The sequence below is a fragment of the Silene latifolia genome, chromosome 11 (assembly GCF_048544455.1).
Source record: "Silene latifolia isolate original U9 population chromosome 11, ASM4854445v1, whole genome shotgun sequence".
NCBI lineage: Eukaryota > Viridiplantae > Streptophyta > Magnoliopsida > Caryophyllales > Caryophyllaceae > Silene > Silene latifolia.
The window spans coordinates 154315564-154387652 of NC_133536.1; the positions used below are offsets into that span (position 1 = coordinate 154315564).

The following is a 72089-nucleotide window of genomic DNA, read 5'->3' on the forward strand; positions in this document are numbered from 1 at the left end:
TGGGTGGTTGACGCAAATGCTTTATAACTCCGGTTTTACCGCGGTTTAAAAAGTGTACCCTGTGTCTACAAATAAGCAAGGTTTTGTAGGCTTTGGATTTATCGTGTTTGACGAAGCCAACTGCCATGATAGTTTTCGTCCGGCAAGAAAATTAGGGGTTAGATTTGCGGGGGAAGATGCGGGGAAAGAGGACTTCTATTCGGATGATAAACAACAAGGCCCTTATCTATGGGTTGCGGCCCATCTTGATCATCATCTGCTGAAACATTGCAGGAAACATCACATTCTTGCCACCGTGCCTATGTCATGGGAGAGAGAGGCCATTCCACCTGCGCTTCCCGGTGATAATGAAGGGCCGATCTACGACTTTCTCTATACCGAAATTCATAATGAGTATCCTAATACTTCATCAGATTCTAATAATTAAGTCTTTAATTATTATCTGGCATTGTAAGTTGTATTTGGATTATGGTGGTGGTTTGAATTAAAGTTTAATTATTTATGTTTTTTGTTACGTTTTTTGTTACCCCATCCTCTGGAATTCAGAGACAATATCACCAGAAAAATATCAAACTTTTATTATAATGACTTAGGTTTTTAGGAGTACATTAAAATATCAAGCTAAAGAAAAAAAATCGTGTAAAACAAGCGTTGACAAACGTGAAAAAGCAAATGTGTAGTGTGGAGTTGAATGGAGGAAGTATGTTTTTTATTACCCCATCCTCTGGAATTCAGAGACAATATCACCATATATGTCTCTTTCACCTTCAGCCCAATCCACACAGTCCTTTTCCCATTGCAACGGCACTGTCCCCTGCTCAGCAATGCGACCTTGGCGGTGCAGAATCGTAAGTAGTAGGAGACGGTCAGATTCATTCGCAACCCATAAATATGGGCCTACCCGCTGATCATCGTGATCAAACTATAGTCTCGAAGAGTCATTGTTATAGAATGCCCGCTCAAGTTTGCGAGCCTGACGAAAGCATTCCCGCTCCTCATCCCCACCAAACTCGATGAGGGCGCACCGCCCGAAGCCTTGATGCGCATCATTGTCCGGGTAGATAGTTTGAACCAAATTCAATCCGGCTAACCGAATCAAACCTATTAACCAGTCAAGGCTATATGAGAGTATAGCCTTTCCATGTCTTCCTCTGTATACGGGAGATTGTGAATGATGCACGTAAAGGGTTTAGCGTACATAAATCTACTTGGTGGTCCTACAAGAGGTTCATATGATGCTCCATCATCATCAGCGAATGAATAATATGAACCACTATAAGTTGATGAACTTGACGACATAATCGATGTGGAAAATTAATGGAGGACTTAACAAGTTAAGAATTGGAAAGTGCAAACGGTACAAGTTAAGATTGTGAAAATTATAATTCTACTTATAATGAGTTTGGGTTGTATTGGAAACGGTATAATAAGATAGTAAGAATTGAAACCAGTATAATAATAAGATAAGAATTGGAAACTTAACAAGTTAAGAATTGGAAAGTGGAAACGGTACAAGTTAAATAAGAATCGGTCAACTCTACCATGTTAAACATATTAGCTTACAACGGTTATCAAAAAACCGATGTCCAATTAGTAAAAACACAACGGTCCAATTACTTAACACACTACTACAAATTTAGGCAACTACAACGCCCCTTTAACAACGATTATTCACGAAAATCACAATAGACGTTGTAGAATGTATGGCGCGAATTTTACTAAAATCAATTACAACGGGTATGGTTATAAAAACCGTTGTTATTATTTTTAACAACGGGTCACACATGCGGAACCGTTGTTAATAATTTGGCGCAAAATTGGCGCAAAGTTAGTGAAAAGTAATCACAACGGTTACTTTTGAAACCCGTTGTTAAAACATATTTGACAACGGGTGTTTTTTACAACCGTTGTTAAAACATATTTCACAACGGTTGTTGTTTAATAACCGTTGTCAATACCTTCCATACTATAAACCACACAAATGTACAGTCTCTGCAGCCCACAAAAACACAACCCTTAATACACAAACACAAACAAAGCAGACAAACAAACACAAAACACATACACACTCTCTTTCTCTCTTTCTCTATTTCTCTCTTTCTCATCGTCGCTTTATCTTCTCGCCACACGTGATTTCATCGTCTATTACGTTCTGTATTTATCGGGTAAATCTCGCCACACTTTATTAGTTTCATCGTCATTATTTTCTTTTTCTATTTATTTCTTTTGCATATATGTGTTTTTATCGACCATTATGTTATTTGTTTAAGTATTGTTCGCATAATTAGTTACTAAAACAATGAAGAAGCAAGATGAAGAAGTAAGATAAACATAATTAATATATATATATATATATATATATATTTATAAATACATAAATTTAAAAAAAAAATTACATATGTAAAAATGCAATTCTTATATTTTCATGGAGGATCTTATTGTGCTCTATCGTATCCATCCTCTCCTCCTTTGCTATTTGGAGGTTCCGTTCAGCCAGCTTGTTATATCGTCATATAGCCGCAATCTGCTGCTTTGCTCCGTCAAGCCATCTTCTTTGGCGTGCTTCAGTGCGGATCGAGCTTCCGCAAGGTAGCTCCTGAAACTTTCCTCAATATGGAGGAACCGGAGGATGAAGTTGTTGTTGTTCTCGATCATGGTAAGAGTCTTTAGGATGAAATCATTCATTTTCTTAGAGTTTTTGAGTTTGATTTGAAAGATTAAGTAGAGTTTGTTTTAACATTTAGAGTTTGGAGATGAATATATGAGATAATGGAAATGTTAGTTGAGATATGCAATGTATTTATACTAAGCAATGTGTGGGTTGAGTTAATTGCTTTTTAATTAATATATATGTTAGGAAGTTGTGCCATAATCATCATCATATCTCTCAATAATGCTGCTTCAAATCCTATTACTAACCCTTCTCATTCCATATTATCCGTTCATATGTACAGTGATGTCAGTAATAATGCATGCATCGGAATTCTAACAGGCCGTAATTATGCATGCATCTAGTAATATTTAATTTAATTTTTTTTTATTTTTTAAGAACAAACAACAACGGTTATTTTATAACAACCCGTTGTCTTTAGTTATAACAACGGTTTTGTATATTAAAACCCGTTGTTATAACTTTCCCCCCAAAATTGTGTCACACTTTCCACAACGGGTTTTTATACATAAAACCGTGGTTAATAGTTTTAACAACGGTTTCCTTAAGTAAACCAACCGTTGTTAAAACCTTCTACAACGGACGCTTTAACAACGTCCGCTTTTTTATATAACAACGGTTTTTGACCGTTGTTATAGCCTGTATCTGTAGTAGTGACAAGACTAATGCATGCCTTGTAATTTTTACTTTTTATGATTCAAAGTTGCAGTGTTGCGTGTTTGACCATATGTATAACATAAAATGATAACGGTTCTTTGTTAAACCGTTATCATATTATACATATCAACAACGGTTGGACAGAATCCATTTTAAAATAAATTATTTAATTATCTGTGATTTTCTAGTGTTTGTGATTTGACTAATGCATGCCCTGTAATTTTTACTTTTTCTGATTCAAAGTTGCAGTATTGATTGTTTGACCGTATGTATAACACAAAAAGATAACGGTTCTTTATTAAGCCATTATCATATTTCATATATCAACAATGGTTATTGTAAATTTGTTGTCATATTACATCAATAAACAACGGTTTTTCTTATAACGTAACCGTTGTAAATACAGATCCACTGTGAAAACTAAAAAGTTTGTGGTTTTACCAATGCATGCCCTATTATTATTGTTTGTTTGACCATTATTGACCTCATGCATGTATGCACAATTAATACAACTTTGAATGTAACGTATGGATGAAATTAATCCAATTAATTATAGCTTTATTATACTATAAATAGCATCACATTTCCAGTAACAATAAGAATCACTTTATTATTACTAACCTTTCTACTTCACTTTTTAAATAATCTACATATACATACATATCATAATTAAAAGAATTTCGCCGTCTTCATCATTCGCAGTCGCACCTCCTCAGCAATCGGTAACCCGCTATATCAACCCGATTACGTGCATAATTCACAATCTCCCAGTCATACGCGATCTTTCTTGGGAACCACTTCTAAGTCTCTTAACCCATTGAGGGACATCCTCATTGAGAATGGGTTTTCATATGTTAGGGCAATCTACCCGGCTTGGATTTCTGGTCGTGGGTTTCTTGGATATGCTCTGATCATGTTTCGAGGGGATGGTCTTGACGATTTTCGCCAAGCAAAACAACTCACTGCAAGGTATGCATCACGTGACCATCAAAGGGGAAAAAGTGACTATTATAGCGACGACCCTAAGGATCGTTATGTTCACGCTTGGCCTCACTTATGGGTTGCCACCGCAGAGGACGCTCATCTGATGAGAAGGCTCATTAAGCACAATTTTATTAATGTACCGAAATCATGGGAAGACGAAGAAGTGCCTCATTTTGATGCCCGTCTTGATACCGATGTAGTACGCTTGATTTATAAACATGTTTATCCTCAGTACCCACCTCCTAGTCAAACTCCTGTTAGGGTGTTTGATTATTAAACTAATTAGTTAGTTGTTTGTTTTTGTGATTTTTTTATTTTTTATTGTGTTTCCTTTTTTCCCCCTTGTTGTACTGTTTTTTTTATTTATGCCAATGTATAATATGCTCGTTTTAATATATTTTTCTACTCTTTATTACACGCGAATGCTTATTAACATAGATTTTAAATAACTTGCGAACAGACAAATGAATGAAATAATAACATATAATATAATGACTACGGTAGTGCATAAAAATCGTGTTAGATCACAAACACCTCTAAAAATAAATGGAAATTGGAAGATATTAATAAGATAATTACAACGGTTCTTATAAAAACCGTGTTAAATTATGCAATTGCTGAATAACATTATTTTAAATAACCTTCTTTTTTTCTTTTTTTCTTCATTTCTTTCTCTCTCTCTCTCTCTCTCTCTCTCTCTCTCTCTCTCTCTCTCTCTCTCTCTCTCTCTCTTATTACTCAAATTATGTCAAGTGGTAGCTCTTCTTCTTCCTCTATTTCAACAAGGACATGTAATTGCTCAGTTCCGGCAGCATTGTGGACTTCTTGGACTTTGCAAAATCCGGGAAGAAAGTTTCTTACTTGCAAAGTCTATAATCCCGAGACTAAAATGCGTGGATGCAATTACTTCAAGTGGGTTGATGAACCAATGACTTAGTGGTAGAGGAAGGTTATAAACAGGTTAGTGAATGAGAAAAAGAGCATGGATACCGAGATTACTCAAGTGAGAAGTATACTATATCAATTTGAAGAATCGAAGCGGGGAAATGACAGTGAAATATTGAAGGCAAAAGAAGAATGCAAGAAGTTAACCTTGGATATCGTAGAACTCAAAAATAATGAGGCATGGCTTAAGTTAATTGTCAAATTTCTTCTTCTAATTGTTATTTACCTAGTTTATTATGTATGGTGGTAGTTTGTACTCTTTACGTGTAAACTTGTAATCATTTAAATTAGTGGAAATAAGCAAGATTTTCTAAGAAACATATTGTAATTAGCTGGCATATACCGAATGATGCTTTATTTCTTGGCGGTAAAATCAAACACAATGAAATATAAAATAAAACGGTTATACCCAAATCGTTGTTAAGGATGTATACAGTTATAACGGTTCAGGCCGTTGTTATGTATATAAAAATGATGCTTTATTTCTTGGCGGGAAAATCAAACAACATGAAAATATTACAGACAACAGTTATTTCTAACCCGTTTTAAATAGTACGAATCAATTACGGTTTCAAACAAAACCGTCGTCTGTTTGGAAATAAAATATAACGGTTTTTCTTATACCGTGTTTATTACTTTCCAATAAACAAGGTCTTGCTAGTGTTGTATTATTCACACATATATACTCTGAGCTTCCCCTCCTCCATATAATATTCTCAAACATTGAGCTTCCCCTCAACCACCAGCCTACCCCATCGCCATCGCAGTCATCGTCATCATCGCCATTGCTGCCGCCAGATCAATCCGGATTGTCCTCTTTAAAGAAGTAATAAACCCTCCTCTCGGTAGATTTGTTTGTTTTTATAAGTATGCATTGTTATTATTTATTTATTAATTTCTGCTTTAGATATGGTCCAAAAGCGGAAAAGAAACGATGGAAATGCGTCAGGCGATGACTCAGGTGATGAGAATAATTTGCAACACATTGCGGATCGTATGCGCCACAGGGTTTTCCTAGAAGCAATAAATTCAAAGATACATAATCCTTTACAATGGGATAAAGATACGGGGCTGCCATATGGTGAGTATGCTGGGTATTTTACGAGTTGGATTGGTTATTGTGTAAGACAATATGTGCCCCTCGGTACGCCGCATATCAGTGAAATGAGTAAAATACGGAACACCATGCTAATAAGAAGAATAAAGGTATGTATATACAATAATAAATATTTTTGCTGAAATTAAGTTACTACTTCATATGTGTATTAGCCGAAACACTTGTACCAACTATGCTCATCATATATGCAATTAGCTTACGTTGTCCCCGAAAAGTATGATAAGTACCTAAAAACAAAGACAGGAGAAGCCCTCAGTTCTTGGAAGTTAAAGATTGCTGAGAAGCACTTGTTCAACAAGGAAACCGGGGAGATGAACAAGAACCCACCAACAAAGAAGTATCCGTATGTCAGTCAAGACCATTGGGATAGCTATATCGCTTATAAGCAGTCTAACAAGTTTAAGGTAACTTAATAATAATAAGTAAAGAAGTATACTTAGTTTAGTGTTTGGTCATGCTTACGTTTCTTGATACAATTTATTTGATGAAGGCTATGAGAGAGAGGAACAAGGCGAACATTTCAAAGAAAAAGACCGTCTTTTACGGCTCTCGAGGTGGTTATAGATTGATTAAGAAGAAACTTGTAAGTACATAATTCTTATAGTATTAGACTATTAGGTTTATAAGTCGGATGCTATATATGTTCATCGTAATCATACAAATTTTAAGAGGATATCAATGTGATGAATGAATTGTAGGCAAAGCTTGGAAAATTCAGTCGTCACGACGCTTGGGTGGAAGGTCACACTCCTAAGAATGGAAAGACGGAAACTGAATATGACAAGGACATCAAAGAGAAAATTGTAAATTTGAATAAATATGTCACTCCTACCACTGGTAGTTGGAGTTATATAATTGTGTGTTGCTTAATGGTTTTATCTGTATGTAGAGGATATGTGAGAAGGAGGTACATGAAGGAAAATGGAAGCCTGAAGGACGTGATGACATTCTTGCTAGGGCAATCGGCAAAAGAGAGCATTCGGGTCGTGTGAAAGGGATATCGACGCATGTTGGTATTAGTAAGTATTTTGGGAAAACTACTCGAAGTGGTGATGATTCCAAGAAGGTAATCTATAAATACTGTATTTGAACCAACGTAATTTATAACTATATATGCTGACATTAATTTCTACAACACAACTACATAAAATAGCCAGGTTGATGATGAGAATATTGGAAACTGGGGAAAAGCCATCAGAAAAAGAGTTGGATATGGTTCAAGAAGTCATAAAGGAAGCAGATAAGGAGGAGGAGGAGGAGGAGGAGGAGGAGGAGGAGGAGGAGAAGGAGGATAAGGAGGAGGAAAAAGAGGTAATAATATTTATGTCTTATATATACAATGTGTTATATGATTTGGAAAATCAGTACGTGTTATATGGACAAGTGTTAATGTACAGAAGGAAGCCGAGGAGGACATGGCAAGGGAGAAGGAAATGGCAAAGGAGACTCGGGTGGGAGCCAGGATCGATATCAGGCAGTTGAAGAGGAAGAGGAAGCCAGGAAGGCCGTGACACAAGAAGAGATTGAGGTAGTTGATGATCAGACGTTCTTCTCTACACCGAAAAAGGTAATAGCTGCTAGTTTATAATTATTCATCTCAGTACACGTTTTTTACTTATGAAATTTATTAAAGGTAGTGAATGTATGTGTACTAATTGATTAAAGCTGTTGTGAAGGGCGATTGCAAGGTGCCTTGTCGTCTGTTCTATTTACAGGGGAAACAGAAAGTTGTTGTTGCCAGGGGATACGTGTTCGTTTACGACCGGCTTCAACAAGTTAAGGTTCATGGTATACCCCTTCGTCACAATTGCAGTAAAGTGGAAGTGTCCCAATTATATAAAGATGAGTATGGGGAAGTAAAAGTACCATTTCCTACTGAGGAGGTCACGTATTTGAAAGAAGCCCTGAGCTCTTATGTGCAATGGCCTAACAACCTCATCAATATTTTCATCTCCGAGGTACCTATACGCAGACGTTAATTATTACTTGTTCTTTAAATATATTAGGGTACGAATATTAACACATCGTAAGTACTTTAATCTTTACATTTGCAGAAGTTAAGCAAAGCCATGGCAGCAGCTAAAGCAATTACTACTACGTCAACAGAAGTTGTTGCAGTCAAGCCTGCTTATGATTCTTATTACGAATCGTGTAAATATAAGAAAAAAATGAAAATTGCTTCGCTCGTGGCTTTGCATAACCTGGCTGTAAAGAAGTCACCTAGAGTGATGTAGTCATGATTAACATTGAAGAGGAAATTATGGGCACAGCTGATGTAGCCGTACTGGACCCGAAGCAACTGATGGAATTTGTCGACCTTGACAATTTAGATGCTGTTCACATTTTGATTTGGATGAAGTAAGTTTTATTAATAAAACTATTTAGTCATTTTTATTTACGAATAATGATGTTTGTTTAAATTATCAATTACAATAACATTTTTCGTTCCATGTGGCGTAATAGGTACCTGAATAATCAGATCGTTGAGTGGAAGGTCCCATTTCACGCCTACAAATTCTTGAGTCCTAAGGCGTTCTCTGTGCACGGAATTTCATACGAAGAACAAATCAATAGTATCGCTCGTCTGTTGATATCGTCCAAAAAACTATAGTTTGCCCTCTACAATGAGAATATGTATGTATAGTACGTGATTATTGTAATGAATCACGGTTCTATAACTTTATTACTAACATGCTTAAATGCGTGTAAATGAACCAACAGTTCAATGTCCCAAATGGAATAGGAAGCATTGGGTGCTACTGACAATCCAAGTGGAAACAAAAACAGTGTACTGGATTGACTCTCGCGAAGGCAAACCCTCTGACAGTTGTGTAAGGATGATAACTGAGTAAGTTTACAACCTTCAATAATGTCATTTGTTATTCTATGACTTGAGACATATATATGCAAATAATAATGATATGTGTGTATATTTATGATTTAATGTTTTTGAAACAAAAAAAAAAAAAAAAGATTATGTCCACTTGGAAAATATGAAAGCAACGTTGTTCCCAATTTTATCACGTCATTAGTAAGTGTATTCTTAATAATTACTCGTATCATTTAATTAATGTTTATGTGAGAGGTTGATTATCTAATTCAGCTAATTTGTGTGTGATTTATATAATAGTATCCTAAAGCACCAGACGACAAACAATGGGGCTTTTACGTTTGCCAGTCCATGTGGGAGGTTATTAACAGAAAACTATCTACCATTCCGATACGGGTTAGTGTGATTTAAAAACTATTTCAGACGTAAATTGAGTTCAATTCTGTATACTTCCATCTATTTTATCTATTTTGATTATGTATATTTTGAATTGTAGTTTCCACAAATACTCAACAAAGCCCCGGAATATTCGTCAGAGGACATCAACCAGATGATAAATATGTGGGCCAGTTATGCTGTTTCATTAGCGAGGTCTCAATAGTTTTCCCATGCTTTATGTACGAGTGTGTATATATTGATCCATTGTGTATTGGTTTCTTTTGTTTTCTCAATAGCAGTTGTGGTTTGGCTGTTGATCATCCTGTTTGTACTGTTTTTAAGCTGAATTTAATTGATTGCGGGGTGTAATAGTTTGATACAGGATTGAATTTTTGCACTGCACAACTGCTGGAATGCTATTTTTCAGCTGTTGCTGGAATGCTATTTTTCAACAGCAGCTGAAAAAATAGCATTTCAGCAGCTGCTACAAACGCTGCTGAAAAAATAGCATTTCAGCAGCTGCTAGAAGAGGCTAAAATCATTTTTAAAAAAAAAAAAAATTAAAAACGATAACGGTTAAAAACAACCAGTTGCAAACAATTATTTGACAACGGTTTTATTTAGATAAATAACCGTTGACATATTTTCCCTCCCATTCAAACCGCCAAAAATATAAGATAACGAACGATAACCGTTGTCGAGTTCAAAACTTTTACAACGGTTTATTTACGCAGAACCGTTGACAAAATTTCATCAATATAAATAGATAACGGTTACATACCGTTGTCAACAGATGAATATAACAACGATTTTGCACGCAATAAAACCGTTGTTAAATTTTGACATTCAATTAAATAAGATAACGAAATAAACTGTTATCGTATATAATATTTAACAACGGTTTTGGAACGATAAGACGTTGTCAATAGTAAACTACGACAACGGATTTGAAACCGTTCTTAAGATTTAACAACGGTTCTTGATGTTATATAATGGTCGCTTGTTATTTGTACAACCGTGGTATATATTTAACAACCGTCGTTGCAATAACAGTCCCGTGTTTCTATTTAAAAACGGTAATTTGCATTATTTGACCATTATTGGATGTCTTATTTGGCGTAGTGTATTAAGAAGTACATCATCGTTTTCACAACTAGTTCGACATCCAACTCGATTTAATAACGATTTGTTCTTTGGAGTCGGGCCTCCTCCCCTTTAATTGATGTATGAACTCTGTTTTTAAGTCTTTTAACTTAAGTACCTATTTAAACAAAAAAAGATTGAAGACGGATAATTCCGTCTCAAATAAAAATTCGCGATAATAAAATACAAATAAATTTGGTATTAAGATTACATAAGCCGTTATGACCTATGAGTTTGTTAGGAAAATGTTTTTGTAGCAATTTATTGTTTGACTAATATTCAGTGAGTTGGTCCCATTGTAATGAAATCATACCTAACTCATTTTTATATTCTCATTCTTATTAAATTGAATAATTAAAACATTACAACACATTTTGATATAGGAAATATTATTATAATAATTAAAACATTCTCCACATTATTTTTTATATCATATTGTGGAGATAATGATACAAACTCTTAAAAACTCTCATACTTGAGAGATTCAAAAGATTTTGGTTTGATAAATAAATTCCAAGAATGCCTTATATTTATAATCATAGGATCACCTCACCTTATGCTAATCTTTCGATGTGGGATAATTTTATTATTTATATATGTTCAATGTGGAACATATAAAATACTAAGAAGTATATTGTCTTTAATATGTGCAAATAATATGAAATATATACTCTAATCATAGCATTTTTTTACCACGAATCTAATTATACTATTTTCATAATTTCTTTAACGATACTGTTCTCTTCAAATAAAATGTAAAAATTTTTTATATAAAAATTAGAAAGATCACTTGAATATAATTTAGGAAATATATATTATAATTTATAATAATTAAAAGATTTTTTACTTTATTTTTTTTATAAAAAAATTTTATATATGATACTTTCCTAAATTGATTTTTGTTGATGTGGACAACTTAGAATCGCTCGAAAAAAAGCCTCGTTTATAGATAGATACTAGTTTGAAAGCCCATACTTCATACGGGTTAATGACTTTGATTATTTTAAAAACAAGTGATAAAACATTATCGATAAGGTGTTACGACTATAATGACATGTGTGAAATTAAAGCGCCAACTCGTGCCACATTTAATATATCAATATATATTTTGTTTGAAGCATATATCTACCGTTCAAATAGTAATGATTTATTTATACATTGTCATGCTACTTGCTAGTCCTCTTTCAGCGTGATATATACATATTTGTACATCAATTATATATGTACATATGCATGTTTCTTAGGTATCACACTCTAGGTTGAAAGCTCATGTGTTGCAACGGGGTAATTAACTTAGTTATAATTATAATGAAAAAAAAGTTGTAAGGATTTAATGTTTACATCTTATGTCTAATCAATTGTTTACATATGATTAAAATATCTCTTTTAAAGAAAAATAAAAGATAAATACGTGTAATGAATATGGTAGACTACATTTCGTTGATACTTAATATTGAATTTGTTTAGTGATAATTTGAAATCAAGTCATCATATAAATTACATATACGGAGCATTGTTTTATTGGTACAAATATTTCTCTTTTCAAATCAAAAAATTAATTAACCATATCATTATAATAAAAAGATATTCCATTAAAATTGACTATTTTATCGCTCTTTCTCCCACCTAAAAAAATGTTAAAACTTGAAAAATGAATATTTAACGTAACGTTACATTTAAAGTCTCATATGTAATAAGTAATAAGTATACTATTGATGTATGTTCGTTATTTAAAAATTCCGCTTGAAAAATAAAAAATAAATAACTTATTGCTGAACTACTAAATTTGAGTAAAAAAGGAGATGATATAACTATATGTAATTATATAATTACGAAACTATCAAATTCAAAAGCATAATTTTTATATGCTTATAACTATTTATCGTTTTTATAGAAAAAATTAAATTAAATTTATATTCTATTTCATTTTAGTAATCGTTTTAAGATGTTGTAGATAAATTAATAAAGTGTTATAAGTTATATGCAATTATTGATCTTTAAAAATATATAATAAGTATTTTCCACCAATATAATTTTTTAAATTACCTAATTTTAACTCGACTTTTAATATGAAATGGAGGGGGCAATAAAATGTATAAATAAATGTAAAATGTTTTTTTTTTCTGTTGTGATTTCGATTAATGGTTAAAAATTACGATGTATTTTAGTTTCGTTTCACTCAAATGTTATGAAGCACAATAATTACCTATATTTGAAAATATTTAATTACCTTATTTTATTAGAAATTAGAAATTTTCTATTTTAGTAGAAACTATCATTATTTAAGACATATTGATAACCAATCATAGGTATATTTGACCCCAATTTATTTTAAATTGTGATTTGTCTAAAATAAAGTTACTACCCTATCGATTGTCTTAAAATAAACATATTATAATATCGTTTGTTAAGATCATTAATATGTAATCGCCTTTACAAATATTTACGTGATTAACATTTGTATGTTATTGTTGGAACTGAGGCGTACCGTTACCAACCTTTTATTGATGATGGGTAAGGAACAAATAAATTTCATTATTGTGGATATAATAATTAATATAACTCTTATAAGTCTTTAAAACAATGTTTAAGGGACTCATAAGGTTTTAGATTCATACCTAAGTTCCAAGGATGACTCTTATTTATAATCATATGATCACACATCTTATGTTAAATCTTTCGATTTGGGACAATTATACTATTTATACGTAGTATATTCATCAAACCTACATTAATTTTCAATGTGGGACAAATAACTTACTAAAAAGTAAACCATCTTTTTCGCATCTATTTCGACATCCAACCCGATTTAATAATGAGCAAATACTATACTATATATCTATTAATATTTGTACGTTTTTTTCTAGTTTTTTTAATCATAAATAAAAATATGTGCAAATGATATGAAATCTATACTCTAATGGTATCATTTTTTTTACCACGAATCTAATTATATAATTTTCATAATTTTTTTTACAATATTTTCTGTCAAATGAAATTGTAAAAGTTTTTATATCAAAATTATAAAAATAACTTGAATATAATATACGAAATATATATTATAAAAATTAAAAGATTTCCACTTTATTTTTTAATATTATAATGTGAGATAATTATACAAACTCTTAAGAGCCCTCTAACACAATATTTAAGAGACTCAAAAGACTTTTGGTTGATTCCTAAGTTCCAAAGACGTCTCCTATTTATAATCATAGGATCACCCTCTTATGCTAATATTTCGATGAGGGACAATTCTATTATATTTACCAATGTGAGATATATAACATAATAAGAAATACACCATCTTTAATATGTGCAAATAATATGAAATCTATACTCTAATGATAGCATTTTAACCGCGAAACTAATTATACTATTTTCATTATTTTTTTAACGTTACTTTCTTTATCAAATGAAATGTAAAAGTTTTTATATAAAAATTAGAAACATCACTTGAATATAATTTAAGAAATATGTATTATAATAATTAAAAGATTTTTTACTTTATTTTTTATATCAAAAATTATTATTTATGATACTTTCCTAAATTGATTTTTGATGGTGTCGACAGCTTAGAATCGCTCAAAAAAATCTCTTATATATACATATACATATATATATATATATATATATATATATATATATATATATAGATAGATTTGCATTAAATTATTCTCTTACTTAATTTTATTAAATTTAATTTTTATATCAATAATATGTATATATATATATATATATATATATAGATAGATTTGCATTAAATTATTCTCTTACTTAATTTTATTAAATTTAATTTTTATATCAATAATATGTATATATATATATATGTATATATATATATATATATATATATATATATATATATATATATATATATATATATATATATATATATATATATATATATATATATATATATATATATATATATATATATATATATATATATATATACATACATATATATATATATATATATATAGATAGATTTGCATTAAATTATTCTCTTACTTAATTTTATTAAATTTAATTTTTATATCAATAATTGGTTGTCTCATCGTATTAAACTTATATATTTAAATAAATATTAAATATTACATTAAAATGTCATTTAAAAGTTTTCATTATTATACTCTAATTAAAAAACAAATTTAAAGAATTGTGGAATATGTATATTTTTGGGAATCTAGATTTATTTACCTATCCCTTTCAAAACTAAACCTAGTTATATTATTTACTAGGTAGTATCCCGCGCTTCGCGCGACCTGTTTTAAAATTTAACTAATTTTTATGCTCGTGCGTTGCACGGGTATTTAAATAATGTGTGATAAATTTCACAGTATAATGGAATATGGTACATAATTCATGTTTAAGCAATTATGTACGTCGCATGACCAACAAATAATTCTCGTTAACATAATATTGAAATTAGAATAAATGAGTGTTTGATTAATAAATATTTTTTGTTACAAAAAATAAAACCAAGATGAAGTTTATACATATGATACTCCAAATTCCAGAGTTTTTATATTTTGTTGAGGATACCTGTTTGTGTTTGTTTTTCAACTGGTCAAGGACATAATCTACTACGCATAATCAACTCAATAATGCAACAAATCCTTTTATTTGGAATAACAAACTATAATTTAATCATTGTTGGATAAGGTAATTACGCAAAAACATTCACAAGTAGTTACGTAATTATATCACCCGGTCAAACTATAGACGTACTTTCGAATGTGAATCAAGTTCCAACGCAATACAACATGGCTGCGTTTCCTTATGAACATACACCCCGTCTCCAAACAATCATTTGAGTCCACCACCAGAATCATTCATTATAATGGAAATCATTCGATAAAATTGTCTATTCTACCCTTGTTTAATGATGTCGTTGATGTATGTAGTGAAATTTACCTTCTGCAAATTCACCATAGTTTCATCCCCACTCTACTTTCGCACACAATATCAACTCAACCCACCGCAATCTTGCCCCCATCACCTTATTTGAAACAAAATCTTGCTTGCATGCCCCCTATTTTTCTTCCCTATTCGCACAAATGATCTAAAACAACCCTATCCCTTGCAAGATTCATCCTTGTCTTCAAAACTCATCTCAAATTTATTCAATTAAGTGAAAAACTAAACCCTTGCCTCCAGAAAAATCCACTACCCAATGGAAACTAACCCTTACCCTCGTATGTTGCTAGGATTAAGATTTTATTTTGGATAGACGGAGTCAAAATTAAGTTTATCCACATGATCTTTAGAGATTTCTTGTTATCGTTCAAAGTACCTATTTGTTTTTCTGCAAGTTATATTTTATTGATAAAATAACCTTATTTCTGATCACCCTTTACAAATACACCCTTCTCCCACCTGACTAAATTTACCCCAAAAATAAAACATCGTAGGCCACTGTGATCAGTTCTTACTGAAACAACCTCCAATCCACTACCACTACCTTGCTGCCACGTTTTACACCTGAGACGTCCTATCACATTATCCTCTATGAAATGCCAATCCTTACTCCAAATGGATCCTCGTCTCCTTATTAAAGACAATTTATTTCTCCTCTAACAAATAACAAATTAAAAAGCAACCTTCCCTCCTATATCTCTCTCTCTCCCTTTCCCTCTTTTCTCGTCCCTTCCCTTGCCTCCATTTCTAATATTTCAACAAAGTGATCGAGTACTATGTTGGTAGACTGAATAAGTTTGAATATTATATGTATATACACGAACTTTGCTACTTATTTCATTTAGCATAAATAAATCTTACTCCCTCTATTCCACTTTTATTGTACAATTTTCCTTCAAATTTTTCTCATAATGATTTCCCCTAGATCACAAATTATTGCACGATATTAATTAAACCTTTCACACTATGAATTAAAAGTAAGTCTATCCATATGATACTACAAAGTTAGTTTATTTCTTGATATATGTTTATTTTCCAATTTATCTAGTAATTTGCCTTCTTAATAATAAGTGTTTTTTTACATTTAGTATTGGTTCGTTCTACACATGTGATATTTTGTTACTAAAATTACCTCATTACATTCATTTCTCTAATTAATAATACCAAAGTTTTCATTCATTTTGCTTCCACACCCACTAATTAAACCATCGATGAAATTAAGTAATTAACCACCAAATCAGACGCAGTCACCCTTATTCCTAATACCTCAAACAACCATTTAACTCATTATCAGAACCCTTCCCCAATACGTATCTCTGATCCCTAAATTATATTGATGATGTACTCAATTTATACAAAAAAATAAAAATAAAAATAGAGCATCAATAATAACTAGTTTGCCGATATAATTGAATAGTACCCTTTTTTATGCATGTAAATTGGTCATTACAAAAGCTTGTGAGAGACAGTCTTTCAAAGTTAGAGAAAAACTACTCTTACTTTTTTATGTGTTTTTCATGACTTTTTTTTAAAAAAAAAAACTTTTGATCGTTGCTTGAATTGACTCTTTAATTTTTATATTGTTAATCTCTTACAAACATTTTATGTTGTGAGTTGTCAAATTTAACACATTTCCAGAAAATTGGATATTGCTAATATATCGAATGTTTTTTTTTTCTAATTTAATAAGAAGTGTAACAATATTAATGAATATTTTTCTAATATTAATAAATTGTAAATTATTTCTCATTTCTAATAGGAATAATATAAATAATTAATTATTTCCCATGTCTAATAGAAAATTTGTATTCCTATTTCTAATAGAAAATTTTAAATAATTAATTATTTTCTAATTAAAATAGGAAAACGTGTCTCGAAAAAAGCCTCTTTTAGTTATATATACTAGATTTAATGCCCGTGCGATGCACGGGCCGTTTGGTAAAGTCGTTTGTACTACGTATTATTTTCATATATTAAAAACGTTAATGCTTAGCTCAACTTTGAGCACAATTTATTTTTAATAATAAAAAATATATATGGCTTTATTTGAAGTCCGTGAAGATAATTGAGACTGATTTATTAAGAATTAATTGGTAAATACTTCTTCGCAACCAATATAGGTCTTAAAAGAACTCGACCTTTACAACAACAACAAAAATATAATCAAAGTTTACGTAGGCCCTACTATTTTGGACTTAATTTCACCTCATTTCATTTCAGTTAAGTTCAATTCATCTCTATTCTATTCAATTCAGTTGAGTTTCATTCAGTTCATTTCAGCTCATCTATTCACAAATTAACTCTTAAGGCTCTGATACGAACGGGGAACTGAACGGGGGTAAGAGTTAATTTTTGAAGACATGAGCTGAACTGTACTGAATGAAACTGAACAGAATTGAAATGAGATGAAATTAAGTCTAGAAGAGCAGGACCTAAGAGTTAATTTGTGAAGAGATAAGTTGAACCGAACTGAATGAAGCTGGACTTAACTAAATAGAACTGAGCTGAACTGATATGAGCTAATTTAAGCTAGAAAGAAGAGGGCGTAAATTCACTTTAGTTCAGAACAGTTGAATTCAACTCAGCTCCATTAAAAATTCAGTTAAATTCAACTCAGCTCTTTTAAACCGAGAAGAACATGGTCATATTTCATGAACCATAATAGACTATTAAAACTTTTGTCATCATAGACATTATGGCTGCCTACGATTAATAGCAAATCCGTATTTCTCTCATAATAGACGATCAATTGTTTTTTATATTTGCTTGAGATTGTCATATATATTAGCAAAAGAGGGCTTTACTTGTGGCAATTTCATGATAAATAACAGTCTCACACAAAAATAATGTTAAAAATTTGAATTAGTAACTAGTTTTTGTGCCCGTGCAATGCACGGAATAATGGACAATTTTGATTTTTTAGAATAAGATTTATTATTTTTATTGCCATTTTAGTGTGTTCTAAAAACTTTGACCCTATTTTTATCCGGTAAATAACGAAAAGGTGGACATCGAATTTTATTCCTTATTACTTAACATATTCTAGTGATAAGAGTAATAAATTAATGTAAAAATGTAAAATCTCTAAATGAATGGTTAGTAATTATTTTATCTATGAATTTTACATATTGTCTTTAGTTAATTAGAGACGATATGAATAATACGAAGAAAGCGCTATGTTAAAATACAGCTTATTTTATCTTACTAATTAGGCTAAAATTACATGTTTATTTTCTTAAATGCAGTGAAGTTTGTTAAACTTCTTTGACAAATACATTTATAATTTTTCGCAATTCATCAGGTTTGAGACATTTTGAACACAAATGAAAATTAGGATTATTGTGATAGTTATATAAGAACATTTTTTCAATTAATTCTCGCATTAATTTCAACAATTTATTTGAGGTAAGAAAAAAGATTTTGTAAATATAAAGGAAGATTAAAAATTATGATAACATAAATACAAAGAATAATAATGGTGATGGAAAACAAAAAGGTCATCCTATTAAATAAAATAAATATAGGTTAGATAAATGTGATAATAAAAAGTTTGTATTAATTTTTTTTTTCTTGCAACTAATATTTTTTTAAAATTTTGTTGTACTTATAAGTATGTAACACATGGAATTTCGAGATGACTTTTCAATGGCACGGTAATTTTTGTACCCGTTAGAATCACAATATATTAATTGTGCTACACTATTAAAGTATTTGAAGACGTTATATGAAAATAAATAAATTAAAAGACATTACTTCTTAAACTCTCTCTATGTATCCAACCCATTTATATTGAGAACTATATAGCAAAAGAAGGGATAACGTTTATAAATAACGACAATATAAGAGTGATGTAATATGTTTTTTATTTATCCTATAATTTATCTAACAATAAAACCCCACAATTTAAAATTTAATTAGTATTTGATTTGATAATTAATTTTTAGTTTTCTTTAAATTGTCAAAATTTAATGTTTGTTGTGTGTGTTTAATGCAATAAATAGATTTAAATTTTTCTTTTTTTTAAAAGAAAAAACAATGGATGATGATGTGGTTTGTAAAATACTAAAGAATAAGGGAATGGTGAAATGTTAATGCTTTAGTTTATCTTTTTATAATATTTATATATTACACTATCTGTAATATAATTTACACCAAGTCACCAAGTGCACTAAATGAGGTTGAGAAGATGAAAACAATTACTATAAGTAGCTTAGAGTAGCTATTTGAGTTTGTGTAGACATGCATAAATTTGTAAACGTGCAATGGTTTTGTTTAAACAATCTAACAAACACCAATTTGGTTAGTAATATACTTATTTTTATGAGTTTGATTAGTAGTATGATTGTCCTCTTCTTAAAAATATATATACAGTAATTATATACATTCTTAGGAGTGTATACATACCCACAAATAAGATGTCTTATGTACATAGGATTGTAAATGAAATAATGTAATGCAATGGTACATTAATTAAATATATGATTATAAGACGTCTTATTATGTACATAGGATTGTACCTAAATCAATTTTGTTCCCACAAATAATAAGACGTCATATTATGTAAATAGGATTGTAATTGTCATGCAGTGGTTTCTTTTAGTAGATTTGTACTTAAATATTATTTCTTATTCAAATTATATATCTATTAGTTAATTTACAATTAAATGTTTTATAAAAATTAGAGACTCTAATATTTCAATACATAGTATAACTAAGTATTTCTCTTCGTCCCGATGACTTCTTAGTAAATTGGCTACGATAATGAGAGTACGTGTTTATATTGTTGTTGGTAAGAAGAAAAGCCTATACAAGGAATAGGTAATTGCGGTACAACTAGAAGTCGAAATAAGTACCCGTATGTTTTGTTTGCAGCTGTATCTATTTTAGGTAAGCCAATTTTCGGTTGGTTTATCTAATTTAGTTGAACTTGAACATGAGTAAGACCAGATAAATCGACAGAATTCTCACTTGTTCATTTTAATACCGCTGCTTTCCTTGGGCTTGCACATAGACACCGCCTCAGGCTAAGGAGACGAGTATCCTTCCAACTCGACCAAGAGCTCCTGCATATCATAGATTTCCCCTTATCATTATGAGGCCTAACATAAGGCTTTTGATAAATTGTATGGCCAATTAAAATATCAATATGTTACCTTTGAATGTTGTTGAGCCTACATCACATTCTTTATATAGCATAGGTAAAAAAAAAGCTAGAAACAGCTTTAAGGAAAGGGGTTAAAGCAAATCGATTAGTTTTTGGATAATAACACCAAGGTGGCGTGGTTTTCCGCTATCTAGAACTCGTCCCTTGAAAAAAAATCCAATACCCAATATATATAAGCAGTTTTACCATCAACAAACTACAACAATGTCTAGATAAATAAGCACATCGTCAATACTATAAATTAGAAAACAACGCATACAAAAAACTACTCCTTCCATTTAACTCCACACTATATATATGCTTTTTGCACAAATTTGAAGAAAGAATTAGAAAATCATTAAAGGTACAAGTTGTGGTAAATAAAATTGCTTTATTAGTAAGAAAAAGTGGTGTATTACCCACAAGATGTAAATTATACTCCCTCCTATTCATTTTAACTCTCCCCTTTCAAAAGGGCACGCAAATTAAGGGTGGGATTATTTTATTGTAAAGTATTATGGTGGTGTAAGGTAATTGGAGAGCGGGAAGGTATTATTGTGGGGTAAGATGATTAAAATAAGTATTGTTGTGGGGTAAGGTGATTAAAATAAGTATAAAACTTTACTAAATAAGGAAAGGGAAAAGTTATATGAATAGATGAAAAAGAAAAGGGGGAGAGTTAAAATGAATAGGAGGGAGTATTGGGGAATGAGTGGCAATTTATGTAAATAATTTGTTTTAATTAGGATAAAATGGTCATTTACTAATTCTTTTTTTAGAAAGATGTAGTGTGGACTTTAATGGATGAAAATGGAATATGTGTAGTGTGGAGTTGAAGGAAATGAGTATCATCTATAAATAATATAAAAAGGGTAAACTTGAACGCCACGTGTCAACTCTAAACTAAACCAACATCCTACTCTTGAGACATCACATATAGATTTTGTGTTTGGTACTTCCAAGAGGCAGTCGGACAATTAAGACATCAACAAAACTTTTCTCCTTCCCAAAACGGCAGCTACCATTAATGGACTACTTTCCACCTTCATCTCTAAGAAAAACAGCAATTTAGTTAACTCACATCATTTGTATATTATTACCCTTCCCCTCACTTTATTCGACCTTTCATATTGATCATCTACAATATTTGAACGCAATCCGAATTATGACCTTCATATTGTGATAAGGTCCAGGTTATCAAACAAGTATGATTCTATACACTACTCATTGTTCATCTTCCTAAACAATATTTATGAATGTTTTGTAATAATTTATGTTTAAAGCTCGGATCGATTGAATCTTCAAACCTTCGGTTCTATTAGTTTCATTCCGCTGCAACGATCTACGTTGCTCAAAGGTATAGGTTTTTGATGAACAATTTGTGATTTGGTGAAGTTTGTATAGATTTGTTAGTGTATATTCTGAGCTATGAGTTTATCCGAATTAATTCTTGCTGTTATTCTCTCCGTTGCCGGAAGGTATTCATCTCATGTTTTTGCATAATAAAAATGTAATAGCTATAACTATTTATTGATTGATTTTACATAATTGATAATTGCCGCCTCCCTCTGAACGCTATACACAACGCTTACTATCTTCGTAACTGCTCCTTATTTCGCTAATTTGCATTTTCAAGAAACTAACGGGATAGGTGTGATTTTGGGATGCACTAAATTTGTTAGTATATTGTTGAATTACACTTTACATTTTGGTATTTTGGATGCACTTGATTAGTTATAGTTCTTTTTATCTTTTGAGTTTTTGGTTTCCCTACCACTCCAACTGATGCTCTTGTGTGCTCCCTTTTAGAGTACGAAGACCCTCCATTTTCTCAACCAATAAAAAAACCAGGTAAGCCCCCCTTAAGACGGCCCAATCTGCCTTACCTTAAGACGGTTCAAGTAGTAAAAAAATGCATATGGTTAAGCTCAAAGCTGTATACTCGAACATTGTATGATATTTGAACAGATCATGTTAAGCTAAAAAGCAGGAGTTTAATAAGATAGCCAAATCTGACCTCGGACACTCAACTGCACGAGTTTGATCTAACCAATTATGTTGTAACATTGATTTTCAGAGATGTTTGTCCTTTACTTTACAAAAGATATGTTACCTAATCAACATAACCCTTAAAAAATCTCTTCATCAAATTGTATCCCTTAATTGCTGCGTAATACTGATATTAGTACTCAGTTTTGGCCATTTTTCCTCTGAGTTTAGTTCCCTTAGAACCATGTACCCTCATATGAAACATCGATGTTACTTTGTATGTGTATGTCTAAAGCTAGCTGCTTAATCAATTTTTTATCCAGGCCGTACACGTTTCTCATCCTGTAAAGTGAAACCAAGATATCTACAGTCGATTCATTGGTTCACAACTTAGAAAGGTACAGACGAACCAACCTCCTCAATTGCCAAAGAAAAATATTTTAATTTCGTAATTGTATGGAGCACTTCCTACTTTGTACAATTTCATCTGTCATTAGGCTAACCAAATTGTTTGTGTCCATGGAAGTCAAAACCCATTAATAACTCACGAACTTTTGATTGTTACCAAGTGTAAGTTAAGGTAAAATTCACTGGTTAATGCATGAACCATCGAAGTTCTTCGCTAAATCAACTAACATGAGGTAAGTAGTTCTCTAACCATTTTTCATCCTGGATCAAGTCATTGTTGTTAATTATTAATGATATGAATTTATATGGCTCTTAAGGAATATTTATCTCATAGAATTGCTTTCGACAAGGGTTGTTAGGTTATACGATTTCCTTAAATTTTCATCCTAAGCAACACAAAATACTTGATTACTTTGGCTCCTAATTTTACGGTTATGAACTTAAAGATGCCAAAAGGAAGTTTCAAGTCCCTCCATCTACCTCCACTTGAATGCCCACTTCAATATTGCGAACTTTTATTACGAAGTCTTAATTATGATTAACATGTTTAAAGAGGGCAAAAGTAAGTTTCAAGTCCCTCCATCTACCTCCACATGAATGCCTTCAATGTTGTAGTCTTTTATTCCCAAGTCTTAATTATGATTTACATGTTTATTTTTACCCTTATAAAGATGATTGCAAATACAGCTCCCAAATCTAAAATTCAACTTTTTTTCCTTAGGATGACATATCCATGTCCAAACAATTGATACGGATATTTAACTAGCAACAATTCCTTAACCAGGGTTATGTTTTGGTGTTGTTTTGTAAACTTGGAATGGGACAATGTTTTTCTAGAATGTACGGTTATTCATATCCATGCACTGTTTCTATATTTATTTGAATGATTGTCATCTAGCATTTCTGCCACTTATCATTCCATTAGTTTTTCTTTCGCTGCTTTTCTGACAGCATGCCCCTCCTGTAATAGGACAAGTGCTTAGCAACAACACGCCAGACAGATTATAGTTCAAACACAGCAGGTTTGTTAGTAAACGTAAACTTGCAGAAAACAGAAAGAATGGAACCCTCTACCAAAGAAGAGACAAGCCAGAATTCCTAGACAACAGTTTTAAATTCGCAACCTACACCCCCAATAAAACTGCTTGACTGATATGAAAAGGTTTGTCACTTTCAAAAAATATTTAAAATCCAAACAACAATTCAAATACCAAATAACACAACACTGAAATTGGATACTAACTAAAGGAGTATCAACACCCTACAGAAAGATGGAAAAGAAAGAGTTTTTAACATTTTACAGGAATGTGTTGGCAAGGAATACACATTCAAAGTCAAGGTCGGGATGAGCAAATTTGGGGACGAGCGAGAACTTGAAGGACGAAAGACAATGCCAACAAATTCAGAATTTGAAGAACCAAACAACGCCAACAATGAAAAAGAACAGTACTACTACTACAGCAAACCCTGCAATACTACTACAGTGTTGCCCAAAAAAAATATGCACGTTATAAATGATTATGTATAATAAACAACAGGCAAATGCTTCCAGTAAACATTTCGAGCTACTCTCAACCACAACGCAAGAGAACAAAGAAAAAAGAAAACAAGCTGAGAAGTTTGTGTGTGTCTGATCGAGTCCATTTCGTTTCACAAATTAAGCATATGTGGTCGTTGGTCAATGGTCGATACAAAACACAATTTATACTTCACAAACAACTCTACAATTAGTAAAGAGGCAAGTAAAGGTCGGATCCCAAGGGACGGGTATTGAAATGAAGATTCTATTGTAACTAGTGATGTCTAGGGGTGTCACAAATTGGGTTGATGTAGAAGGTTACTAAACTAAACTAGCAATGAAAATAAACTAACAAGGTAAATAAAATAAGGGGTGTAAACAATTGATTAAAAGCACTAGGGTGTCATGGGTTCATAGGGGAATCATGGGATATGATCATACAAACATGTTCTCAAATTATAAGCAAGCAATTATTGTTGTGATGGATTGAGTTGGGTTATATCTTACAATCCTAGGAAAGTTTGGGTCCCGGAGCCGAATCTCTTGGATTGTACAACACCTACAAGTCGACTTAATCTTCCCTACTTAACACATGCATGGTCTAACAAGACTCGAGTTGGGTTATGTCTTACAAGTCTCATTGAAAAGATAGGTGATGATAGTAAATGCAAGGATTCATAGGCTTAGCATTTCATCAAATATAACATGTGCATGTATTAAGATCAAAACAAGCAAGCAAATAAGATATGAAAGCATATTAATTTAAGCATGAATCATTCCCCATGTTGGTTTCCCCTAATCACCCATTAAACCCTAGCTAAGAGACTACTCACTCATTATCATATTGATCATGCTAGAAAGGTTGTCAATCATACTAACATAATGAAACATGATGAATAAATGAAAGTAATTAGCAATAATTAAAAAGGATTAAGAGATTATACCTACTAATGATTCCAATAATAAAGCAAGAATAATAGAAGTACTTGAATCCTAGATTGAGAGGTTGTCAATCTCCCAATAATAACCCAAATAATCTTCGATTACCCAAAATAAAGTAAGAACAAGAGAGAGATTAAAGAACTAAAACTTGGATTAAAACTTGATTAATATTTGATTACAATATTGAAGAGAGATTTGATTAATATTAACTACACTAATTATTGATAAGAAGAACATGCTCCTCTAATTAGACTAATGGGGTATTTATAGTGAAAATTAGGGAGGATGCATTAGGGTTAACTAAGGGCTAAACTAGTAATTACACTTTTTAAGTTGAGCAAGGAGACTCCGGGATTCTCCGAGAGAAGGGCTTCTCTTATCGTTGCTAGAAGAATGAAAACGTCTTTGTCTTTGCAATCCGTGCGGATGGGAGTCGGGACGGCGGATCTGGTGAGGAATCCGAGCGGATCTTTGGGCAAGACGCGGATCGCAAGGGGAATCCGAGCGGATTCCTTTGCGGGACGCTCGGATTGGGCTTGGACGGACGGATTGTGTGCAATCCGTTCGGATTGTTTGTCAGCATCTTTTCTTCTTCTTTTCTTCCCTTTTCTTCATGAATTCCTTGGGGATTTCCTTGGGGACTCAAGGATCCTTTTCTCAACAATGCTCTTCTACTTATGCTATGTACAAAGGCCTTCTAGTCTTGTCTCTCCTTGATGCTTGGTCATTGAATATGATCAATTTAGCCTTGTTTTGCCATGAAAATGCAAGATTCTTACTCCTTTCCTACCAAGGGATCAAAATCTCAAAGAATATGCAAAACAAAGAACTAAAGATAAGAAATGACCCAAGTAGGCACTAAAAAGCATGAAAACAATGGTAATTCGGGGGCTAAATATGCGCCAATTATGGTCACATCAGTGTCATTCACATTAACATAAGATTAAGTAAGAAGCATGGTTTAACAGTTATATAATTAAACTTGCGGGACAAAAGTAACAAAACAAGAGACCGATCGGGCGGAGTGAAACACACACAGAAAGCGGCCAAAAGCATCGGAGACAACAACTTCATGTAACAACACCACTTAAAGAGTCGATGGATACTATAATGAGTAGGAAAAAAACCACAATTGAAATAACGGCAATAAGAATGTATTGCCTCCGTCTAGAGTTGCCACTTATTTTTCTAGCTAAACCCCTAAACAATAGTTTCCTTTCATTTAATTGCGGTATCTTCTAATTATTGGATCCACTATATGTACTAATGCTAAATTTACTATTCTGTAATCAAAATAAAGGCTTCCTGATACAAAAACAAGAAGAAATTTGCATATACCAATAACATAACTAATTTCCCTTAAAACAGCCACTCAACAAACTAAAAATAGCTAAATGGAAAATATACTAAAAAAAAAAGCCAACGACGTCCCGTGAATTTCACAGGCATCAAAACTAGTTAAATATATTAAAGCAAAAGCCAATAAATCAACATAAGCTGACGTGTCAAATCCTTATGACTCCACCGTATAGCATACATGTATACGGTATACATACATATAGGGTGTAAAAAGAGAATAAACTCCAATTAATAGGTGTAATTAATAATAAAATAAAAATTAATAACAACCCACTATGTAACACCATTGATAGAGATATTACTAGGTGTCGTAAATGCTAGAATTAACTACCAAATTATCAATTTATAAGCCAAACTATACTCTAGATTACTCTAATTGATAAAGCAATATAGTGCAAGTAAGGGACGATCCCAAGAGAAGGACTAATAACTAAAACTTGAATGGTAAACTAATTAAGACACTAATGATAATTTAGACTCAATAAATTAAGTTAAGCTAAGGATTTTTTGTCAAACACAATCTTTACAAAAAAAACTCTTTGCGAAACACTACCTTAAAGAAAAAGTTTGTAAAACAATCTTTAAAAACAAAAAAGTTGCAAAACACTACTTTTAGGCCGGAGTTTGACCAAATTAATAAAAATCCGACGATGACTCGCCATTAATTACGCTGTAAGTGCACAAAAAAAAACCAATTACTTTATCACGTGTGAATGTGTGATGTCCAAACTCTTCCTTCCATTTTATTTCACTTAATTTTAAATCTGAAATCACATTAAACAATCCCAAAGTTTTACATGTTAGAAACCTTTTTCCTTGATTTTTTTTCCATCATGAAAGTTTTAAGGCGGCATGGATTCCACAACGACATTTGAGAAGCGATGTTGACAAAGATTTTAAACTGTCACTGAACATTGTGAAAAAAAAGGGGGCTATTTAGAAATTAAAAATTGAGGCAGGAAAGTGGTGAACTGGATGACAGTGAGATAAAAAGGAAGAGGGCTTTTGCTGGGGGTAACTAAGAAATAGGGGGATTAATTGGGGGAAAATATAAAAAACATAAAAAAGTCAAATAAACATGGCACATGCGAGCTATTATGACAACGGAAATAAGTTAAGCTGACGGAATCCGGCCAAAAGTAGTGTTTTCAACTTTTTGGTTTTTAAAGGTTGTGTTTTACAAATTTTGTTATTAAAGGTAGTGTTTCTCAAAGAGTTTTTTCTAAAGGCTGTGTTTCACAATAAATCCTTAAGCTAATCACAAACAATGGATATTCATAATGAACAACAATAGATTGACATAAAAGAGGAAATTTGGTTGAGAAATAACATAACAAAGCTAAAGATGTGAACTTTTCTAAGAGACAAATCAACAAACACTTGATATGCAAAGATTCAATATTAGGGAGAACTTGGTGTAACTTGGTCAAACACTACTCCTTAATCCACAAAGACACCCCTTTTCTTTCTTCAATAACTACCCAATACTACTTTCATAAGATGGTAAGAATTTCCTTTCTAAGCTAGAAGAAAACAATTCTACTCATGTATTTTCCCAAATGAAAACCACACAAAGGGTAACACATAAGAGCATTAAGAACAAAGCCAAATGAAAGAGCTAGGATTAACTTGTGAGAGTTTAAAACAACTAACCCAAGACTAACTTTCAAACCTTACTCACAAAATTACAAACTTTACAACAACTTCATAACAATACAAGTTTGCTTCATATATTTCTAGAGATGTGAAAACAAAATTAGAAATTGCAATAGTTAAATGAATAATATGCAAGGTTAGCTACTCCCAACACACAAACATCAAACATAAACAAGTAAACAAAAGGGAATGAAATACTTATTGAAGAAAGATTAAGGAGTTCTTACAAAACTTAAAGGAAGTAGAGAATTCCAAATTACACTAAGCTAAAGGTCTAGCCTCCCATAACCATAGATGATTCCAAGGTTAATGGAAAGATTGACATCAAAATCCAACCAAAGATTACAATTATCACTAAAATACTAAGTCTTTCTTTCATACAAGTTTTTGAGATTATTCAATAATGAGATGATGATCTAGGTCTTCAAAACATGAACTATATATATGGTTGTACTCCCTGCTAGGTTAAACATGCTTTGGGCTTCCACGGAATGGCTTAAGACGGATTATAAACTCTTAAAGGCCGAGGAAGACGTGGGCGGCGTCATCCATCGCAGGCCTGCGTCAACAGATGCAGGTTGCGTCCAAGGCTGATCTCCGCTCCAAAATTGCTTCTTCTTTAATGCTTCTTTCATCATTTGGCCTCCATGCTTTGTTCACTAAGGGGTGACAGCTCTATTGCTAGCTCGTGGAGAGATTGTCCTCACTTGATTGCTTGCTTTAGGGACGTGGTTAGAGGCACTTGCTTGGGCTTCCGAGTTCTCTTCAAAACCATGCTCCAACCATGCATTAAAATACATTAAACACAACCACCAATGGGACGGGAAGACTAGTTCAATTACTCCGACAAAAGACCCTTAAATTAAACCAAACTAGGCCTAAGAAGGCCTTATTGACTCGACACTTTTGACTCTATCAAACTCCCCCACACTTAGACTTTTGATCATCCCGAGTAAAACTCAAGGAAGGCATTTGGGCAAGTCTAAAGGCGAGTATAGGGGTGAATGATCACTCTTCCCTTTCCACATCCAACTTATGTCTCCCTCATACATAATCAACCATTTAAATGAAAATATAGACTCAAAGTTTTTGACACTCGCTCTTCACTCACTCCCCCTCCTTATATCTCCCTCATACAAAGACACAACACACCACCAACTCCGACTCATTCCAACTCCACCCTTCTTATATCACCAACACGAGATGACCACTCTCACCTTATCCTAAGGTGGTATCAAAGTGGCCTAGACAACTCATAACTCATCACATTACTCCACTTATATCGCCCCCTTATCACTCCAAGCAAATTATGATCATGCTACTTGGTTGGCCACACACCTACAAGAATTAACAACACAAGTAGTCAAAGCAAAATCCACCAATTTAGAATAAGTTTTTGTGACTCAAAAATAAATTAAATCCTAATCTAGCCTCCTTCCAAGACCTTCTTTATCACTCCCTTCTTATCCCTCCATCTTTTTTGTGTTACATTTTCTCAATTTTTCAATTTTTTTTATTGAAAATCCCTCATTTTGCCTAAGGTGCCCTTTCGGGTTTTCACCTTAGCTTTCCTTTCCTCTCATGGTGGCTCACAACTCTATTTTTCATTTTACCCGGAATGCCCTTTAGGGTTTTCATTTTGTCCTCGGCCACCTTCCCAATATTGCCTTAGGCGCCCACCCTTGTGGGTTTTCACCTAGCCGGGATTTTCGTTTTTTTAATGCATCAAAGACTAAGTATATACATATATTACATACATCTCACTCCCCCACACTTAGACCACACATTGTCCTCAATGTGGAGGAGTACCATTACCTTCTCAAGCTTAATTGTTGAAGGGACCCGAGCCTTCTGGTCGGACTATATTTTTCGGTTACTTGTCGTTAGGAGCACCTAGACCAAAACACAATTTATAACTTCACCAACAACTCTACAATTAGTAAAGAGGCAAGTAAAGGTCGGATCCCAAGGGACGAGAATTGAGATGAGATTTCTATTGTAACTAGTGGTGTCTTAAGGGTGTCACAATTGGGGTTTGAAGTAGAAGGTCACTAAACTAAATAGCAATGAAAGTAAACAAGCAAGATGAATTAAAAGGGATGTAAACAATTGATAAAAAGCACTAGGGTTTCATGGGGTCATAGGGGATTCATGGGAATTGATCATACAAACATATTCTCAAGTTATAAGCAAGCAATTATTGTTGTGATGGATCGAGTTGGTTTATATCTTACAATCCTAGGAAAGTTTGGGTCCCGGAGCCGAATCGATTAGATTGTACAACACCTACAAGTCGACTTAATCTTCCCTACTCAACAATATGCATGGTCTAATGAAACTCGAGTTGGTTTATGTCTTACAAGTCTCATTGAAAAGATAGGTGATGGGTAAAAAATGCAAGGATTCATAGACTCACATTTCATCAAACATAACATGTGCATAAGTTGAGATCACAACAAGCAAGCAAATAAACTATGAAAGCATATTAATTTAAGCATGAATCATTCCCCATGTTGGTTTGCCCTAATTACCCATTAACCCTAGCTAAGGAAACTACTCACTCATTATCATGTTGAACATGCTAGCAAGGTTGTCAATCATACCAACAAAGTGAAACATGATGAATAAATGAAAGTAATTACCAATAATTAAAAAGGGATTAAGAGAATTATACCTACTAATGATTCCAATAATAACGCAAAGAATAAAAGAAGTACTTGATGCTTGATTGGAAGGTTGTCAATCTCCCAATAATAACCCAAATAATCTTCAATTACCCAAAATAAAGGATGAACAAGAGAGAGATTAAGGAAATAAAACTTGTATAAAACTTGATTAAATGTTGATTACAAGATTAAAGAGAGATTTGATTGATATTAACTACTCTAAGGATTGCTAAGAAGAAAATGCTCTTCTAATTAGACTAATGAGGTATTTATAGTGGGGATTAGGTGCATGAATTAGGGTTAAATAAGGGCTTAAATGACGATTAAGTCCCTTGTTGAGGAAACGCCGGTCTTTTTTGGGAGACTCCGGTCTCTAGGGAGACTCCGGTCTCTAGAAAAAGATGTGCATCCTTCCTTGAAGCTTGAAGAAGACGAAATGGGACTGCCTGGGAATCCGGGCGTCTTTTGCACGGGACGGGCGGATTTGGTGGTTTCTGCCCGGGCGTCTTGTGGAGGAAGACGGGCGTCTTCAGGAGCTTTTGCCCGGGCGTCTTGCTGAAGAAGACGCATGGGTTGTGGTGGTGGACGGGCGTCTTCAGGGGAAGACGCACGGATTGTTGGGCAGTCTTGTTTCTTCTTCTTTTCTTCCTTTTTCTTCATAAGATCCTTGGGGATTTCCTCGGGGATGCAAGGATCTTTTCTCATCATTGCCCATCTACTATAGTATATACAAAGGCCTTCTAATCTTGTCTCTACTTGATGCTTGGTCATTGAATTCAATCAATTTAGTCTCATTTTGCCATGAAAATGCAAGGTTTGCCCTCTTTTCCTACCAAGGGATCAAAACCTCAAAGAATATGCAAAACAAAGAACTAAAGACAATAAATGACCCAAATATGCACTAAACAGCATGGGAACAAGGCTAATTCCGGGACTAAATATGCTCTAATTATGGTCACATCACCTTCTCCTTGCTCATATATCCCTTGGTTCCTTCTTCTTCTCTCCCTTGCTCCTCTTACTCTTCTTGACCTCTTATAGCCTTCATCAACTTCTTGCTCATTAATGGTGGGTTGTACTTGGTAGTTGGGATCATTGTGGTGGAGTGTCATGCCAAAGAGGCCTCAGATGAGGCCAAAGGAATCTTCTTGTGTTTGGGCATCTTGGTAGGAGTTCTCAATGTATTGGTGGTGCCTTTCATTTTGCACCCCAAATTGGTGGCTCACTTGCTATCTCTATTCATTTTGAGCCTTCCACAAGGCTTGATTAGCTTCCCATTTCTTGGCTTGTTGTTGTTGCCAAGCATAGGATTCCTCTTGTCGTTTTGCAATTCCTTCAAGCATTCTCATTTGAGCCAATTTGGCTTCATCTCCCTACCGCTTATGATCATCAAAAGTATTATTCCATTGTTCTAAGCTCTCCAACCTTAGCCCATGTTGTTGTTGCCAAGTGTGTGAGCGCTCAACCCTCCCACTAATAGCTTGTAAAGTCCCCCGGGTGTCTTCAAAGTACTTGAACATTTAATGTTGCCAAGGTTCCAAGGTTTGAGTGGTAGAACCTCCGGCTTCATGCAAGGAGTGTCGTGTACAAAAGTGGAGTGCACACCCGGGTGTTGGAAATTAGGCTCCTCAATTCTTTCTATCTCCCTCTCTTCCTCTTGTCTCTCACTCTCCCTCTCCCTTCTTGGTCTTACTTCACTTCTTCTAGACACACTCCTCCTTGGCCCTTCTTGTTGCTCTCTTTCAATATCGGGACTCGGCGGCAATATAAATGGTAAGCCGTGGGTCCTCTAGGAAGAGGCATAAGAGGAGGCAATCGAAGATAAGACAAACCATTATTACCCAACCAATGACCCGAAAGTGGCAACGTTGAAAGAATGTGAAACATGTTGCATTCTTGAAGGGTAATTCGTTGTAATAACAAATTCCCCTAGCTTCGTTGACGACTTTACTTTCGGGGATTTGCCCATGGAAATGCCGGACAACGAAGGTCACAAATCCACCACAATGAATATTCCCACCCGATTGCTTCAATTTGTGAGGCAAGCATGCATCCATGAACAATTTGGCCCAATTCGGAATGCCTACTCCCACGGGGAGCATGGTCCACAAATAAAGCTTCACCGCTTCACTAACCTTAGTTGGCTCTCCAACGGCCGTGAAAAGGGTGATAAGAAAACGGGCAATTATGCGGAGGGGTGGGTTTGTTAGGGCGGAAAGTTTATCATCTTTGGTGGTAGAGGTTTTATCGGTGAGTGCATTCCAAAATTCCTCGGCGGTTCATTTTCTTGACATGATTGGCTCGGAATTTTTGGTTATTTTTAGGATCTCCCTCACTTGTGAGAGGGTGCACTCGTACCATTTTTGGTGGATTCTAAACTTATATGAACGCTCTCCATCTTCATCCATATCAAGTTTGGTCAATCTGGTTAGGAACTCGTAGGTGTAAGATCGGTAAGTTGTGTCCCACGTATCCTCATGAAGATAGGCCTCTAGTCCCACCTTAGCAAGCAAAGAGAAGGTAGTGTCATAGAGGCCAAGCTTTTTCATCGTGGCCGGGCATATAAATTTGCTGGTGACAACATTTTGTGGTTTTGTGGCAAAGCATTTGTTCCATATTTTTAATTGAGCGACGGTCATGCCCTCATGTCCCATAAATAGTTCCTCAACATCCGAATTGGATGCCTCAACCGCTCTCTTCTTTGATTTACCCTTTCCACTAAACAACCTTGTGATCTTTGGGGCCATCCTACACTTTCTTGCAAGACAAAAACAAAGCAAATACCACTCAAAATAATTTTTCACTCAATGAGGCAAATCAACAAATACTTGGTGTCCGCTATTTTGCAACTACTTATAAATTTGTGTTTGATGATTTCCTCTACCTCACCCAGAAAAGTTTTTGCCACAACAATGATATAATCTCAACAACAACAATGAAAATGAAAAAAGGAGCTCTAAAACTCTTAATTTTGACTTAAACAAGTATGTAAAAACTAAGAGGGGAGAGTATGATTATACCTTCCCGGTTCCACACAAAACTTGCTAAACGTTGTTGAATATCCTTGCAAAACCCGTCTAGAACCTTAAAATCCCGGTTGAAGCTTTGATTTTGACGATTCTTGAGTTAGGGTTCTTGATGGAGTTGGGAAAAATCTGTCAAAATGGTTGTATAGGAGGTGTTTGGTGGTGGTAGTCACAATATTGAAGGATTTGTGCAAAGGGAGGGTGATTAAATGTGATGATTTGTAGAGATTGATGAAGTTTGGGGTGGTTGGAGATGGGGTTTTGATGGGGATTACAATGGTGATTTCCGGAATTATGAAGGATAAGGGTTGGGGGTGTTTGATTAAGAGCACAAAATAGAACAAACCCGTGAGCGATGCAGTCTGCGTTGGGTGACGCAGGCCTGCATAGGACGATGCAAGCTGCGTTGTTTGACGCAGGCTGCGTCCTTGACTGCCGGTTGCTTCTTTGCTTTGATATGCATGCTCATTTTCTTTAGATAATTTGTTCATCCCCCACACTTGAGTTGTTCTTCGTAGTCCACAAATTCCGTATCCCCCTTTTTCATCACTTTTTCCCATGCAAGTCTCTTCTATCAATCTTCCACAAGAGCATTAGTAACTTCAAGAATTTGATGCAGACAATTTTTTTTAACAAGGAATGAAATGACATGAATTTAAGTGACATGAATGTAATTTATATCTATGAAAGCGGTAAATTTTACGCTAAGGAGAGTGTATTTACAAAGGTTGCCGTATTTTTAACGTCGATGGCTCGACTTAGTGCTTTATTTCATCATGCTTGATAGATGGGATCTTCCAAAGTTACTTCTTCCACCATTTGTGGTTCCATTCCCTCATGATAAGCCTTGAGACATTGTCCATTTACTTTTATCATCTTCCCCATACTTGGGTTTTCAATCTCAACCGCTCCATGAGAATAGACCTTCCTCACAATGTATGGTCTAAACCATCTTGATCTTAGCTTTCTGGAGAACAATTTGAGCCTATTTTGGAAGACAAGAACTTTGATATCTTCCTTGAACTCCCTACGACTTATCATCCGGTCATGCCATATTCTTGCTTTCTCTTTGTATATGGCGGCATTATCGTAGGTGTCAAGATGGATTTCCTCAGTTTCTTGAAGTTGAAGCTTCCTATGGAGGCCCACATCATCTAGGCTTTGATTGAAAGACTTGATGGCCCAATAGGCCTTATGCTCTACCTCTAAGGGGAGGTGGCATGCCTTACCATAGATAAGCCGGTACGGGGACCTACCAATCGGAGTCTTGTAAGCGGTGCGATACGCCCAAAGAGCGTCGTTCAACCTTTGGCTCCAATCTTTTCTATCGGGGTTCACCGTCTTCTCTAAGATACCCTTGATCTCCCAATTAGACACCTCCGCTTGCCCATTTGTTTAGGGGTGGTAAGCGGTAGAGACTTTATGTACGACCCCGTACTTCTTGAGTAATCCCTCCATAATTCGGTTGTAAAAGTGAGTCCCTCGGTCACTTATCAATGCCCTTGGATAACCAAACGTTGAGAAAATGTGGCTTTAAACAAAACTTGAAACAGTTCTTGCATCATCATTCCGGGTTGGTATGGCCTCAACCCATTGCGAGACATAGTCCACCGCCAATAGAATGTAGAGATAGCCATCCGATTTGGGGAGTGGCCCCATAAAGTCTATCCCCCACACATCAAAGATCTTAAAGTAGAGCATAGGTTGTTGAGGCATTTCATTCCTCCTTGATAAGTTCCCAACCCGTTGGCACTTGTCAAAAGTCTTTGTGAAGATGTGGGCGTCTTTGAAAATGTTTGGCCAATAGAACCCGCTTCTAAGAATTTTCCTAGCCGTCCTTTGGGGTCCAAAGTGACCTCCGCAAGCATATTCATGGCAATGTTTGAGAATAGGTGGTAACTCCACATCCGGCACACATCGGCGGATAACTTGGTCTTGACAAATTTTTCATAGATATAGATCATCCCATATGTAAAACCGGGCATCGGCTTTAATCTTGTTCCTTTGACTTGATGACAAAGAAGTAGGGAACTTCTTAGTCACCATGTAATTCACCAAGTTGGCATACTATGGTTCTATCATTCTTAATGCATAAAGGGACTCATGAGGCAAACTTCCATCAACTACCCCCATTCTTTACATTTGTTGATCCTCAAGATGAAACCGACTAAGGTGATCGGCCACAACATTTGCCAATTTAATACTACGGTCTTCTATGTCTATGGGTACTCTATCGAGTGGGGCTTACTCTGTCGAGTAAGTATGTTTTTACGCAAAACAGTAGTCTTCATGTTGGGTACTCGATCAAGTACGTGTGACACTCGATCGAGTAAGGGGAACTCGATCGAGTAAGTCACTTACTCAGTCGAGTACTATGGGTTATTTTAGCCGGGTTTTGTTAATAACGCGTGATTAGTATAAAAGGTTTCCGTCATCTTTCTTAATCACTTTTCACTTTTCAAAAACCTTTCAAAAGAAAAAAAGAGTTATGTTGTTCTCATTCTTCGCATTGTTAGCAAATCCCAAGGGCTAGGATCGTCGGATTGTCTTGTTCTTTACACCGTTGAGTTCGTCGCGTCAAGGGTAAGATTCTTGTATAATTTTTATAATGTTTTGTTAAGTTTGGTTAAAACCCTAATTGGGTAGATTTGGGGGTTTTAGGTGTAATGTGTTGATTAGGCGTTAACTATGTGAATATATGTTATAGGAGGAGGATTCGTAGAGGAACATTACTAATTAGCTGCTGTGACGGTCTTGTGGTTGCTTTTACCAGGTAGGGTTTCCCTACTCGATTATTGTTTACATCGTCTTGTTGATAGTTGATCATTGTTGTTGATTTATATCATATTGGATTCGGTAATTGGTAATTATTGTTGTATAATGTGGTTGGTTGTGATTGCTAGTCTGTGATTTGCGAGGTACGTCCTCGGCTGAGTGGAGTCACTTGCGGGAGTGGTTTCACGCCATTGATTCGCCCTCTGTGGAACCTGCCACAGAGGGGATGTACACATATAGGAACATGGGTTATCGCTCAGATGAGATGAGCGGGGCTTAGCTGGAATAGGCTGCGGTCCCCCACTGGCGGTATGGAATACTTTTTGTGATGAGTATTCTGGCAGGACTACACACTAACACTTTAGTGTGTAGTCAGATGTATGGAGTTATGATGGAGATTGGATGAATGTTGTAATTTTTTCTGTTGTATGGTTTTATGTAAACAGTAACTGACTCCGGTTTAAATGTTTTGAAAACTGTGGTGATCCATTCGGGGATGGTGAGCAGTTATTGAGCATGTATGAGATGATGCACATGGGATAGCTGGGTCGAGTTGCCGCAAGATATCTAGAAGTCTTCCTCTGTGTCTTAAACATTTATTTACAGTATTTGAGTTAGCTTTTTGGAACAGTTGTATTTTAATTTGAGAGTTGTGGTTTTGGACTTGTATCGCTTTAAATATATTTCATAAAGTATATTTCATTATTCTCTATTTGATATACATTGCCTCGGGTAACCTAGATGGTAGCATTCCTATACTTTAGGTGGTCCTAGAAAGGCACTCGAAGTATGGGAGTGTTACAAAGTGGCATCAGAGCGACGATTTTGGAACCTGTAACTAATGAACCCAATGAATCTAGGGAGTCAAAGTAAAATGAATCCGGGTAGTAGTTGTTAGGAGCTAATGCAAAGACTTGGGAAACGTCCTAAAGTCACGAACTCGCCCTACAACTTTAAACCGGTCACTATGGGGTGTCATGGGGATCGTTATGTGTTTACTAATGTTCTAATGTATATGATGGATGATATGTTGTTTGGAATTGTTGGAAAAGTATATGAGAAGCATGAATGATGTGGTGGAAAAAGGAAGTAGTTTATATATGATAATATGTGATGAATAATGAAGTTGCAGGAAGGATGATTTATAATGTGGCATAATAGTAACATGTGAATATGAATTTTGTGTCGTATACGTATATTTTGTTTGCGTAAAGTTATATAATAAGTTTATATGCTTGTCTACTGTTGTATCATATTCACTTGTTAGATGAAGAATGTGGTTGAAGTGGATGAATTGATTGGAAAAGATGGAGTGGCAATTGCATGAGAATATGAATTTTGTGATTAAGAATATGTTTAGGTGACAAAGTGGATTTGTAATATTGTTGTATTAGTCACATGGGAATAAGAATTGTAATGAACAAGTATATTTTGTTTTACGAAAGGTTATAGAATAAAAGCATGTGGGTAGTGCATGATGGATGTTGTTGCTTGGCTTTTGTAGATAGTAATATGTGGTTAGGGATACTGGTTTTATGAGTATTGAGTTGTTTTGCTTACTTTGTTGTTGTTTAAGTTGTTTGGAAGTAAAAATCAAATAGTTATGTTGTCCGATTACAGCAAAGTGGTCTTTAAACTGTTATAACTTGAGATGTACATATGATTTTGATGTGATTCCTATTGGAGGTGATGTTCTTTTATGATTCTAACGATAGGTCACACGCCCAAAATGACCAAGAAACGAGTGAGATATGACCGCTTTACGAAAATTGGACAGTGCTGAGAACTGCGTAGGGTACTCGATCGAGTGGCCCTTACACGATCGAGTGCACCTCTTGTTACTCGATCGAGTAACCCTTACTCGATCGAGTAGCCCTGGTAATTTCTTATACGTGCTTCTGACCTTCAGCTACTCGATCGAGTAGGCTGCACTCGATCTAGTGACCCCTGTTTTAGGTTATATGCTTATCTTTTGACTTCGTCGCATATTATGTTTAATTCAAAGGTGTTCTTTTGCTTCTTTATGCATTATTTTACATGATCAGGATTGACTAGTTGGATGTGATTACGGGTCTATCATGTGTATAAATGTTTGTGTGAGGTTCTGACCTCATGAGAAGTGGTATGGTGTGATAGTTATAAAGTTGTCATCTAAATGTCCTGTAATATATGTTGGGTACAGTAACCTAATGGAATGATAATCAAAAGTGATAGTTTGGGAGATTTGGCATGGCTAGTTATACTTGTATGTGTATTCATGATATATGTTTATTTCGTGTAATGTTATGGGTGATATTCATAAGGTTAGTATCTGTTTATTCCGTATGATATGTTGTGTTGTGATCTAGTAAAGCGGTTTTGAGTAAGTTTTCTTGTCCAGGAAGTTATATGAGTCACTGGTTATATGGTTGTTGTGCCTCGGGTGGTGATCCAGGCACGGTACGTCGTGTTGTGATGCGGGTAATTTCGCGTTGCGGTGCGGCTGTTGGTGGCGGTGTTGCGATGCCGTCATCGGTTGTGGTGGAGTAGGTGGGTGAGTATGTTTTTGAAAGACTATACCAGTTATATAGATTGTTGGTTTGTTTACTGCTATTTCTTGTGAGTTTCGTTTGGACATATAGACTGTTGTTTTGTTTATTGATGTTTCTTGCTAGTTTCAGCTTGGGAGTGAGGGTAGAGTATGATATGGAAGAGAGTTGTATATATTTCCGTTGTTTTCATGGTATAGTGATATCCTGTTGATGGGACACAGTTGCGAGAGGTCGTTGGAGTACTTGTGATGTTCTTTTAGAGGAGACATTGGTTGACATAGTAATGGCAAGTGATTTGTGAAACATGTGTTGTACTGATCTGGAAGCTGTAGGTAGTTCATAATCTTTTATAGAGACAGTGAACATAGGGTGTTGGGAATTATTATCATGTTAGGTTATGAATGCGTTTTGCGGTAATGAAAGAAAGGAACTTGAGGATCTAGTGTCAGGGTGGGTAATAAGTGTGGATCGTGAGTTAAACTTTTGGAGATAGGTGCTTTGTATAGAGGAGTATGTCATTTTACAGTAATGTGGAAGAATTGGAGTATTGGTTATGCTAAGGATTTTGTGGTATAGGTTGGGTGGTGTGCCGAATGAATTGAGGTTTGAGAACTATTTAAGTAAGAGAGCCTTGGAAATAGGAATGGTTATAGGTGTTGAGGCTATAGGCGGTTATCTTTGACATGTGGTGGTGATGAGAATAATGAGAAGATATAGCTAAGGATCAAGTATTAGTGAGTTACGAGGACGTAACATTTATCTTAAGAGGAGTAGGATGCGACAAAGAGAGTTTGATGGTTGTACATATTGTAGTATAATTGGAAGTAGAGTGTTGGTGTAGCATAAAGAATGGATTTGTATTGTGATTGATATTGTTAAAAGGTCATGGTCGTGCTTGTAGTAGTGTGATGTCTAGGAGTGTGAGAATACTTCGATAGTGTTGACAGTTGGGTGAGGATGTTTATGAGTTCGATAGTGTTGACAGTTGGATGATGATGTTATGAGTGAGAGTAAACTTCGAGGACGAAGTTCCTTTTAAGGGTGGTAGAATGTAACATTCCGTTTGATGTGTATGAGTGTCTTAATATTGGATTTTCTAGTGGATAATATGTAGTGAGATGAAGCTAGCGACGTTGGTGGATGGTATTTGGAAGTGTATGGAGTTAGTGTCGACAGCCTATAATGTGGTGGATACGATATCGCGAGTCATGTTGTGGAGGTAGGCATAGTTGGTGGAGTTGGTGTTTAGAGTTCATGTTTTATAGGTTGGGGTTTCGTTTTGATTTCTTAGTTGTGTTGTTGTGTCCTAGTCGAGTTAGTATGTTTGTTTTGAGTATAGGTTGAACTTCGGGGACGAAGTTCTTTTTAAGGAGGAAAGACTGTTATACTACGGGTTTCTATGTCTATGGGTACTCTATCGAGTGGAGCTTACTCTGTCGAGTAAATATGTTTTTACGCAAAACAATAGTCTGCCTGTTGGGTACTCGATCGAGTACGTGTGACACTCGATCGAATAAGAGGAACTCGATCGAGTAAGTCACTTACTCGATCGAGTAAGTGAGTCTTACGGGTTATTTTAGCCAGGTTTTGTTAATAACGCGTGATTAGTATCAAAGGTTTCCGTCATCTTTCTTAATCACTTTTCACTTTTCTAAAACCTTTCAAGAGAAAAAAAGAGTTAGATTGTTCTCATTCTTCGAGTTGTTAGCAAATCCCAAGGGCTAGGATCATCGAATTATCTTGTTCTTTACATCGTTGAGTTCGTCGCGTCAAGGGTAAGATTCTTGAATAATTTTTTAATGTTTTGTTGAGTTTGGTTAAAACCCTAATTAGGTAGATTTGGGGATTTTGGGTGTATTGTGTCGATTAAGCGTTAATTATGTGAATATATGTTATAGGAGGAGGATTCGTAGAGGAACATTACTGATTAGCTGCTGTGACAGTCTTATGGTTGCTTTTACCAAGTAGGGTTTCCCTACTCGGTTATTGTTTACATTGTATTGTTGTTAGTTGATAATTGTTGTTGATTTATATCATATTGGATTCGGTAATTGGTAATTATTGTTGTATAATGTGGTTGGTTGTGATTGCTAGTTTGTGTTTGCGAGGTGCATCCTCGGCTGAGTGGAGTCACTTGCGGGAGTGGCTTCACGCCCTATTCTCCCTCTGTGGAACCCGCCACAGAGGGGATGTGCACATTTAGGAACATGGGTTATCGCTCGGATGAGATGAGCGGGGCTTAGGTGGGAACGGGTGCGGTCCCCCACTGGCGGTGTGGAATACTTGTTGTGATGAGTATTCTGGCAGGACTATACACTTTAGTGTGTAGTCAGGTGTGTAGAGTTATGATGGAGATTGGATGAATGTTGTATTGTTTTCTGTTGTATGGTTTTATGAAAACAGTAACTGACCCCGGTTTAAATGTTTTGAAAATTGTCGTGATCCATTCGGAGATGGTGAGTAGTTATTGATCAGGTATGAGATGATGGGCATGGGATAGCTGGGTCGAGTTGCCATGAGATGTCTAGAAGTCTTACGCTGTGTCTTAAAACATTTATTTACAGTATTTGAGTTAGCTTTTTGGAACAGTTGTATTTCAATTTGAGAGTTGTGGTTTTGGACTTGTATCGCTTTAAATATATTTAATAAAGTATGTTTCGTTATTGTCTATTTGATATACACTGCCTCGGGTAATCGAGATGGTAGCATTTCCATGCTTTAGGTGGTCCTGGTAAAGCACTTGAAGTATGGGGGTGTTACAGCCAACCCTTTCTTCTTCCTTATTTCTATGTCGAATTCACTAAATAGGAGAACCCACCGCATAAGCCTCGGTTTGTTGTCTTTCTTGCTCCCAAATTTAGTGATGGCCTTGTGGTCGATGTAGACAATCACTTTGACTCCTAATAAGTATGACCGAAACTTCTCAAGAGCATATACCACCGCCAAGAATTCCTTCTCGTTTGTAGTGTAATTCTTTTGGGCATCGTTGGGAGGAAGCATATTGAATGACATAAGAAGCTTTGTCTTCTTTTTGGCCCAACACGGCCCCAATAGCAAAATAACTTGCATCTGTCATGATTTCAAATGGCCTATCCCACCTTGGTGCTTGAATGATTGGGACCGATACAAGGCTTTTCTTCAATAAGTTGAATGCTCTCCTACAATCATTATCAAAAACGAACTTTGCATCTTTGTACAAGAGCTTGCACAAGGGGTTAGTAATTTTCGAAAAGTTCTTTATAAACCGCCTATAGAAGCCGGCGTGTCCCAAAAACGACCTAACATCTCGAGTATTAGATTGGTATGGCAAGGTTTTAATCACATCAACTTTTGCCATATCCACCTCAATCCCTCTTTTTGTAACTATGTGCCCTAACACAATGCCACAACTCACCATAAGATGACACTTTTCGGAATTGAGTATGAGGTGAGAGTCTATACACCATGTTAGGACCATAGCTAGGTGGTTTAGACACGACTCAAAGGAATCTCCATGGATAGTGAAGTCATCCATGAAGACTTCCAATATACGCTCCACATAGTCGGAGAAAATGCTCATCATGCAACATTGGAAAGTTCCCGGGGCATTGCACAATCCAAAGGGCATTCGACGATAAGCTTATGTTCCAAATGGGCAAGTAAAAGTTGTTTTGGATTGGCCCTCTGGATTAATAGGGATTTGAAAATATCCGGAGTACCTGTCCAAAAAACAATAGTACTCTTTTCCACCCAACCTTTCTAGCATTTGATCTAGAAAGGCTAGGGGAAAATGGTCCTTGAAAGTGACTTGGTTGAGACACCGGTAGTCAATGCATACCCGCCATCCCGTTTGTAAACGGGTGGGAATTAATGCTCCTTAGGTATTTTTGACTACCGTCACCCCTCCTTTCTTTGCCACAACTTGAGTAGGACTTGCCCATTGGAAATCACTAATGGGGTATATGATTCCCATTTGAAGGGACTTGATGACTTCCTCTTTCACTACCTCCATCATGGGTGGATTGAGTTTCCTTTGAGGTTGCCTCACGGGCTTTTCTTCTTTCTCCAATCGGATCTTATGCATGTAAGTGCTTGGGCTTATCCCTTTGATATCGGCGATGCTCCACCAAAAAGCTTCCCTATGATCTTTTAACATGGTCACTAACTTCTCCTCTTACTCCTTCTTGAGTTGGTTTGAGATTATTAATGGAAGAGTGTTGTTTTCTCCCAAGAATATATACTTTAGGTGATTTGGAAGAGGTTTTGGTTCATGTTTAGGTGGTTTTATGGTGGAGGGTAGGGGTCTCTCAAGATTGGCTTCTAGGGGGAGGAAGGGTGTAGGGAATTTATGCTCTTGTAATGCCAACATTTCACCTGAAACCCGAGGAGGACGCAGGCTGTGTGAGGGGACGTAGGCTACGTCGTACGACACAGGCTGCATTCTAGGCTGGATCGTGCACTTTCATTTTTTTCTTTGGGAAATTCCTCCCCATCTTCAAGACTTTCTTCCTTGTCCAAGGCTCGGTATACTCCTGCACATCATGAGACAACACTACACGCAAACCTTCTTGGTCCAAATTGTTAGTGAGGGCGACCTCAAGAGGGTCCCTTTCACACAAATTATACACTTGTGAGACAATTGGTTCAATGATGTTCAAGAAATAGCATGAATGTGAATCTCTAGGTTGTCTCATAGCATCATAGATGTTATATGTGAGTTTCTTTCCGTCAAATTCCATAGTGAGGTTTCCATTAGACACATCAATCTTCATCTTAGAGGTTTTTATAAAAGGCCTCCCCAAAAGGATCGGAGTGGCCCTCGAGTCGACTTCCATATCAAGAACATAGAAGTCGGCCGGGAAAGTTAAGTGGTCTACCTCTACCAACACATCCTCCACCATCCTCTTTGGGTAAATATTTGAGCGATCTGCAAGTTGGATCACTACGTCGGTTTTGTTCAAAGGTGGAAGTCCCAAGGTCTCATAGAGTGTATAGGGCATGACATTGATTGATGCACCTAGATCTAACATAGCATGGGTGAAACTCTTCTCCCCAATCGAGCATGGTATAGTGAACATCCCTGGATCGCCACACATTTTGGGAAGTGATTTTTTAAATATGGCGGAGACATGTTCACTTACCCTTAATTTTTGTGTTCCCTTTCTTGTGTTTTTCCTAGGCGTACAAAGTTCCTTTAGAAACTTTTCATACCTCAAAACACCTTTTAAAATATTAAGTAGGGGGATATTTACTTCACACTTCCTAAAGGTTTCATAGAGATCCTCATTCCTTTCAAACCTCTTAGAATGTGAGAGAGTATGAGGAAAAAGGTACCTCTACGACATGTTCTCTCACGATCTCCTCAATATGATCATTGGTGTTGTTGCTTTCTTTCTCTCCTTTGTCCTTGCTCAATGGACTCTTCAATTCTTCTCCACTAGCCTTGGATGATGACTCCTTTGCTTTGTCAACCACAATCTCTTCTTCCTCTTGTACCTCAATGTCAATAATCCTCTAATTTGACTTTGTCTTTCTCTTCTTCTATAGGAGAGATTCTAAGGTTCTCCATTTTCTCAAGGTCATGGCACTAGCATTCTCTCTTGGAGGGAATGTGGTAGAAGGGATTGAAGTAGAGTTCTTTTGGTTGCTCTTGGCAATTTCTTGGGAAATTTGGCCAAGTTGGATTTCAAGATTCTTCACCCTTGCATCACTTGCAAGTTTATTGGCATCCATTTTGTCAAACCTCTTTGTCGTTTCGGCATGCCCTTTAACAAGAATTTTAAACATTTCTTTAGTTGACAAGTCATATTCTCCTTGAGATGAGGGACCTCCCCCTTGTTGAAAATTTTTGTGGTTGCCTTGAGGACCTTGGTTCCCTTGATTCCCAAATTGGAAGGATCCTCCTTTTCCTTGTTGAAAATTTTGTTTCTTTGGTAATTTGGGTTGGGACCTTGCAAATTTTAATTCCTCAAATGGTTGAATTGTCCATTTTGGAAACTCTTTGAAGTATCCCCTCCCCAACTAAGGTTTGGATTGTCCCTTGAGCCGATATTGTAAGTGTTGCCACTTGGATCGTATTTGTAGTATCCTCTCCGGTAGGATTTCTAGAATTATAGTTACCATGCATCATGGAACTCACATTCCCATTGCTTATCCCTTGTTCTTGCATGATGGGACAAGACTCCACCGGGTTTGGACCTTGACAATAATTGCACTCCGCATTGGATTCTTGTGCTCCATCTTTATTGTTTCCCATTAATTGAGCTACCATTTTGGTGAGATCATCCACGGTCTTCTCAAGTTTTAGGTTGGAAGGAGAGGGTGTTTCAATTGAGTTAAGTCTTTGATTCCCGGCTTCCTCTTCCATAGCTTCTTGTGCTTGCGGCTAGCCTCTCTATGATTTCATTTGCTTCCGCCATGGAGTAGTTGTTAACCCCTCCACCCCTGGCGGCATTCACCATTCTTTGGTCTTGTTGAGTAAGACCGTCACAAAATTTTACCAATAGGTCATCACCACTTAGTCCATGGAATGGACATTGGGCAACCAACTTCTTGAACCTTTCCTAATACTCATACAAGCTTTCACTTGGATCTTGTTCCGGAGAAGTGATGGCCTTCTTGGCATGGTTGTGTCTTGAATCGGGGTAGAACTTTTCAAGAAATACCGATTCCATGGCCTTCAGAGTACGAATTGTACCCGGCGGAAGGTAGAATAGCCAATCCTTTACTGCATCTAGTAAGGAGAATGGAAAAGCCCTCAATTTGAATTGGTCTTCCATGACACCATTTGGTATAGCACCCTCACACATCATATGGAATTCGGAGAGATGACGGTTGGGGTCATCCCCCGCATGCCCATGAAACTTGGGTAGGTTGTGGATAAAGTAACCCTTCAACTCAAAATTTGCATTGGCTCCCATGGGTGGGTAAGCAATGGATAGGGGTTGAGTATCATAGTTTCTAGCCCGGAGCTCTCGGATGGTTCTTGTATCATTAGACATTTGTGGATATTCTACTTCTATTGGTTCAACTGAAAGGGGTTCTAAGGCTTCGTCTTCAAATTGTCCTTCCCTTTGAGGCCGAGTATACCAAGGATTTGTGAACAACCAAGAATATGCTCCAAATTCGTCTTCTCCGTCTAAAGTGGACTCACTACCTTGTTGTTGGGACCTAGGCATAAACCTTTACACTAAACAAGATAGATTAGAACTACCACTTACTTTTGACAATAACAAGGAATTAAGAACAAAAAAGCATAAATCATAACTCAAGTTCTAGTTACGTTGTCTTCCCCGGCAACGGTGCCAAAATTTGATAGTAAAAATACCGGTTGTCGTTATTACTAGAATTAACTACCAAATTATTTATTTATAAGCCAAACTATACTTTAGATTACTCTAATTGATAAAGCAATATAGTGCAAGTAAGGGTCGATCCCAAGAAAAGGACTAATAACTAAAACTTGAATGGTAAACTACTTAAGACACTAATGATAATTTAGACTCAACAAATTAAGTTAAGCTAAACACAAACAATGGATATTCACAATGAACAATAAAAGATTGACATAAAAGAGGAAATTTGGTTAAGAAATAACATAACAAAGCTAAAGATGTGAACTATCAACAAACACTTGATATGCAAAGATTCAATATTAGGGAGAACTTGGTGCAACTTGGTCAAACACTACTCCTTAAGCCACAAAGACACCCTTTTTCTTTCTTCAATAACTACCCAATACTACTTTCTTAAGATGGTAAGACTTTCCTTCCTAAGCTAGAAGAAAACAATTCTACTCATGTATTTTCCCAAATGAAAACCACACAAAGGATAACACATAAGAGCATTAAGAACAAAGCCAAATGAAAGAGCTATGATTAACTTGTGAGAGTTTAAAAAAACTAACCCAAGACTAACTTTCAAACCTTACTCACAAAGTTACAAACTTTACAACAACTTCATAACAACACAAGTTTGCTTCATATATTTCTAGAGATGTGAAAACAAAACTAGAAATTGCAATAGTTAGATGAATAATATGCAAGGTTAGCTACTCTCAACACACAAACATCAAACATAAACAAGTAAATAAAAGGGAATGAAAAACTTATTGAAGAAAGATTAAGGAGTTCTTATAAAACTTAAAGGAAGTAGAGAATTCCAAATTACACCAAACTAAAGGTCTAGCCTTCCATAACCATAGATGATTCCAAGGTTAATGGAAAGATTGACATCAAAATCCAACCAAAGATTACAATTTTCACCAAAATACTAAGTCTTTCTTTCATACAAGTTTTTGAGATTATTCAATAATGAGATGATGATCTAGGTCTTCAAAACATGAACTATATATATGACTGCACTCCCTTCTAGGTTAAACATGCTTTGGGCTTCCACGGAATGGCTTAAGATGGATTATCAACTCTCAAAGGCTGAGGAGGACGTGGGCTGCGTCATCCACCGCAGGCCTGCGTCATACGGTGTAGGCTGCGTCAACAGACGCATGCTGCGTCCAACGCTGATCTCCACTCTAAAATTGCTTCTTATTTAATGCTCCTTTCATCATTTGGCCTCCATGCTTTGTTCACTAAGGGGTGACAGCTCTATTGCCAGCTCGTAGAGAGGCCATCCTCACTTGATTACCTGCTTTAGGGACGTGGTTAGAGACACTTGCTTGGGCTTCCGGGTTCTCTTCAAAATCATGCTCCAACCATGCATTAAAATACATTAATCACAACAACTAATGGGATGGGAAAACTAGTTCAATTACTCCTACAAAAGACCCTTAAATTAAACCAAACTAGGCTAGGCCTAAGAATGCCTTATTGACTGCGAAGTAAAATCTACAAGAGAATAACGGAGCATCTTAAATTTTCTACATGGTTTTATCCATTCTCTAAACTCTCCCAAATTTGTTCCTGCTTGCACAGTAGTTATCGTCATCGTTGTTGGTTGCTTGACCGCTGAACAAATTGTCAATTTTGCTTGATCGCTGTACCGATTGCTTTCAAAGGATCGACCGCCCATTCGTTGAAGACAACTGGGTAGATTGATTGATCTTTTTTATGGTTGAATAGATAGATCCCTTTCGTTAATTTTATCATCTAATAATTGGTAAAGTTACACTTCTCATCTCATCTCCCGCTCTAGGTTTTTTATGCTTTTTTAAATTTCTTTGTTACCATTTGTGAATTTTATTTTGTTATAAACTCATATTTTACTTAATTCGATTGTCTCATAGGAGTATTTAAGTAATAGGGTCGTTGCTGAAAATATTTACTCTCCGTTACTTTTGTTTCTTTAATAATAGATGAATTTCAATCCAAGTTTAACAAGTGAATGAGACTGAGTCAGTGAGACTAATTAACAAGTGGAAAGGGTAACTGTAATTCGCAAAGGCAACGCATCACTAAATTGCTATGCTGATTTAGTCACTTGAATCATTAGGGGAATTTTTTTCCTCCTCTTCGAATGGAAAAGCATCACAGGGCTTGGATGAAATTTTAACAAAAGCATATGTACATTTGTTTTTAATTCTTTCTTTGCTTAAATTAGTTGTATCTCATAGTCTTGAAGTTTTCATAAACAAAGAAGAATTATCACACCGATAATTTCAATTCCTAAAAATTCTAGTCATTACAATTTGTTTCTTCTTACAATAAGTTTATATTTTCTTGGACTTTGCTGAGAAGAGTCGAGACAATTCCAATCCTAAACTGCTTGGATTGATAATTTTCTTATTTCGGGTTGACATTTTTTCCTGGCGTTGTTTTTTATTAGGTTTCTACTATAGGGTTTTGTATGATAGTGATTATAGGTGGAATCTATATACCATTAAATTAGCTGATTATTAAATTAAAAAGAAGGTTTTTGATTGATTTTTAATCCACAACATGCAGTTTGAATGAACTCAAATCCATACAATGAATTCTGAGTAGAAGTGCGGGACGGTTTGATGATGCGGTGGATTATTGTTCATGTAAAAGAATGGTTTCTGATTTGTGCATTCGTATAGTTAAGGGATTATTGTTCATGTATGGCTTTAGATCAATGATTAAGGGATTATTGCTCATGTATGGGTTTAATTTTCTTATTTAATTTTCTTATTAATCATTTTTAATCTATTGCAGCCGGCGAATCAGGGGTTTATTGAATATGGAAGCATTAACCGTCTTAGGTAAGTTTCGGGCCATATATTATCTTGCTACAGTTTCAGATCATTTCGTTTATCATCTCCTAAACTTTAACTTAGGGAGACTTATGTTATACTGTTGTTACTAAGAAAAATAAGAAGAATGATATACTCAAACCCCAGGTATCGTTTCCCATTAGTTTGCTAAGTTTATATTTATTTCTTAACCGATTCTTAAAAAGGTCTGATCTTTAGTGGGTTTTAGCTATATACTATTGATATGTAAATTTATGGAATTTTTTTGGTAGCAGATTACAATATCAAAGGACAACAAATTGAGAAAATCCCAGCTAAGCAAGTCGAGGAGATTGTAGGTAGCTGATTTTGTTTTACCTTTTAGTTTCGAGTGGTAAATCTTTCGAGAGACTGTCTCATGTTACGATAATGAGAGTCATAGTCTATGATTGTATGCCAACTGAGAAGCTACTCCCTCCGACCCAATCATTTGTTTTATTTTTTTATTCGTCATGAGGGGTATATTAATTAAATGTAAGCTAAGTAAGCTTATCGTGAAACCCTCTCATATAAGAATTAGTGATTGTTTTGAACCATCTTGAGTTGTTATTTGGGTTTGAATTTTTGGTGGGTTTGTGCAGGAATAGCTGGAAAGGCAAAACTTTTGGAAAGAAGCGTATTGATATATTCATCCCTCGAGAAAGGGTGGCACTTAGGGGGCTATGTCTTTGCACTTGGGTAATAAACTTACGAAAACACGATAAGTTTGCTTAAAGTTTGTTGGGTTCCTTATATTGATGATAACATGCCCATTTGATTTGTGTTATCTTAGTTTACCTTTTCAGGATTAATGATTTAATCAAGCATGGATTAAGAAGTGTTGAAGTTGTTAATCATCCCATTGTATTGAGTCTTAGTGTCATCTAATGTACAAGTGAGAAAGTAGAGTATCTTAGAGTAATAGAAACAGTCAAGACGACTGTTGCTTTCATTAGTAAACAGCTGCTTGGATTGTTGCCACAATTCGTAACACTTGAAGCCCTTTTATCTTTCGAAAATTCTTCACGTGTCTCTTATTTTTCAAAGATAAACTTCAGATTTTTAATAGGAGTTGGCCTTCAATAAAGAGTGGTTTGAATAATTATTAATTTCAAAATATTTCCTCTTTATGCAAATTTGACCCTTTGGTCCTTTAAGAAAACAAGAAATGTTTTTTGCCATTTTAGTGTTAACTTGTCATCATGTGACTTGTCTTTTCTCTCTTTGTTTTCTGAATTTGCATGAGCTTTTAAGGATATCTTTCAAACACTCTTTCTCTATTCTTGCCTTTGCAAAAGAACCTTCTTTGGTGAAAGTTTTGAGTGGTTGCTAAAGCTCTTCACATGTGTGGTCTTTGACCCTTCAAAACCCTAGCAACCTCCTCACCCTTTCTCTCTATAAAAGGCGAGCCATCTCCTTCATAAAATCCCAAGACTTTTCTGAAATATTTTCCAACTTTGCAAATTGTTTTTTAAAAGCTTAAAACCGCGTGTCTTTGCAAAACCTCTAAAAGTCTTCAAGTTGTTACAGTCGTGGCTACTGTTACTTTAACATACTAAACTCTCTTGCTTAAGAATTGTTGATCTTGTAAAAGTTGTCCATCTCTATTCTTTGCTAAGAATATGTTAGTGGAAACTTGATCCTATAACATTCTAAGTGTGTTAGTAGAGTTTAGGATGGAGTAGTCTTTAACTCTTGGCAACCGGAGTAGGTTGCGAGTTGGCTTGTCATAAGAACGGAGTAGTTCTTGGACTCGCTTTACAACCGGAGTAGGTTGGTGTCATTTATTGTACGGGTTTTTTAGTTGTCGGAGTAGATCACTAAAAGAAATCAATAAAAAGTAGATTGGACGTAGGCACTTGAGTTTCTTGCCGAACCAATTCAAAAATCTCGTGTTCAATTGTCTTACTTTATTTCCGCTTCTCTTTTAATTTGTTTGTTCTTGCTTTGCTTAACCTTCGAAGTAACAGTTCCATATACTGTCACATTTGGTCTGCAGTCTGTACTTCATTAACTGAGACAAATAGCTACAGTCCGAACAGTTGTTACTTTCATACTTCAGCAAACATTCATCTTAATACTCGTTTTGTCTTTCAATATTATTCGAAGTATTCTCTCATTTCTTTTGTTCTTATAACTCACTTTAAATCAATAAAGTTGAAGTTAAATTTTTAAATAGTACCTAATTCACCCCCTCCCCCTCTTAGGTACTTGATTCCATAAACTCAACAATTGGTATCAGAGCCTCGTGCTCTTGATCGAGGCTAATCGCCTTAGAGTTTGATTCGTGGGTAATGGATTCCGAGAAACACTCCAAGATCCCGGTCTTTACCGGTTCGAATTTTGGATGGTGGAAACTCAAAATGGAACATTACATCAAAAGTATCGATTATCAATGTTGTAACATCATCCAAAATGGACCTCTTGCCATTGAGGAAACCGATATCTTAAACGGTTTCACCAAGACAAAAGAGGAAAGAAATTACAATGAAAACGACTTCAAACTTGCCGAAAAGAATTCCAAAGCAATGTCGATTCTTCAACGTTGTGTTGGTGAGGGGGAAGTTAGTCGCATTTCCGGATGTCCTACGGCAAAATCTATTTGGGATTCCCTTGTACTTGCCTATGAAGGGACGTCCCAAGTAAGAAAACACCGTATTGACCTCTCATGCAACAATATGAGATGTTTAGAATGTCAAAAGACGAGTCCTTAAATAGTTTCTCTTCACGTTTTTCTTGTATTATTAATGAGCTTAAAAGTCTAGGAAGGAATTTCGAGTCCGAGGACATCATTCGAAAAATCCTTCGTAGTCTAACCCCTAAATGGCAACCTAAAGTCACCGCCATAGAGGAAGTTAAAGACTTGTCAACCCTATCTCTTCATGAACTAATGGGATCACTAATGGCTCACGAGTTTAACCTCGATAAGCATTCTAGTGAGTCCTTAAAGGGAAAGAGTCTCGCCCTCACATCCTCTCCAAGTGATGGAGAAGATGAGGAGGAAGACGAGTTTGCTATGTTCACAAGGAATCTAGCCGGGTTGGTCAATGGACAAGGAAACAAAAGGTTCACTAATAATTACTCGAAAAAACGCTTTCCTAAGAAACGACCTAACTCCACCGTGGGATGCTTTAAATGTGGTGATAAAACTCATCAAATTAAAGAATGTCCCAAGTGGGATGAAATCAAATCAAAGGAAAGAAGAAAAAAGGTTAAAAAGGACTATAAACATAGAGTCATGAGTGCTATTTGGGGAATGTCCGACTCCGAGGAAGATGAGGAACTCATCGAGGAGGAACTAGAGGCTAAAATGTGTCTTACAAATCATGGTAAAGAAAAAGTCTCAAAAACCTCAAAACTTGAACACTTAAGATGCCTCATGGCTAACCCCGACGACTCCGACTCCGATTCCGACAACGAGGTAAATCATCTAAAGGCCAAGGCTAGAACTTACTCCAAAGAGAAAGTATGTAAGCTTCTTGACCAACTTTTTGATAAGTGTCGGTTTCAAAATGATAAGCTTGAGGTAATGCAAAATGAGATTGAGGAAATTGCTCAATAGAACTTTAATCTTAAAAATGAACTAAAAGCAACAGACATCATCACTGTCACCTCTGAGGCCTATGATGAAGTTAAGAGAGTCAACAAGTTAAACAAACATTTGACTAAAGAACTAGAGCATCTTTGGTTGACCCCCACGGACGTCTCTGACCTTGAAAATGTCAACACTACCTTGGTGATGCAAGTTTCCTCTCTAACCAAGGAACGTGATGATCTTTTGAAGGACAAAGATGCTCTTGATAATGAGATCTATGACTTTGTAGTTGAAGTTGTAGACTTAAGAGAAACAGTGTCTAAGACTGTTGCTTCTGACAAAGATTTAGACAAGTCTAAAGAAAAGATTGAATGTTTGGAAAATGAAAACGAGTGTCTTAAGGGTGAGGTTGTTTGTCTCAAGAATGAAATAGAAGTTCTCCATGATAGGCTTACTTTCTTTCAAAAAGGTATGCCCGAATGTAGCACTTCTAGGTCTTCTCCTCATCATAGATCCGATGAAGTCGTTGATCTAAACAAAAGACTTGACGAGATGACATCTAAATATGAAGAGTCCAAAGAAAGAATCATATATCTCGTGTCTAAACACAACAACCACACCCATGACTTCATTGTTGAGAAAAGATTGTCCATAGAAAGTGTTAACAATGATGAACTCAAGAGGGAAAAAGAAAAGAACTTGCATCTCCTCTCTAGGGTTAAAGACTTGACCAATGAACTTGTTAATGCTAAAAACATCACTGAAAAATGGGAAGGAAGTCAAACCGTGTTAAACTTCCTCACGAATCAAACCGAGAAATGTGACAAAGTTCTTTGGTTTGGGCTTCAAATGGAACAGTCGACCGACTCATTGCATCCGAAAGCCTAAAACTGATTTTAGAAGAAGGAAATACGTGGGTCTTCCCGAATACATCATTTGCAATTATTGTGGTGACAATGGTCATGTTTTCAATGGATGTACAAAACGATTTGATGACATTAACAAGAATACCAAAACAATAAAGCAAATGTGCATTAAGAAAGACACCACAAGATATGTTGATCACAAAAAGGGACCCAAATTAATTTGGGTTCCTAAACTCAAAATCTAATCTTGTGTAGGGCTTGGTGAGAGGCGGCCGCAATTGGTACTTGGATAGTGGATGCTCTCGTCACATGACGGGTGATAGAAGCCAATTCCTCTCACTTAAAGCATATAATGGTGGCACGGTAAGGTTTGGTGACAACAAGAAAGGTGAAGTAATTGGCATTGGAAAAGTTGGTAAGTCACCATTACTTTGTGTCGACAATAATGTGCGGCTTATCAAAGGTTTGAAACATAATCTCATTAGCATTTCTCAACTTTGTGATAAGGGTAATTTTGTAGAATTTAGTGCTAATATGTGTCGAATATTTGATGCCACTACTAATGAACTAATACTCGAAGGAAGACGTGTCAAAGATGTTTACTTAACTAATTTGAACTCTCTATCCGGTCACACCATGTCTTGCATGAGTGTAATGAACAATGATCCTTGGTTATGGCATAAAAGGTTTGGTCATGTTAGTACAAAAACTCTTAATACCCTTAAAAGACTTGACTTAGTTGAAGGCATTCCTAATATGAAGTCTGATTTTGATAAAGTATGTGATGAATGTGCTAGAGGTAAACATGTAGAAGTTCCTTTAAATCCAAAAGAATTATGAGTACATCTCAACCTTTGCAACTTTTACATATCGACTTGTGTGGACCAATGAGAACTAGAAGTAGAGGTGGTAGTCGTTATGTGTGTGTCATTGTTGATGATTACTCTAGGTTCGTTTGGGCACTCTTCCTAAGCTCTAAGGATGAGACATTTGATGAGTTTCTAATTTGGTTAAGAAAGATTCAAAATAAACTTGGCTTAAAACTTGTTTCAATGAGAACCGATCACGGAACCGAATTCGAAAACTCATCATTTGGTGCTTAATGTGATGACAATGGTGTAGACCATAACTTCTCGGCTCCTAGAACACCACAACAAAATGGTGTGGTTGAAAGGGTGAATAGAACCCTTGAAGGAATGACTAGAACAATGTTACTAACAAGTAAGTTGCCTAAGAACTTTTGGGCCGAAGCGGTAAATACCGCTTGCTACATTCATAACCGTGTCATGATAAGGAGTATATTGAATAAAACTCCCTATGAATCGCTACGTGGAATAAAACCCAACATTTCATATTTTAGATGTTTTGGAAGCAAATGTTTTGTTCATAACAATGGTGAAAACAACTTGGGTAAGTTCGATCCACGTAGTGATGAAGGAGTATTTATTGGTTACTCCGATCATAGCAAGGCCTATAAAGTTTACAATAAACGAACCTTGTTAATTGAAGAAAGCATCCATGTCATTTTTGATGAATCTAGTGTGCTTGGACAGGTACAAAACATGAATGATGATGATGATAGTGACGACGATGAGTTTGAGATTGGTCTTGTTCGAAAGGACTTCGTGTTCGAGGATGAAGAAACTCCTAACGTTGAATTGCAACAGACACAGGGACTGTCACCTTCAAAGGATATCAGCAACTCAGGGGGAACACGTAGCACATCTCTCTCTTTCTTTCTTCTCTGGAAGCAACAGACCCAACGATTGTTGCCTCCACCTCCGAATCAAAGCAACCCAAAAACAAGAAATGATGAAGATCACTCCAGGCCAGAAGAAACAGTCACTGTGACTGATGCTGCTGAGGGGGAACAAGAAACCATTGTTCCAAAGAAGTGGAAACATCAAAGCTCTCATCCACTTACTAATCTCACAAGTGATCTCAACTCGGGAATTCGAACAAGATCATCCCTCAACAATCTCGCTCATCTCAATGAGTATTGTGCCCACAATGCCTTCCTTTCTCAAATTGAACCTTCAAATGTAACGATCGCCTTGGTGATGCAGATGGTTGCTTGCTATGCAAGAAGAACTCAATCAATTCAATAGAAACGAGGTATGGCACTTAGTCCCTAGACCGCCTAATCGTACCGTCATTGGTACTAGGTGGGTCTTTCGCAATAAGCTTGATGACTCGGGAGAAATTGTAAGGAACAAGGCTAGGCTAGTGGTGCAAGGTTATAACCAACAAGAGGGTATTGGTTACGATGAAACCTATGCACCGGTAGCTAGACTTGAGGCCATACGATTACTTATAGCTTTTGCGGCTCACAAAGGCATTAAACTCTTCCAAATGGATGTTAAAACCGCTTTCTTAAATGGATATTTGGAAGAAGATGTCTTTGTAGAGCAACCACCGGGTTTTGAGAACAATGACTTGCCTAACCATGTTTTCAAATTAGACAAAGCTCTTTATGGTTTAAAACAAGCACCAAGGTGTTGGTATGACAGATTGTCTAAGTTTCTTATTGAAAATGGTTTTAAAAGAGGCTCCGTTGACAAAACATTGTTCTTAAAGTCACAGTCAGACGAACTGTTGGTTGTACAAGTATATGTTGATGATATTATATTTGGTGCAACAAATGAACTCCTTTACTTATATTTTTCGGAACTAATGAAATCGGAGTTTGAAATAAGCATGATGGGTGAGCTAGGATTTTTCCTTGGGCTCCAAATTAAGCAATCAAAGGATGGAATCATGAACCATCAACAAAAGTATATTAAGGAAATGCTTAAGAAATTTGGGATGACTAATGGTAAGCCTCATGATACACCTATGGTAGCCGGGTCCAAATTGGACAAAGATGAACTCGGTAAGAATGTTAGTGATAAGGTGTATAGAGGTATGATAGGCTCACTTCTCTACTTGACCGCAAGTCGTCCCGACATTCTCTTTAGTGTTTGTTTATGTGCTAGGTTCCAAGCAAATCCGAAAGAATCACATTTTAAAGCCGTTAAAAGAATTCTTCGGTATTTGATTGGAACACAAAATCTTTACTTATGGTACCCCTTACATTGTCCTTTTGATCTCATAGGCTTTTCGGATGCGGACTATGCGGGGTGCACGGTGGATAGAAAGAGTACCTCCGGAATTGCAACGTTCTTGGGTCCTTGCTTGACTTCTTGGGGCTCAAAGAAACAAAACATGGTAGCTCTTTCTACGGCCGGAAGTGAGTATGTTAGTGCGGCACATTGTTGTTCTCAACTCCTTTGGGTAAAACAACAACTCTTGGATTTTGGTATTATTTTTTACTCCATTCCCTTAATGTGTGATAATACGAGTGCAATAAATATTTCCAAAAATCCTATTCAACACTCTAAAACCAAACATATTGATATTCGTCACCATTTTATTCGTGATCATGTGGAAAAAGGACATATTAAACTTATCTTTTGCAAAACCGGAAATCAAATTGCCGATATTTTCACTAAGCCACTTGCAAGAGAACATTTTGAGAAATTTAGACTAGAAATTGGGTTAATTAATTGCTTGTGATTTTTAGTGTGAGTTTTACAAATTTCCTTAATTGATTAAATTAAAATTGGATATATGTCATTAAGTATTCTAAGTGCATTGACATCATTTTTAGACCAAAAATTGACACCGTATTCGTGAGTCGGTAATCACTCAGCCTCATATCTAAATTTACGTTTATAATAAGTTACCTTGCGTCTTATCTCAAGTGATTAAAATTGATTAGTTGGGCCAACTACCTCACTTCCCTCATTTATTGGGCCATTTACTCCCTTCAACCCACCTTCTATCCCTAACCACCCGTCCAAACTTACTAACCCACAACATCCATCTCTTCATCTCCCAAATCCTACCATCTCACCTACCCACTAACCTACCCTTAACCCACCATGGTAAAAACATCCTTCAATACAACTATACCCGTCAAACCCACAAAAATGACCTCATCACCCGTCACATCTGACCCACCAACAACAACAACTCCAGACATGCCTTCACCCAAAATCTCCCATGCCTTTCCTCCACAAACCTCAAACATGACTCCAACCCCATCACCAAACCTAGATCTACCAAACCCTCATCCAACCCCTCTCTCCACTGTTCCACCATCATCGGTCCCATCTGACGACATCCCCATCTCCACCATGGTAGGGCGTCGTACTCGAGGAGGTCGGAAGAAAAGTACCGTTGTCCCAAGCTCTTCCTCTGAACCGGTTACGGTGAATGTTGATGATATTGAAGAAACTGAATTCGATTTGAATGAGAATCCAACCAAGTCTGCCGAATCTGATCCGATTCCGGCAAAGAAAAACAACAAAAGAAATGATAAAGCTTCTTCATCCCAATTACCCCCCATTTCTGAAAGTGTCGAGCAAAGCAACTGATGTGAACATTATTTGCGCACATTTAGTCCCCTAATTGAGCCTATTTTGCATACTATTATAGCATTTTATGGCCATTTTATCCGTCAAAACCTTCCTATTTGCTTTTCTATCGCATTTCATATGTTTTGTAGAAAAGGAGATAATAAGGCGGAAATTCCCGTCTTTTCGTGCATATTTGGAAGCTTATTGATGATATTAGATGGACTAGTATGAAGAGGAGGCAAGAATGATGACCAATGATGTAGGAATAAAGAGTTTATAGAAGACTCATAAGGGTTAAAAGCAAGGATGACGAGAAGGAAGCCATCTATGAAGAAATTGCTCGGAAACTGAACTAAGGGTTGCTCATTTGGCTCTGAAAGTATGCTAGATAGAACGGCATCGAAAAATCAAGTGATCTAGGCTTTTGAATCACTCCAATAGGAGTCCGGATGAGAAAATAACGTCCGTTTTACAATCCGAGCTCAAACAAAGAAGCTGTTCGGGAATCCGCGCGTCCCGAGACAGAATCCGCTCGTCTCCTACAATCCGCTCGGATTGTCCACAATCCGCCCGTCTTCTGGCTAGGAAAAACAAGAAATTTCACTGTAAGAGAATCCGCCCGGATTCCCTACAATCCGCTCGGATTCCCCTCACCAATCCGAGCGTCTTGCCCCAGGATCCGCTCGGATTCTTGACCCAGATCCGGCCGTCCCGACTCCAATCCGCTCGGATTCTTCTCCAGAGATTTTCGTGTTCTTCAAGCTCAAAGAAAGACGCCCTTCTCTCGGAGAATCCCGGAGTCTCCTTGCTCAACTTAAAAAGTGTAATTACTAGTTTAGCCCTTAGTTAACCCTAATGCATCCTCCCTAATTTCCACTATAAATACCCCATTTGTAAATAATCAAAGGGGGCTCCTTTTATCAAGTTTTATTACATGAAGTTTTGAGATTAGAAAACTCTCTTAGATTAGATTAGGAGTAGATTAGAATAGATTACTCTTTAATCTTTCCACAAATTACACATTAATCTCTCTTTAATTATTGTTCAAGTTTATTATTCAAGTTTATTATTGGGTTATTGAAGATTATTGGGTTATTATTGGGAGATTGACAACCTCCCATCAATCATCAAGTTCTTCTATTATTCTTTGCATTATTATTTTGGAATCTCCATAGGTATAATTCTCTTAATCCTTGTTTTAATTATTGTTAATCTTTCTTACTTGTTCATCATGTTTAGCTTTGTTAGTATGATTGACAACCTTATTAACATGTTAAACTTAATTATGAGTGAGTAGTTACTTAGCTAGGATTAATGGGTAATTAGGGGAAACCAACATGGGGAATGATTCATGCTTAAATTAATATGCTTTCATGGCTCATTTGCTTGCTTGTTTTGATCTTAATACATGCACATGTTATGTTTGATGAAATGCTAAGCCTATGAATCCTTGCATTTACTACCATCTCTTATCTTTTCAATGAGACTTGTAAGACATAAACCAACTCGAGTCTCATTAGACCATGCATGTTGTTGAGTAGGGAAGACTAAGTCGACTTGTAGGTGTTGTACAATCTAATCGATTCGGCTCCGGACCCAAACTTTCCTAGGATTGTAAGCTATAACCCAACTCAATCCATCACAACAATAATTGCTTGCTTATAATTTGAGAACATGTTTGTATGATCAATTCCCATGAATCCCCTATGACCCCATGATATCCTAGCACTCTTAATCATTTGTTTACATCCTTCCTTTTATTGCTTATTTTACTATATTGCATGCATTAGTTTAGACACAACTACAAACCCAACCAAATTGTGACACTAGCATAAATTGATATAGATAGACTTAGAACCCAAAGCACACCGTCCCATGGATCGACCTCGACTTACCGCTAACTAGTTGTTTGTTGAGTATTATAAAATGTGTTTGATTGGTTGAGCGACGACATCAAAACCACATCAAAATGGCGCCGTTGCCTGGGATGGTGCTATGTGATTAAGTTCTTACTTGTTTGTCTATTTTGATTTTGCTTTCACCTTGAGGAACTTGTTCCTCAAGGATTGTTCTTACTATTTTTGTGTAGTTTCCATGCTTGTAGTTGTTTCCTTGTCTTAGTTATGATGACTCAAGACTTGACACATGGAGTATGTGGTGGATCTTTTGAGTATGACTATGGGTATGGGGAGTTTGAGGAGCAAGTCAACACAAACCTACCTTATTATTCGTACAACGAAAATCCTAACCACTACCCCAATTTTTCCCACCAAAATCACCACACCCAATATCAACAACAACCATCCACCCAAAACTCACTTTACAATGAATTCCAAATGTCACAATACAACCACTTTCACACCTACCCACAACAAGAAGATGAACCCATTGAAAATGTGATTCTCCAAATGATGGGAGACCAACAAAACTTCTTCAAACAAATTCTAGAGGAGAGCCAAAAGGGGGACAATGTTCTTCAAGGCATTGTTGCCCAATGTGAGGAGTTGGAGATTCAAATTGCCCAAGTGAAAGAATCCCAAGCAATCACCCCCACCACTCCTTGGACATTGACCATGAATGTGAGTTTGAAGGAGTTACCTTTGATGAGAAGTGGGAAGAGCCAACCTCCTTGAGCTCTTGTGAGTATGAAAGTGTGGTATTTGATGATGAAGACATGAGGTTGAGTAAGCCAAATACTCTTAGCCTTTGTGAGTATGAGGGCGTGTCATTTGAAGTAAATGTTGAGGTGTTGGAGAAAGAGTTGGTGAAGAGGAGTGAAGCCCCCATTTATGATTCTTATGGAGATAGCGACGATGACAAGCCTATGGAAGAAGCTTGTGCGGAATATATGTCTTGCATTGAAGAAGAGGGATGGACTTGTAATATCACCTTCCTTGAGGAACCTATCCTTGAGACCTTTGAGATATCCTATGATGAAGGTGAATGTCCTTTCCTTATATCCCATGAAGACTACTTGACACCTACCATGGAGCCAATGATTGTTGAAGAGGATATGGTGGACCTTCTTCACAAGGTCAAAGCATCATACAAAAGCTACTTGGTGGAAAAGCTCAAGGAGAAACTTGCACGTGAAGCTACTTGTGGAAATTTGGCATCCACAATGCCAACTTCTAAGGAGCTCGATCATCAATGTTATGAGAATTCTCCTTCCACCTTGGAAGGATTGAAAAATCAAAATGCTATCACCGTCACCGAAATTGAAAGAGAAGGTGGTAAGTGGAAGTCTCCGGATGAAAATGAGCCATACTTCATATCTAGTGTTGACAAGAATCATGGGCTTATTGGTTTAAAGTATTGGGAAAGCTCTAGTGCCAAGGACAAGGTGAAAGAAAGGACATATGACAAACTTCCTTGGCCAAATTTCATCTTCAAGTGGAGCAACCCATACTTATGCTTATTCGGAGCTTGTTCACAAGCTTTCGATCTCCTTCTAAGAGCCTTGAGCTCTATGGACAAGAATCTCTACCATTTGAACTAGTTTGGTGGAGTCCTATCTCAAACCACCATTTGTAAGATACCCTTTTCTTTAACTTTGCATTACATTTACACGTTCATTTAGTTATATACATATACATTTAGCATGCATTTATTTCATATTGCATTTACATTATTTAGTTCATATAGTATAGTTTGCATTGTAAATATAATTCATGTAGTTAGTTGCATATAGACTAGAGTTCATGCATAGTCGCTAATGGCCAAACCTATTCATTTCTACACTAGAGATAGTGTTTAAATCGGTTTGGGGAGGTTTGATCATAAGTGACCATAGTTTAAGCCATGCATCATCTAGTATAGTTTAGATTGCATTCATTTGTTATATATGTCATATAGAATTGCATTTAGTTAGAGCATGCATTCATTCATCTCACATTGCATTTGTACTTTATTTCAAAAAAAAATCAAAAATCCAAAAACATGTATTTCCTTTTTATTCCTACTCCTACATGTACATTGAGGACAATGTCCAAAATAAAGTGGGGGATGGGAATTTATATTCCAAAATACATAAAAATTGAAAAATTTTGAAAAATCCCAAAAATATGTCTTTTAATTTCATAAAAACAAAACCCATAAAAATTTGAAAAATTGAAAAATCCAAAAACATGTTCATTTCCTTTGTAGTGTAGACTTGTATATATTGTTTTGTATATATTATGTTTGTTCATCCTTGTTCACATTGATTGACTACGCCACATCCGAGACATGAGGATATTGAAGACCGCATGGTATGATCTTTCCAATCTCCTTTTTCCTCTTTATGTTAATGACTATGTGGCTTTATTTTGATTGATGCGGTATAAACAATGTGAATTTAGGACTTGCATTTAGTTTATATGACATATTAGTTGGTAGAAACATATGCATTAGGATGTATAAATGCTAGTTGCATCATGGCATGTAGTTGCATGTTAGAAAAATTTTGCGAAACCGTCTACTTGGGAAGCTTGACAAGTGTATATAGGCCCTAGTAGATGCTTTTTCTTCTTAAGACTTTGCTTGTTAGAATACTTGTAAAACACCCTAGGATGTGTCATGCTAGTATCCTTTGACCCATGGTTTAAGGCCGAGTCAAGAGTACCTTGTGGTGTGATAACTCCTTGGCTACCGTTTATTCCAAGGCGACCCTTGAAACCATGCATACTTCTATCATTCATCCATATTCTACCACATTTTTGTCATCAAAGGGAATGGGCACAAAAAGAAATCAATTTGAGTTCAATGAAATGAAAATGAAAGAAAGTTTGCAAAAATGCATCAAATGAAAAGAGGAGCAAAAATAGGACTCCTAAGCTTCAAATACAAGGCACCCTCGTTACTAATTGGGGTGACTTTGAAAATGTTCAAAAAGAAATGCAAAAGGTTGTCAAGTATTGAAATGCCAAAAATCAAAAAGAAATGGCAAAGAAAGTGTTCTCAAATGTCAAATGCCATAAGAAATTGGGGGGAAAACAAAAAAAAAACAAAAGCAAACTCCCAAAGTGAAACTCATATTCTATCGATCCCTTTATCCATCGTATCCATTTTTGTGCATGGTAGAGAGGGGACGACCCTTCTTCTTGTCTAGGCAAGAGGGGGAATTCCGCGATCCTCCAGTGTTTCTAACACCATAGGAGTCTACTCTTGACAAAAGCATTTAACGATTGAGGACAAGGGTACCCTAGCTTGACACAACTTGGAGGTGATTTATTGGTATCCTTCTAGGCTTAGTAGTTTGAAGAAATTGCATCTATGAAGGAGTGTGTACCCTTGAATTGCTTCCCTTGTAGATAATTTCCGCCACTTAGATGAGGAAAGTGGCTATTCTTTTGTAGATGCATCCATTACTTGTTTTGTGTGCTTAATGATTGGATGTGTCGCCATTTTGGCAAGACCCACCTTGCCTTGCAAGAAGGCATCCTACCTCATGGTTGTCTTGTTGTGAGTTGAAGGGGCGGAGTGAGACCCGCTAATTGTCTCATATCGGTTATATTAGTAGGTTAGTTTAAATAAAGGTCTAGTTTTTGTCACCTCTTTACTCGGGACGAGTAAAGGTTCGGTTTGGGGATATTTGATGTGAACATTATTTGCGCACATTTAGTCCCCTAATTGAGCCTATTTTGCATACTATTATAGCATTTTATGGCCATTTTATCCGTCAAAACCTTCCTATTTGCTTTTCTATCGCATTTCATATGTTTTGTAGAAAAGGAGATAATAAGGCGGAAATTCCCGTCTTTTCGTGCATATTTGGAAGCTTATTGATGATATTAGATGGACTAGTATGAAGAGGAGGCAAGAATGATGACCAATGATGTAGGAATAAAGAGTTTATAGAAGACTCATAAGGGTTAAAAGCAAGGATGACGAGAAGGAAGCCATCTATGAAGAAATTGCTCGGAAACTGAACTAAGGGTTGCTCATTTGGCTCTGAAAGTATGCTAGATAGAACGGCATCGAAAAATCAAGTGATCTAGGCTTTTGAATCACTCCAATAGGAGTCCGGATGAGAAAATAACGTCCGTTTTACAATCCGAGCTCAAACAAAGAAGCTGTTCGGGAATCCGCGCGTCCCGAGACAGAATCCGCTCGTCTCCTACAATCCGCTCGGATTGTCCACAATCCGCCCGTCTTCTGGCTAGGAAAAACAAGAAATTTCACTGTAAGAGAATCCGCCCGGATTCCCTACAATCCGCTCGGATTCCCCCTCACCAATCCGAGCGTCTTGCCCAAGGATCCGCTCGGATTCTTGACCCAGATCCGGCCGTCCCGACTCCAATCCGCTCGGATTCTTCTCCAGAGATTTTCGTGTTCTTCAAGCTCAAAGAAAGACGCCCTTCTCTCGGACAATCCCGGAGTCTCCTTGCTCAACTTAAAAGTGTAATTACTAGTTTAGCCCTTAGTTAACCCTAATGCATCCTCCCTAATTTCCACTATAAATACCCCATTTGTAAATAATCAAAGGGGGCTCCTTTTATCAAGTTTTATTACATGAAGTTTTGAGATTAGAAAACTCTCTTAGATTAGATTAGGAGTAGATTAGAATAGATTACTCTTTAATCTTTCCACAAATTACACATTAATCTCTCTTTAATTATTGTTCAAGTTTATTATTCAAGTTTATTATTGGGTTATTGAAGATTATTGGGTTATTATTGGGAGATTGACAACCTCCCATCAATCATCAAGTTCTTCTATTATTCTTTGCATTATTATTTTGGAATCTCCATAGGTATAATTCTCTTAATCCTTGTTTTAATTATTGTTAATCTTTCTTACTTGTTCATCATGTTTAGCTTTGTTAGTATGATTGACAACCTTATTAACATGTTAAACTTAATTATGAGTGAGTAGTTACTTAGCTAGGATTAATGGGTAATTAGGGGAAACCAACATGGGGAATGATTCATGCTTAAATTAATATGCTTTCATGGCTCATTTGCTTGCTTGTTTTGATCTTAATACATGCACATGTTATGTTTGATGAAATGCTAAGCCTATGAATCCTTGCATTTACTACCATCTCTTATCTTTTCAATGAGACTTGTAAGACATAAACCAACTCGAGTCTCATTAGACCATGCATGTTGTTGAGTAGGGAAGACTAAGTCGACTTGTAGGTGTTGTACAATCTAATCGATTCGGCTCCGGGACCCAAACTTTCCTAGGATTGTAAGCTATAACCCAACTCAATCCATCACAACAATAATTGCTTGCTTATAATTTGAGAACATGTTTGTATGATCAATTCCCATGAATCCCCTATGACCCCATGATATCCTAGCACTCTTAATCATTTGTTTACATCCTTCCTTTTATTGCTTATTTTACTATATTGCATGCATTAGTTTAGACACAACTACAAACCCAACCAAATTGTGACACTAGCATAAATTGATATAGATAGACTTAGAACCCAAAGCACACCGTCCCATGGATCGACCTCGACTTACCGCTAACTAGTTGTTTGTTGAGTATTATAAAATGTGTTTGATTGGTTGAGCGACGACATCAAAACCACATCAGCAACATTGAAAACCCCACTATCAATCCTCCTGTTGAAACACCCAGTGAACCACCATTGAAAAAATCGAAACCTTCAAAGAAGAAATTAGTGTACCTTTCTCCCACAGATTCGGTTTCCCTAACCTCTAAATGGGATTTGGCTCTTGCTTGGGATCACCTTGAAAGTCTAGATCTTCCTACCTCTATCTACAAAAATTGTGAGAGGTTGATGAATCCCAAAGCCATCCATTCTCCTCGGGTTTACAACCAATCTTGGTTCAAGCCTCCCGCCTTTCACACTGTCCGTGACATGATTTTAGCTCAAGGTTGGGAAAAATTGTTGGAAATGCGTGAACCGGTCTTTGTGAGTGAGGTGATTCAATTCTTTGCATCCGTCTGAGTTGACAAATCGGGTGAATTTCTCACGGCTAAGGTGAACGGTAAGCCTCTGAAACTTACTCAATCTGATTTTGCTACCGCCCTTGGTATCCCAACCGGAGGGTATGACAAACTCCCCTTCGAAACCTGGGTTGCTTTACCTTACGCCTCACCCCTCGGCGTTGCTCAAGTCGTGTGTCCTAAAGCAGTCTCTTGTGGTCCTGTTAGTAACACCCAAATACCCCCTCCTCTTCGAATTGTCTTTAACATGTTGTGTCGTTCCATTTACCCTTTGGGTGACCGGGGAAAACTCTCCATAGCCCAACAATACTTAATTTATCACATTGGAACTCACAAGAAGGTGAACTTAGTTGGGTTAATGTTCAAGCGTTTTCATCTTATTTCGACCAAACTCCGTAAACCCTCTTCTAGCATGCTACACTTACCCTATGGAATGTGGTTGTCGGTTGTGCTCAAGGCACATGGGGTGTTAGTGAGTTCTAGCTTGGGGTCATTAGACATGTGTGACATTATGAGTAATGGTCAAATGGGGAAAATGCTTATCAAAGTGGAAAATGATGAATTGATTTCTGTGACAATTAAGACGGATCCTGAGGGTGGGTCGTCTAGTCAAGTGAATACGGGTAGTATGCGGGAAGTTCTTCAAACCGTGGCTGAATTGAGTGCTTGGATTAAGCACGATGCTCATTAAAAGGATTTGGCGATCTCGGCTCTTGCCTCCACCGTGGACCTCATTCGTGGAGAAGTGGACATTATATCCACTCTTGTCTCAACAAAGGAACATGGTGATGATGCTCCATTGGATGATGATCCCTTGGGTAGTGGCTCGGATGATGAACAAGCTTCCTCCCCTTAGCCTATCCCTTCTATTCTCGGCCCCCTTGACCTTGCCCTTACCTTTTTTCATTTTGTCCCACCGTGTTGTGCCCTCCTAAGACTATTTTTCTTTACTTGTTATTTTGATGCTTGGTAGTGTATTTTAAACTTTATTTAACCGTGGTGAACTATGGTGAACTTATGTTTAATCCGTATGTTTATGTTGACTTTGTTACCTTGTCACGCTTATATGTGTCTTTTTGTGTTTTCTTGTGGTTATTTGCACTCTAATGCCTTTGACATCCCTATCCGTTTGATGATGTCAAGAGGGGGAAAAGGTAAACTCATGCTCTTAATCTCTTTGCATTTTGATTACCTAATGTCTTGCCTAACCTTCTTAACTTTAAATCTTGTTTTGGGGCAATGTAAAATTGTCATGGCTAGTTTGATTTTAGCTCTTGCCTTAGGTAAGGTAATATTGTCCCTTCTCTCATGTGATCTTGCTTGTTTAAAAATCTTGAATTAAGGTGTTTACATTGCTTATACATTCGTTTGGGGCTTGTCATCATCAAAGGGGGAATTTGTTGGGTTCCTTATATTGATGATAACATGCCCATTTGATTTGTGTTATCTTAGTTTACCTTTTCAGGATTAATGATTTAATCAAGCATGGATTAAGAAGTGTTGAAGTTGTTAATCATCCCATTGTATTGAGTCTTAGTGTCATCTAATGTACAAGTGAGAAAGTAGAGTATCTTAGAGTAATAGAAACAGTCAAGACGACTGTTGCTTTCATTAGTAAACAGCTGCTTGGATTGTTGCCACAATTCGTAACACTTGAAGCCCTTTTATCTTTCGAAAATCCTTCACGTGTCTTATTTTTCAAAGATAAACTTCAGATTTTTAATAGGAGTTGGCCTTCAATAAAGAGTGGTTTGAATAATTATTAATTTCAAAATATTTCCTCTTTATGCAAATTTGACCCTTTGGTCCTTTAAGAAAACAAGAAATGTTTTTTGCCATTTTAGTGTTAACTTGTCATCATGTGACTTGTCTTTTCTCTCTTTGTTTTCTGAATTTGCATGAGCTTTTAAAGATATCTTTCAAACACTCTTTCTCTATTCTTGCCTTTGCAAAAGAACCTTCTTTGGTGAAAGTTTTGAGTGGTTGCTAAAGCTCTTCACATGTGTGGTCTTTGACCCTTCAAAACCCTAGCAACCTCCTCACCCTTTCTCTCTATAAAAGGCGAGCCATCTCCTTCATAAAATCCCAAGACTTTTCTGAAATATTTTCCAACTTTGCAAATTGTTTTTTAAAAGCTTAAAACTGTGTGTCTTTGCAAAACCTCTAAAAGTCTTCAAGTTGTTACAGTCGTGGCTACTGTTACTTTAACATACTAAACTCTCTTGCTTAAGAATTGTTGATCTTGTAAAAGTTGTCCATCTCTATTCTTTGCTAAGAATATGTTAGTGGAAACTTGATCCTATAACATTCTAAGTGTGTTAGTAGAGTTTAGGACGGAGTAGTCTTTAACTCTTGATAACCGGAGTAGGTTGCGAGTTGGCTTGTCATAAGAACGGAGTAGTTCTTGGACTCGCTTTACAACCGGAGTAGGTTGGTGTCTTTTATTGTACGGGTCTTTTAGTTGTCGGAGTAGATCACTAAAAGAAATCAATAAAAAGTAGATTGGACGTAGGCACTTGAGTTTCTTGCCGAACCAATTCAAAAATCTCGTGTTCAATTGTCTTACTTTATTTCCGCTGCTCTTTTAATTTGTTTGTTCTTGCTTTGCTTAACCTTCGAAGTAACAGTTCCATATACTGTCACATTTGGTCTGCAGTCTCTACTTCATTAACTGAGACAAATAGCTACAGTCCGAACAGTTGTTACTTTCATACTTCAGCAAACATTCATCTTAATACTCGTTTAGTCTTTCAATATTATTCGAAGTATTCTCTCATTTCTTTTGTTCTTATAACTCACTTTAAATCAATAAAGTTGAAGTTAAATTTTTAAATAGTACCTAATTCACCCCCTCCCCCTCTTAGGTACTTGAATCCATAAACTCAACAAAGTTGTGTGCATATTTTGAGTCACTTTCGTTCTACTGGCTTTTTACCATATCTACTATAGCTAGAATTTTATGAGAATTAAGATAGAAGGTGGGTGTCTGCATTTTGTATGATTTAGCTTCTTGACTGTAATTTGCAAAGGTAATGTCTTATTACAGTGTTATGCTATGCTCATCTAATCACCTGAACATTAGAGGAGATTTTGTCTCATCTTTCAATGGAAAAGCAGAAGAGGACCTTAATGAAACTTTGATAAAAGATATGTACATTTATTTTTAATTTTGTCTTTGCTAAAGTTAGTCGTATATCATCATTTTAGTGTTTTCATAAACATTGAGATTTCCGTCTTCTGAAGTTTTTAGGCATTACAGTTTGTTTCCTCTTAGAATTAGTTTATGTTTTCTAGGAACTTGCTGATAAGAGTCGAGTCAATTCCAAACCTAAACCGTCCATAAAAAAATGATGTTTAAACATCCTCACATTCTTACTATTGAATCCGGAACTTGCTGATAAGTGTTTAGGCATTACAGTTTGATAAAAGAATATTGCTGCAAGAGGTGTCGAGACTGCCGACAAGACCCCTCCAAAACAGTGGGATAATTATTACCATATAGCCTATATGTGTAATGAAGTGTACTGTCGTAGCAATTTAACTGAAGTCCAGATGTTATGTCTTACACCTATATGATGTATGAGGAAAAAAATTGCAGTTCTAATTTGATTCATTCATTTTTAAGCTCTTATTTGACCTAAAGTACATGTTCAATCAAGTCTATTGTGGTAATAACGGAAGGGTTCTGTGTTGATTGAGTACTACAATTACAATCATATTTTTCATTTGCCGAAAAGTTGAAAGTTCACATTCAGATTGCTTTTATTATACATAGCACATACCTATCATGTGGACTTATTTATGGAATCTACGAATTTTTTGGAAGTGAACAGTGCTTACAGTCTACATGATATTGTAGAGATTATAAGTGAAAACAAGGTCTTTTGTTACTGTGTACTTAAGTTTAGATTCGGTTAGTAGAGGTGTAGAAGACCGGTTTACATGAATTGTACTCCAAAAAATTTCTCTAACACTAACAAATGTTATCATGAATCATGAAATTAGATTGAAGGTAGGTGTTTTAAGACTTTTTAGTAATGATTTTAAGGATATTGATTAGTTGGGTGGATTGTATATTGTCACATCATATCATATATATATATATATATATATATATATATATATAAAAGAGAGTTTTTTCGAGCGATCTTAGAGCGTCCACATCGTCAAAAATCAATTTAGGAAAGTATAATTTTTGGTGTAAAAAATAAAGTGGAAAACCTTTTAATTATTATAATATGTATATTTCCTAAATTATATTCAAGTGATATATCCAATTTTTATATCAAACTTTTACATTTCATTTGGCAAAAATATATCGTTAAAAAAATTATGAAAATAATATAATTAGCTTTGTGGTAAAAAATGCTATCATTAGAGTATATATTTCATATTATTTGCACATATTAAAGATTGTGTACTTCTTAATACGTAAAATTGTGTACTTTTTAGTACGTTTTGTCCCACATTGGAAAATAAGTAATTGTGGTGAATATACTACATATAAATAGTAGAATTGTCCCACATCGAAAGATTAGTATAAGTTGATGTGATCCTATGATTATAAATAGGAGGCATATTTGGAACTTATGTATCCACCCAAAATTTTTTGAGTCTCATAAATATTATTTTAAAGAGCTCTTAAGATTTTCTATCATTATCTACGTTATGATATAAAAAATGATTTTCTATCATTATCTACGATATGATATAAAAAATAAAACTAAAAAATTTACTAATGGTTGTCTTCTGAATGCAGTAATAGAGCGTTAATGAGTAGTTATATGTACGATGTAGAGATTTTTATCTAATGGTCGAGATTAAGTGGTTTTACCTTCAAAGAAAAATAATATGTATACAATAGTGGTTTTTTTTAAGAAGAGACATGTATTTCTTGGTATGTTATATCTTTCATATTGAAAAATAATGTAGGCATGATGAACATAATACGTCTAAATAATTAAATTATGTATCTCACATTGAAATAATAGCATACAGTAAGGTGATTCTATAAATATAAATAGGAGGCATCCTTGAAACTTAAGTATTAACCCAAAATTTTAAGGTAAAATAGAAGAACATTTCATTCAATCATCGTCTCATTACACTATAACAATAAGGAGCAATACTAATTATTTAGAATTACACATACAATTGTTCATCATTAAACTATTACAAAATATTACGAGTAATACAATATGTAGAAGTTGTGTAGAAGTGAGCTAGATAACCCGTCCACGAGACCACGAGTTAGTTAAATATGTAGAAGCTGTGTAATTGGTGTGTATTTCATTAATTAAAAATAACGTACATACATAGGAGAGGCAATACAATAACCTAAAGATACAAAAATTCTACGGCAAGCAAAGTATACAAAATACAATAGGCTGGCATCTGTTTGTCCCCTCCCACCCCATAAGTTCATTTTATAAATATAAAAGATATGTACTTTTTAGTATGTTATATGTCCCACATTGAAAATAATGTAGGTGTGGTGAATATATTATGTATAAATAATGGAACTGTCCCATATATATAACATTTTCTATATTATATAAA

At 35.7% G+C, this 72089-nt stretch overlaps 1 protein-coding gene across 6 annotated transcripts; it reads left to right on the plus strand.

The window, feature by feature from the left end:
* The first annotated feature begins 21754 nt into the window (after positions 1-21754).
* LOC141611978 (uncharacterized) lies at positions 21755-51641 on the plus strand. Of its 6 annotated transcripts, XM_074430662.1 has the most exons (8): positions 21755-21993; positions 22598-22639; positions 23101-23418; positions 37061-37126; positions 49769-49815; positions 50082-50144; positions 50427-50523; positions 50618-51641. In XM_074430662.1, the coding sequence occupies exons 3-8, from the start codon at positions 23375-23377 to the stop codon at positions 50634-50636; spliced, it is 336 nt and encodes a 111-aa protein (XP_074286763.1). In that variant the 5' UTR covers positions 21755-21993; positions 22598-22639; positions 23101-23374; the 3' UTR covers positions 50637-51641. The 6 variants fall into 6 exon arrangements, 3 of the variants coding, with proteins under 3 accessions (XP_074286763.1, XP_074286764.1, XP_074286765.1); XM_074430663.1 differs by lacking the exon at positions 22598-22639; XM_074430664.1 differs by lacking the exons at positions 21755-21993; positions 22598-22639; positions 23101-23418; positions 37061-37126 and adding exons at positions 47907-48682; positions 49538-49672.
* The last annotated feature ends 20448 nt before the right edge of the window (positions 51642-72089 follow it).

Excerpts from the sequence above, each read along its gene's own strand:
- LOC141611978 (XM_074430662.1), top strand. The coding sequence starts at position 23,375 with ATGCATGAACCATCGAAGTTCTTCGCTAAATCAACTAACATGAG. Across the intron at positions 37,127-49,768 it reads CTTGTGGTTGCTTTTACCAG|CCGGCGAATCAGGGGTTTAT; the intron begins GTAGGGTTTCCC and ends AATCTATTGCAG. Across the intron at positions 50,145-50,426 it reads GCAAGTCGAGGAGATTGTAG|GAATAGCTGGAAAGGCAAAA; the intron begins GTAGCTGATTTT and ends GGGTTTGTGCAG.